Source organism: Mytilus edulis, chromosome 4 (genome assembly GCF_963676685.1).
Source record: "Mytilus edulis chromosome 4, xbMytEdul2.2, whole genome shotgun sequence".
NCBI classification, from domain to species: domain Eukaryota; kingdom Metazoa; phylum Mollusca; class Bivalvia; order Mytilida; family Mytilidae; genus Mytilus; species Mytilus edulis.
In genome coordinates, this window is record NC_092347.1 from 56,338,683 (window position 1) to 56,410,771 (window position 72,089).

General features: G+C 33.4%; 1 pseudogene; it reads right to left on the reverse strand.

The window, feature by feature from the left end:
- Nucleotides 1-14,586: 14,586 nt before the first annotated feature.
- Nucleotides 14,587-29,541, reverse strand: LOC139521446 (cilia- and flagella-associated protein 206-like; annotated as a pseudogene).
- Between the last annotated feature and the right edge of the window lie 42,548 nt (nucleotides 29,542-72,089).

Here is a 72,089-nt window from a genome sequence, read left to right on the forward strand (position 1 = left end):
TAGAGACAGAAAGCAGTGCCCATTCAAAACAGGAGATCACGGACAATTATTTGCACTTATTTTGTACTAGTCAGACATCCGTACCTGTATACACTTATAGATAAAACGTTTTTTCTACATTTGTGTGTGCCGTTCTAGGATCAATGACCTTTCTGATTCCAGATAATCCACTTTTTTCAACATTCAATACATTCTATTTTCACCCTCGACAAGTTTGACATCTTGGAAATATTTCGACCAATCAACGTTGATTTCCTGTAACTAGGATCTTCTACCTTCTTGCATATGAATAACAAAATTTTAATAATAATTAAATATCACCTGTCATTTGTATAGAAGGTAAAAGATAAGTACCAGTTCCTAAGAACGAAAGACAATACATGAAGACTTCACCTTGGAACTACAGACACAATGTATGGACTATACTTAAGAACCATAAATAATACATTAAGACTATTCCTATGAACCACAGACAATACACATAAGACTATACCTCAGAACCAATACATATAGATTGTGTCAAGATCTATAGAACTATGCTTAAGAACTATGGACAATGCCTTTAGACTACACATAAGAATCAGACAATAGAATTGAGAAAGGAAATTGGGAATGTGTCAAATGATAACAACCCGACCATATAATGCATACCTTATAGATGACACTTTACAACCATAGACAATGCATATAGGCTATAACAGTTTACTTTTATAAATTATTATTTGGATGGAGAGTTGTCTCATTGGCACTCATACCACATCTTCCAATAACTATGTATCTAATAAGAATCCATAGACAATAAATATAGAATATACCTTAGAACCACAGACAATACATATAGACTATACCTAACAATCACAGACAATACTTATAATGAAAATGAATGTGAAAAACACATCAATTTGCCACTAGAAATTCTAACAACTGCTGTGACATCTGCAAAATGAGGTACCGGTATATAGAATGAATACTTTATTTGCAAAAACATAAATCAGTACCAGGAACAGTTCTTATGTAATGAAAAAAAAACCTGCAAATTTTGGTCTAAAACATAGTCATACATAAACCTCCGCACCAAATATGACAGACTTAACATATATGCAGTTGGTTCCCTTAAAATGAAGTTATTACAAGCTGTAATATGTAACTGTACAAAAGTTTCAAAGTCAATAGAAATGACTTACTGAACTTGATCATAAAATCTTTGAATAACTTATAAATGTCAAATGGATGTTAATGCTTATACCTCTTCACACAAGATGTTATGCAATCAAATATTCAGGAAAAACTATGAATTCAAAATAATTTACTTACCAGTTCTATTACTTCCAAACATCACATTCAGTGATTCAGATACTGACTTCCACTCAGTACTTTCATTACATGTGCACTCTGTAACAGTAGTGAGAAGATTATTCTTCTCTTCTGGTGTCCACTTATTACTATTATTGCTATCAGTACTACATATCTACATTAAAAAGTACATGTATTTAAGCAATTAACAGCTGCACTATTTACATGGTGTATATATGGTATAAGTGGCACTGTTTTATATAACTTTCAGACCTGTATATTATATTTATATTATTTCATTTTGTTTGTATTTTCCCTTCCATTTGTATGAATAGTTTTTGAAGGCTTCAGAGAAGATTAAAAAGTTATTGGTAAATTAGTTGCCATCATAGAATTTTATTATTTATTTAGACTTATACGTCTTAACAAAATTTGTGAAAAACACCAGAAACAAGGGGCTTCAATACTAAATAAGGCACCAGATCAAATTGTTGTTGAAAGTTTTGTTGTGGAATTTACATTTAGATCGTATAATTAAGAATCTTTGTGCATAGGCGGATCCAGGGGGGCCCGACCACCCCTTTCGTGGGAAAAATTTGGTTGATTATATAGGAAATCACTGAAGCATTACTGGAGCGGGCCCCCCCTTAGGAAAAGTTCTGGATCCGCCACTGTTGTGTATGGGGTTCTTCTGCATTTCTTTTTAAAGTTCAATTTCTTCATCATAATTCTAATCAGCTGATCCAGCGTTCCATCTAATGATCTCATTATGTCACTTCCTTAAAAAAAATAGTTCAGGCTTATTAGGCGAGTGACTTATTTCAAAAAGACGCTTAGTTAACGACTTTAATGCACCCACCTAACACACGGCTGTATTATATATCATTCGAAAGCTGTTAATCTGTACTTTCTGTTTTGCTCGGTCGTAAAAAAATTGTACGGTGCAATTTTTGTTAAATCAAGGTCAAAGGTCATGAAAAAACGATTCTAAATTTTGCGATAACTAAATAAAACGCCATTTTCTAATTCTTGTACCATAAACTTTTCCAAAAGATCATATGAACTTTATGGAACATGATTCATAATTTAAATTCAAACGAAAAATAAGATATTCAATGCGCAAAATTTCCCGAAAATTGAAATTTATCACAAATCCTAAACTAGAGGCTCTAAAGAGCCTGTGTCGCTCACCTTGGTCTATGTGAATATTAAACAAAGGACACAGATGGATTCAAGACAAAATTGTGGTTTGGTGATGGTGATGTGTTTGAAGATCTTACTTTACTGAACAATCTTGCTGCTTACAATTATCTCTATCTATAATGAACTTGGCCCAGTAGTTACAGTGGAAAATGTTAGTAAAATTTTACAAAGAATGACTAAATAAAGGGCAATAACTCCTTAGGGGGTCAATTGACTATTTTGGTCATGTTGACTTCTTTTTAGGTCTTACTTTGCTGTACATTACGGCTGTTTACAGTTTATCTCTATCTATAATAATATTCAAGATAATAACCAAAAACAGCAAAATGTCCTTAAAATTACCAATTCAGAGGCATGAACCCAACAAAAGGTTGTCCGATTGGTCTGTAAATTTCAGGGCAGATAGATCATGACCTGATTAACAATTTTACACCATGTCAGATTTGCTCTAAATGCTTTGGTTTTTGAGCTATAAGCCAAAAACTGCATTTTACCCCTATGTTCTATTTTTAGCCATGGCGGCCATCTTGGTTGGTAGGCTGAGTCATCGGACACATTTTTTAAACTAGATACCCAAAAGATGATTGTGGTCAAGTTTGGATTAATTTGGCCCAGTAGTTGCAGAGAAGAAGATTTTTGTAAAAGATTACCAAGATTTACGAAAAATGGTTAAAAATTGACTATAAAGGGCAATAACTCCTAAAGGGGTCAACTGACCATTTCGGTCATGTTGACTTATTTGTAAATCTTACTTTGCTGAACATTATTGCTGTTTACAGTTTATCTCTATCTATAATAATGTTCAAGATAATAACCCAAAACAGCAAAATTTCCTTAAATTACCAATTCAGGGGCAGCAACCCAACAAAAGGTTGTCCAATTCATCTGAAAATTTCAGGGTAGTTAGATCTTGACCTGATAAACAAATTTTCCCCCTGTCAGATTTGCTCTAAATGCTTTGGTTTTCAAGTTATAAGCCAAAAACTGCATTTTACCCCTATGTTCTATTTTTAGATGTGGCGGCCATCTTGGTTAGTTGGCTGGGTCACCGGATACATTTTTAAAACTAGATACCCCAATAATGATTGTGGCCAAGTTTGGTTTAACCCTTTCAACGCTACACAAAAAAATAGAAAAATGGCTGCTGCTGCTGCATTTTTTTTGTGTTCATTCATTAGAACAGTATATTCCTTTTCAGACTGCTGTATCTTTTTTATTATAAGAGATACAGAAAAAGTTATTGCATGAAAAATGCTCAGGAGAGTATGAACTGTAATGTTAGGCAGTTATTTCAGTAAAATTTTTATCAGGTTACCTGCATTTTCAGGTAATTAACAGGTAAAAGGTGTAATTTGTTACATTTGTGTTGAATTTTGAATAAAAACTACTTTTCGTCTTCATCTATTTTGTTTTTTTATCTGCCATATAATAAAGAAGACACCAATTGCTCGATTCCGTAGCGTATTGCACTATACACAAGGTATTATGTAATCATGGCACAAATCAGTGGCTCCGTCCTCAAAATTTTCAGTCAACCTCCGTTTTCCCCCCTTTTTCTACGTCTCGTAATGATCGATCAAATCATATTTCCCACACAAATTGAATGTAATAAACACTTTGAGATAACAAGAAACCTTTTAACTAATCCTCGTCATCAGTTTCGCCATAGAAATGCTGAAATATTTCCATATTTACAGCTTCGTTTCCGATTTCCGCCATTTGCATTTGTCAAAATATTTGTTTTTATTTTCCTTCAATTTTCCTTCTACTGCATGATTTTATAATAAGAATTGCCGGAATTTCAAGCGCAAATGAGACCTTGCATATCCTCGATTCATACAAGGAAAAATTAGAGAGGACCCGAATGAAAACCATATGGTTTAAGAGTCCTTTTATGCCGCGAATAGCAGTGGCGGACGGCATATGTCATCGCGGCATATGCCGTGTATAGCGTTGAAAGGGTTAATTTGGCCCAGTAGTTTCAGAGGAGAAGATTTTTGTAAAAGTTAACGACGCAGGACGACGACGGACGCAAAGTGATGGGAAAAGCTCACTTGGCCCTTCGGGCCAGGTGAGCTAAAAAATGAAAAATTATCCAAAAAGCAAAATATATCTTGGAGAATTGATATTTGTATGCTAAAAAAATAGATAAATGAATATGTTTTAGGTCAAGGAATATTTGTTTTGTAATTTTAAGATGCAATTATTAATTAATGTTCATGGAACAGCCTTCTATTGAAGTGTTTGCAGTTGCCCAAAAAATCTGCCATCTGCAAATAGCGATCATTTTGTTAATCTATGTTAAAATAGCACATTGCTAATTGTGAATATCAGGGAGAAGAATGATTTTCCATAATAAAAGAAGGAGTATTTAAAGTAAGAAAAGAATATATGTGAGATAATTGAGGTTAAAATATGTTTTTTAAGAAGTCAAACTTTTTTTACTTTTTGTAATCATGTTTAAATGCAAACATTACTTTGCGACTAAATCGTAGGCAACAATGAAATAAGTAACCTTGTTTAGAAACACTTGGTTGTCTAAAGCGGGATGTAAACGAACTAAATAAAATGCGGCTGCTTCTTGTTTAGTTTAAAATTGTGTTATAGTAAGTCATATTAAATGTGTTTAGAAGTAATCAGTAATGCATGTAAACAATGAACAACGCAATTTTAGCAATCAAGTAGTCAAGTTTTATAATGTGTTTACTAGTTTTTGAAATTCTTGAAATTTCAATTTTCATCAATTTATTTTCTATTTATTTTGGTCTAAAGTTTCAATTCACATTAAATAAATAAAAGGTCTTTTCACTACATCAATATTTATAATGAAGCTTCAAATCAAACAATTAGAAAATTCGAAATATGTTCATTTCAGTCTGGTAGTTACAATGCAGATTGCAATCTCTTAGTTTCACCCCCTTTATTTCAAGCAATAAGATGATTAAAGGTAATTTTATGATGTCAAAAACTTCTTTGATAGTCATTACAGGGTTTTACTTCGTTTTAATTGATTAGCATTTGCACCTGAAAGAAAAATTTGGGTTTTCACACATTTTGTTAACTTTTACTCCAATTTCAGGAAACATGTGCTCTCTGTCAAAAACACGCTTTAAATATTAAAAAATGCATTTGAATAATGACTGTTAATCTCTCTGCTAAAAGTTTAGATTGTTTGCATATGTGAATTTAGTATATAAAAGTCATATTATGCAATCAGGCTGAAATCTTAGAAAATATGCACTTATTCGTCCTTGGCCTTTGATCTTGATTTGACGGAAATTGCACCGTACGATTTTTTCATGACCGGGCAAAACAGATAGTACAGATGGGTAGCTTTCAAATGATATATAATTTAGCCGTGTGTTAGGTAGGTGCATTTAAAATTTTATTTTATGGTTAAAGTCACTCGCCTATATTTCCCAGGGAATCTTGAATAAATGGAGTAAGAGTTATCTCCCTTATACCAGTAACTGTTACAATCCAGCAGTGAATGAAAACTGGTGAAAACAGGTGACGGCAAGGATTGATTGACAGGTTCATGAGCTTCGGTCCTTGATTGGAAGTTGACTGAGGTACATTTGTGTAGGAATCTGTCTTGGTCTGTGTTGTATGATCTCTGGAAGAAGAAAAAGAGGAATGTTGTGAATGCTACTTTAATCCATGTATTGAAACAAAATCAAATGTACAGAATGAATGAAATACTTGAACTCAATATTTGAAAGAACTCTGCTACTCTCTTTTCTGTTGGTAAAAGGTTCTCAAATATATAACTTGAAAAGAAAATTTAAACTTGTATATCATTACAGTAAGGTATTATTTTTCTTTTTTTTTCTCTCACTTCAATAGAAAACCTATTTAGCTACAATTTAGCAATATACAGAGTGTGGCCATAAGTATTCGTCACTTGGGATTTTTCACTATATATTGTATATAAAACTACATTTTTTCAAAAAATAATTTGGGGTCATTTTTGGTTTGATTTTAAGCAATTTGGTACCAATAGAAGCAGAATTGTCACAGGTTTATTTGTTTGTTTGGTTATATATATATTTTTTTTTTTATCAGTTTCATTTTTTCACAAGATAAACACAAATATTATTTTCTGTTCAGAAATTCGCTATATATTCAACCAAATTAAATTACAAAAATTTATTGTATGTGTTCACATCAAGAGAAAACAATCAAAGAGCAGATTGCTCTGAGGGATACGATTGCCGTTGTTTCGTTGACACATGTACATGTATACGGGTTTAGATCTCATAAACATGTTTAACCCCGCCGCAATTTTGCGCCTGTCCCAAGTCAGGAGCCTCTGGCCTTTGTTAGTCTTGTATGATTTTAATTTTTAGTTTCTTGTGTATAATTCGGAGTTTAGTATGACGTCCATTATCACTGTACTATTATGCATATTTTAGGGGCCAGCTGAAGGACACCTACGGGTGCGGGAATTCTCGCTACATTGAAGACCCATTGGTTGCCTTCGGCTGTTGTTTGCTCTATGGTCGGGTGGTTGTCGCTTTGACATATTCACCATTTCCTTTCTCAATTTTATGTAGCTGGATAATATTATTTTCAAAACTAATTCAACTGCACGTGTAAAATAGTTACAAAATAGCCAATCCCGGATAAAAGTGTATGAACAATGCAATTAGGCCTATTGTGTTTTATTTTTGTACTATCAATTCCAAGTTTACTTTCCACAGCAGTCACTGAGACTCAGAGTGAGAGAAGGTATTTCACTTCGTATCTTATCACCTATTTTCCTACGTTAATTCTAGGAGGAACCCCATTCCTAACTCTTTAAATATTTAATTTCCTTTCGGTCAGTGATCATGACTCCTTTCCGTACACATTTATCGGTTTAAATTTCGATCATTTTTAATATAATACACTTTATTGACCGAACGAGCTAATACTCGACGTATTGTTTTAATTCAGAATTCACGGAAGTTACTTCCAGAAGGGAGACAACTCGAAACAATAATATGGAAGACTCCATTTCGCCTGAAGGGGTGTTCTACGATGTGGACTATATTTATTTTAATTTAAATGATGCATATGATTTAAAATTATGCAACAATAATAACCTTCAATAGCAGACATACATAGAAAAGATCCCATGAGTTTAAAATTAAGTGGGGAATCCAGAGCAACCATTCAATCGAAAACCCCTCGAAGTCAAGAAAACTATACGCATGCGCATAATTTCCAAAAAAAACCTGGAGCAAGAACGTATATTATATGTTTATTAAACGACCTAGATGGTTCTCTATTTCTTTATGGAAGTACAATCTCAAATATCAGTTTCATAAAGGTAAAATATAAGAAAAACTCCACTTCAGTTCTTATATGACAGAAATAGATTTATCGGAATTCAGAGAACTCTCGCATTTTATCAAACTGGGAATTCCCTCTAACGTGTTTCTAAATTTAGAAAAACACTAAATATAAATACTGCGTAATTCTGATTTTCCGTGTTGTTAAAAACACGCATATAAGTCAAGGGAATTATCAAACATGAAGATTATGAAAAGAACATTACAGGAAAGTTGTTAAAGTTCAATCCCTTTGTTTGTTTTTACCTTTTAAAGCAAGACAATCATAAGAATCTGAGATGTTCCTTAATGTTTAGAATAAAACAATTGATGTGAGGGCAATGCTCTGAGCCACCAGTATAAGTCTACAGATTTCTTGAAAGCAATCATATCCCAAAAACAACTGAAGACAAAACTATTACTAAATAAACAAACATAATTTAGACAATTCTACATCTTTTAAGGCCTTGTTGATCAAAATCCAACCATAAATGCCCTCAAAATATTTTAAAAAAAAAATGTGTTTTTGTATGAATATATCGCAAAAAAATGCAGGTGACAAATACTTTTGGCCAGGTACTGTATGTTACAAAATAAAGAAATAGACAAGCTTTTTTTTAATTCTACAGGTTAATAATAGTACATTTCAAAAGTTGCATTTGCATAGCTTTATCAAAAACATTTAAATAATATTTTTACTTGTCTATTAGACTTCAATACTGTAAATATTACTAACTAACCACTATCAAATTTTTAAATGATAAAATATTGGTTAACCAGGTGCTCCGCAGGGCGCAGCTTTATATGACCGCAGAGGTCGAACCCTGAACAGTTGGGGCAAGTATGGACAAAACATTCAAGCGTGATACAGCTCTGAATTTGGATTGTGATCAAATTTTTGACATTAAATGTTTTTTTTTATACACAAAACAAATGTCAAGATTTTACAAATCAATTAAAGATTTCTTCTTCAAACTTATTTAAATCTAAAATTAAATAGTTGACACAGCATAGGTTTCTGACACAGAATGAATGTGGTCTAATGAACTTAAACATTTTTTTTGCCTTTTAGCAATTCACTATGCTGTTGAATATTAATCCTCTCAAAAAAATGTTTGAAGGAATTTTCTTTTTTTCTGAAATGAGAAAAATTTAACCCCCCCCCCCCAATTTTTTTTTTTGTCACATCCCCGTTTCCCTTTTTCCAAAACTGATATCAATTCAAATTTCTAATGGAGTTTGCAACAACTACTCTTTTAAATACATCATAAAATATTAAATTGTAAAATAAAGTGCTTGTTATCACTGAATGGTAAAGATTGGTTGGTAGTAAAAGTGAATATACATTGTTTATTGTATAAAACAATAAAAAAAAACTTCATCAGCAACATTTTATATTGGCAAATTTCCAATGAAGTTATTTACATAAAGTTATTGGCAAATAAAAATAGAAAATGACATCATAGTCATGTCTGGCAAATGTCCAACATACATATCTAAAAACATTTTAGATAAGATAAGGAAACTAGAGGCTCTCAAGAGCCTGTATCGCTCACCTGATTCTACTTGGGTTTTTGAAATCATATAAAAAAATATAAAATTTGGCTAAAAGTGACAACACAACCTCATTTATAAGGAAAGGAACATGTTTAATTTCATTCAAAAGTCCCCCACTGGCGGCCATCTTGGATGACGGATCGGCTACAAAGTAACAACACTTGGTCAGCACCTCATAAGGAACATTCATGCTATGTTTGGTTTTATTCCATTCAGTGGTTCTCTAAAAGAAGTCATTTGTATGCATTTCCCATAGGGTCCTATGTTAAACTAAGTCCCCGCTGGTGGCCATCTTGGATAATGGATCGGCTACAAAGTAACAACACTTGGTCAGCACTCCATAAGGAACATTCATGCTATGTTTGGTTTCATTCCATTCAGTGGTTCTCTAGAAGAAGTCATTTGTATGCATTTCCCATAGGGTCCTATGTTAAACTAAGTCCCCCGCTGGCGGCCATCTTGGATGATGGATCGGCTTCAAAGTAACAACACTTGGTCAGCACCACATAAGGAACATTCATGCCATGTTTGGTTTCATTCCATTCAGTGGTTCACTAGAAGAAGTCATTTGTATGCATTTCCAATAGGGTCCTATGTTAAACTAAGTCCCCCGCTGGCGGCCATCTTGAATAATGGATCAGCTACAAAGTAACAACACTTGGTCAGCACTCCATAAGGAACATTCATGCTATGTTTGGTTTCATTCCATTTAGTGGTTCTCTAGAAAAAGTCATTTGTATGCATTTCCCATAGGGTCCTATGTTAAACTAAGTCCCCCGCTGGCGGCCATCTTGGATGATGGATCGGCTACAAAGTAACAACACTTGGTCAGCACCCCATAAGGAACATTCATGCTATGTTTGGTTTTATTCCATTCAGTGGTTCTCTAAAAGAAGTCATTTGTATGCATTTCCCATAGGGTCCTATGTTAAACTAAGTCCCCGGCTGGCGGCCATCTTGGATGATGGATCAGCAACAAAGTAACAACACTTGGTCAGCACCTCATAAGGAACATTCATGCCATGTTTGGTTTCATTCCATTCAGTGGTTCTCTAAAAGAAGTCATTTGTATGCATTTCCCATAGGGTCCTATGTTAATCTAAGTCCCCCGCTGGCGGCCATCTTGGATGATGGATCGGCTACAAAGTAACAACACTTGGTCAGCACCCCATAAGGAACATTCATGCTATGTTTGGTTTTATTCCATTCATTGGTTCTCTAAAAGAAGTCATTTGTATGCATTTCCCATAGGGTCCTATGTTAAACTAAGTCCCCTGCTGGCGGCCATCTTTGATGATGGATCGGCTACAAAGTAACAACACTTGGTCAGCACCACATAAGGAACATTCATGCCATGTTTGGTTTCATTCCATTCAGTGGTTCACTAGAAGAAGTCATTTGTATGCATTTCCAATAGGGTCCTATGTTAAACTAAGTCCCCGCTGGCGGCCATCTTTGATGATGGATCGGCTACAAAGTAACAACACTTGGTCAGCACCACATAAGGAACATTCATGCCATGTTTGGTTTCATTCCATTCAGTGGTTCACTAGAAGAAGTCATTTGTATGCATTTCCAATAGGGTCCTATGTTAAACTAAGTCCCCGCTGGCGGCCATCTTGGATAATGGATCGGCTACAAAGTAACAACACTTGGTCAGCACTCCATAAGGAACATTCATGCTATGTTTGGTTTCATTCCATTTAGTGGTTCTCTAGAAGAAGTCATTTGTATGCATTTCCCATAGGGTCCTATGTTAAACTAAGTCCCCCGCTGGCGGCCATCTTTGATGATGGATCGGCTACAAAGTAACAACACTTGGTCAGCACCCCATAAGGATAATTCATGCTATGTTTGGTTTTATTCCATTCAGTGGTTCTCTAAAAGAAGTCATTTGTATGCATTTCCCATAGGGTCCTATGTTAAACTAAGTCCCCGGCTGGCGGCCATCTTGGATGATGGATCGGCAACAAAGTAACAACACTTGGTCAGCACCTCATAAGGAACATTCATGCCATGTTTGGTTTCATTCCATTCAGTGGTTCTCTAAAAGAAGTCATTTGTATGCATTTCCCATAGCGTCCTATGTTAAACTAAGTCCCCCGCTGGCGGCCATCTTGGATGATGGATCGGCTACAAAGTAACAACACTTGGTCAGCACCTCATAAGGAACATTCATGCCATGTTTGGTTTCATTCCATTCAGTGGTTCTCTAAAAGAAGTCATTTGTATGCATTTCCCATAGCGTCCTATGTTAAACTAAGTCCCCCGCTGGCGGCCATCTTGGATGATGGATCGGCTACAAAGTAACAACACTTGGTCAGCACCTCATAAGGAACATTCATGCCATGTTTGGTTCCATTCCATTCAGTGGTTCTCTAGAAGAAGTTCAAAATGTAAATTGTTAACGACAACGACGACGGACAACAGACGCCAAGTGGTGAGAAAAGCTCATTTGGCCCTTCGGGCCAGGTGAGCTAAAAAAGGTTCCATCAGCAACATTTTATATTGGCAAATTTCCAATGAAGTTATTTACATAAAGTTATTGGCAAATAAAAATAGAAAATGACATCATAGTCATGTCTGGCAAATTTCCAACATATATTATCAACTACTATTCTATACAAAGAAAGATAACTCCAATTGAAAATTAATTGCTATTGCACAATATTGTGCAATTAGATATTTCTTGCTATTGTGCAATACTGTGCAATTGAAAATTTCTTGCTATTGCACAATACTTGATATGGAATCCTGATTTGGACCAACTTGAAAACTGGGCCCATAATCAAAAATCAAAGTACATGTTTAGATAAAGCATATCAAATAAGCCCAAGAATTTAATTTTTGTTAAAATCAAACTTAGTTTAATTTTGGACCCTTTGGACCTTAATGTAGACCAATTTGAAAACTGGACCAAAAATGAAGAATCTACATACACAGTTAGATTTGGCATATCAAAAAACCCATTTATTCAATTTTTGATGAAATCAAACAAAGTTTAATTTTGGACCCCCATTTGGACCAACCTGAAAACTAGGCCAATAATTAAAAATCTAAGTACATTTTTAAATTCAGCATATCAAAGAACCCCAAGGATTCAATTTTTGTTAAAATCAAACTAAGTTTAATTTTGGACCCTTTGGGCCCCCTTATTCCTAAACTGTTGGGACCAAAACTCCCAAAATCAAACCCCACCTTCCTTTTATGGTCATAAACCTTGTGTTTAAATTTCATAGATTTCTATTTACTTATACTAAAGTTATTGTGCGAAAACCAAAAATAATGCTTATTTGAGCCCCTTTTTGGACCCTAATTCGTAAACTGTTGTGACCTCAACTCCAAAAATCAATCCCAACCTTCCTTTTGTGGTCATAAACCTTGTGTTTCAATTTCATTGATTTCTATTTACTTATACTAAAGTTATTGTGCGAAAACCAAGAATATTGCTTATTTGGGCCCTTTTTTGGCCCTTAATTCCTGAACTGTTGGAACCAAAACTTCCAAAATCAATCCCAACCTTCCTTTTGTGGTCATAAACCTTGTGTCAAAATTTCATAGATTTCTATTCACTTAAACTAAAGTTATAGTGCGAAAACCAAGAAAATGCTTATTTGGGCCCTTTTTGGCCCCTTATTCCTAAAATGTTGGGACCAAAACTCCCAAAATCAATCCCAACCTTCCTTTTGTGGTCATAAACCTTGTGTTAAAATTTCATTGATTTCTATTCACTTTTACTAAAGTTAGAGTGCGAAAACTAAAAGTATTCGGACGACGACGACGACGCCAACGTGATAGCAATATACGACCAAAAAATTAAAAATTTTGCGGTCGTATAAAAACTAATAAAGAAGCATTATTATTCTTATGTTTGCATATACATACTTTGAAGGCCAGACTTGAATGGCTGTGTCTCTTCTCATATTACTCAGATTAGTTTGTACAAAGTGGGTTATTCTTGTTCACAGGTTAGCCTGAAATAAAACCAACAATAAATGCATAATGACATTTTTGGTGTTCATTGCAATGTCCATTTTGTGGTTTTATTGGGCTATTTGATTGTCATCTTATTGGCATATCTGCATCTCCTTTTATACATGTGTACCCAATTTAGTTTAAACATATTTTATCTGATGAATTAAAGCAAAATGGATTAGACACAAGTAATTCATACTTATGAAGTCTTCTCCATAAGGGTGTACCCAATCTTTCATATGTAAATTTTTACCATGTTGTATTACAGCTTAAACCAACAAAAAATGTACCAAAAGCTTCTAGAAATCATTTGTGCCTTTGGGAAAGACTGTATGGAAGCTCTAGTGTTTGGTGGATGTGCTTGTTGGTCTACTGTCCCACTGACTTTTACCACACATATTCTTTTTTAAGTAAATTATTTCAAGATCATACTACAAAAAAAACTAGAGGCTCTAAAGAGCCTGTGTCGCTCACCTTGGTCTATGTGCATATTAAACAAAGGACACAAATGGATTCATGACAAAATTGTATTTTGGTGATGGTGATGTGTTTGAATTTCTTACTTTACTGAACGATTTTGCTTCTTACAATTATATCTATAATGAACTTTGCCCATTAGTAACAGAGAACTATATTTGGTAAAAATTTACATAAATTTACCAAATAAATGAAAATTGTTAAAAATTGATTATAAAGGGCAATAACTCCTTAAGGGGTCAATTGACCATTTAGGTCATGTTGACTTATTTGTAGATCTTACTTTGCTGAACATAATTGATGTTTACAGTTTATCTCTATCTATAATAATATTCAAGATAATAACCAAAAACAGCAAAATTTCCTCAAAATTACCAATTCAGTGGCAGCAACCCAACAACAAGTTGACTGATTCAACTGAAAATTTCAGGGCAGATAGATCTTGACCTGATAAACATTTTTATCCCATGTCAGATTTCTTCAAAATGCTTTGGTTTTTGAGTTATAAGCCAAAAACTGCATTTTACCCCTATGTTCTATTTTTAGCCGTGGCGGCCATCTTGGTTGGTTGACCGGGTCACGCCACACATTTTTTAAACTAGATACCCCAATGATGATTGTGGCCAAGTTTTGTTTGATTTGGCCCAGTAGTTTCAGAGGAGAAGATTTTTGTAAAAGCTAGCGCCGGACAACGACGGACGACGGACGCAAAGTGATGAGAAAAGCTCACTTGGCCCTTTGGGCCAGGTGAGCTAAAAAGTAACAATTAATCCTTAATACTGTAATAATAATATATAAGCTTTGTGTCTTAATAAAAGATAATCCATTTTATATTGTTTTACTATCTATGGTTCTTGTTTTGTAATAAAACCTATAATTGATGATTGAATGTTGCTTAGAATAACTGACTATAGGTATTTCACATCCAAAATTTTATGGAAATATTCTTTATAAAGCACAAAAATGTCAGTATTCTCCTCAGAAACTAACAAAACCTTTAAATAGACTTATTAAAAGGGGATATAGTTACGATACTGTTGTCAGGTCATTAAAGATTGCATATTTTGGCTTTAACATTGATTCACTGATAGGGTCTTTGCATCGGAACTAAACACATTTATTTCTAAAAAAACAGTTGTTGGCATGACACGGGTTATGTTCTTCTCATATATTTTATGATAGTATGATACTAAACCCCTAACGGGAGGGATTGTACCTGATATTCATATGATGAAGACATAATCTTTCAATCAGTTTAATTGAGGTCTGGAGCTGGCATGTCAGTTAACTGCTAGTAGTCTGTTGTTATTTATGTATTATTGTCATTTTATTTATTTTCTTTTGTTACATCTTTTGACATCAGACTCGGACTTCTCTTGAACTGAATTTTAATGTGCGTATTGTTATTGTTTTACTTTTCTACATTGGCTAGAGGTATAGGGGGAGGGTTGAGATCTCATAAACATGTTTAACCCCGCCGCAATTTTGCGCCTGTCCCAAGTCAGGAGCCTCTGGCCTTTGTTAGTCTTGTATGATTTTAAATTTTAGTTTCTTGTGTATAATTCGGAGTTTAGAATGACGTCCATTATCACTGTACTATTATGCATATTTTAGGGGCCAGCTGAAGGACACCTACGGGTGCGGGAATTCTCGCTACATTGAAGACCCATTGGTTGCCTTCGGCTGTTGTTTGCTCTATGGTCGGGTGGTTGTCGCTTTGACATATTCACCATTTCCTTTCTCAATTTTATAACCTTAAATTTAACATAACAAAACTTACCCATCTGGGTTTTGGGAAAATTCTGTTGCTGCTTGTTTATTGCTGAATCCATAATAATGATCTTTATTTCTAAGTACACCAATATCTGGGTTGCTAGGTAACAGTTATCTGTCAAACTTTGCTAAAGCCCAAGCACAGTAACCCTGTTTACATGGTTAATGAATAAACATCGTAATGACCTTTGTAAACAAGAAAATTAGTGTCAAGGTTCCTAAATATGCAGTGATATATTTGCCACTGGAGCACGGGAGCAATCAATTCATCAGTTTCATATAGTGATGCATAATCATTAGTTTTATTTTTATTTCATAATTTATTTCTAAAGGAAAATTTAAGAATTTCTTTCCGCATCTTTCTCTTTGAATTAATTTGTTAGAATAATCAATAATAAAATAGTAATCTGGCTAAATCAGTGGTTACATTGTGTGCAGCCAAACTATGTAGAGGGCAGAAGAACAGAAAACCATCTCTACTGTGTATATATGCAATAACTTATGAAATTGATACAGTAATTTTTCCACCTAAACGAGCCTGGCTGCCGTGGTTTTACGGTTCAGTATATATGCAATAACTTATATACTGAACCGTAAAACCACGGCAGCCAGGCTCGTTTAGGTGGAAAAATTACTGTATCAATTTCATATACTTATATATTGTAAATATGTCATAAAAGCAAAAACACACGAAAAAATGGCCACCATTTATAATAAAATTCAACTTTTTTTCGGCCGTTTCGTTTATTCTCAAGTTAATGTCTTACTGATCTGTTTTGTTAATTTTTTTTTTTCATCTACTACTTCAAAAGGCGCAACAGATCTGTTAAAATCAGCCATGCGACTTATTTGAAGATTCATGTGACCTTTGTTGTTGTTTATAGATTTTATTCGAAGTTCGTATATCCCTTCAACCATTTATTTAGATGGTATGTTAAGGTATAGATAGCACGAAAATGTCCTTACTCTATGCATCGGATATACCGCCGCACCCAATTTTAGCAATGATATACACGTAACTGTCGGACGGGAGCAGTTCAGTGATGTGAATATTTCTATACCCAAGGCCAAAATTAAAAGATTGTATGTTTGCCCAAACGCGACCGACCCAAAATAAACCCGCCGACTCAAATTCTTTTTTTGACGTTTTTTGGAAGAATTTTTTTTTTCAGATTTATATTGGGGCCGCTCCGTCATCGTACAAAACTTAATGTTTGTCGTCTTTGCGTTTGAGGAAGTAACTGTGAATAAGATTAAAAGAAAGCGTATAAGAGGCGCAGTTAATCGATATTCGATGTTCTCTGTTTTTATCCTCTGATTTAACGAACGTAAAGAAGTAAAACATGTGAAGTGGCACAGTTTTGTGAGGAAGCCTCTAGAACCATGTCCTAAAAATAAAGTCTTCAGAAAACGTTAACTTTATGGAATTATATTTTATCAATAATGATTATTTTCAAAAATTTAAACTTGATTATTTACAGAAATAAAATTATAACAAATACGTTTTTAGTTTGGAGATTCTACAGACCATGTTTTGATCTATTTATAGCCAAATAAGTTTACCTGTGTGATAATGTAAAATATAAAAAAAAAATTTAAAACATAATAAAGACACAAACTAAGAATTCATATAAATATTTTATGACATTTAATCTATTTTAATAGAAATAGGATTTAAAAAACTGCAAACAAATTTAATCATTACATAATGGTAGATACATAATCAGCTGATATTTTTTTTACACAAACATCGTGTTGATGGAACTGTTGAAAATCACTTCACAAATCCAACAGCCCTTTCACACAGTTAGCAACTGTCAGGGTTATAAACATCTCAGTAAACTAATTTATTTATAGAGGTTTTAAATTCATGGCTTTTGGCTGTCTCTATAAAGGTTTGACAGAGAAAAAAAAGATATACTGTTTTAAGATCTTTTAATATTTTCATGCAAATTCGGAAAAAAAAAAAAAAAAAAAGAATTTGCCTACCTACCTACCCACACCCAGTCATCATGGGTCGGGTTTGGGCAAACTGAAATATTTTTAATTGTGGCCCAATCAATCCTTTTTTTTATGAAAAAGATTTTAAAGGTATACATTAATACGACAGCAACCTAACGACACATATAATTCAAAACACAAAGAGTCAACATACAGATTTTTGTTATAGCTAGAAGCCTGTAAAAAAACAAAAAACAAAAAAAATGCAACATGAATATATAATACGGAGTCGGTGAGATTTTAGACAAGTGTTTGGTTGCAAAATTCCACATGCTCTTTATTGATTTCGATATGTGAAATTATAGACAGTGTTATATAAATCAGTGTAAGAAAAACACTTCTTTGTACAGTAACGGTAAAATAAATAATGATTATGGATGATGGACGCCAAGTGGCATATTAAATAAATAATCAGAACAAAAACATCAAATGTAGAATATAAAATGAAAATGAACCCTGCTTTGTACTATAGACCGACACACAGAAATGGATTTCTAACGTGTGATACGTTTGTTTTAAAAGAGGGATGAAATATACCAGAGCCGGGGACTATTTTAATAGTTTGTAATTGCATGGTTTGCATGTTTCACACCCGGGTTTCACAGTTTTGAGGAACACAATAGTAAAGCTAACTGAATTATTATCTCGTACAGATACTGGTTCATTATAAATAAGAAGATGCGATATGAGTGCTATCAAGACAACTATCCATCAAAGTCACTGTGTAAAAATACATTTGTCTTCCACACCGTCGCACTGCCGTTGCAAAATTAGCTGGGAAATATAACGTTACGTCCCGAAACGTCTTTTAAAATTTTTGGTGCAATTTGTGAGGCTTACGGAAGGGATTGAGTAAACAATATTATAAAACTTGATTTTTCTCAAAAACGAGTATGGTGACAAATATTTTTTCAAAACGTTACGACGTTCCATTTTTTTCAAAGAATAACATATCTTACTTTGGTCAAATCGACACCGTTAGAAGTATCTAAAAAAATCTTAAATGTGCATTTCAAATGTTCATTTCTTGCCGTTTTTGGGGGTAATCATAACGTTTTTGGCTTTATTTGAGTAAGAATTAATTCTTTAAATGGTAAAGTTAGATTTTTCTAACCATCTTGAACTATTTTGCTTCAATTTGAGCCCCAGTATATAAGTATATGTTGATTAAAAAATCATAATTAATTTTTTTAAATAAAAAACGTTTTTTATCCCAAAATTGCAAAAATGTTCAATTTTCAGCAGCATTTTTTGCAAAAACGAAATCGACAACATATATTTTTTTTGACAAAATTTGATTCTCTGTCAATTGAAGAATAAAATATCTTTAAGGGAAAAAATTCTCACCGTTAGAAATAAACTGTTGGATATGCCCTTGGGCATTTATATTCGTATTTCACCCCTCACTAACTCTCAGGCTAAAATAAACGAATATAAATGCCCAAACCCATGGTTAATTGAAAACAGATCTACAGCGGCCATGATTTTTTTCAATTCAAATAGGACAAATTTGGTAATTTTGTTAGCCATGAAAGCCCTATACATACGATACTATTTTGGCTGTTCCGTTTTACCCAGTTTTGATAATATGAGTAATATTATATAATTCAATGATTTTTTTTTTATAGCATTTTTCACTTATATAATTTCTTTCAATGGAATTTTATTTGTTCTGAGGCATACAAGAAGGTTTAAACCCTCCGGTATTTACATTTGATTTTTTGTTTACGAAACCTATACTTGTCACTTCACCTTGTTTCGTTGACATGCCAAGACAATAACATCATTTTGAGGAATTTTCGTTTTATGAAAATTTTACAATAAAAAATAAATAGAAATGGACTGATTTGTTTATTTTGGTGTAGAATAGAGATAAATAATATTGTATCTGAATCTTAGCCTACGTAAACTGGGGGTTTTGATGTCGAAAATTTAGAATATCTGGCAGTACAAATAAGTTAACAACAAGAAAACCATGAACTTATGACATTTAAAGATCTAAGAAGATACCATTATTGTTTATATATTTTTAATAAATCAATTATAATAATGTGAAATAACTTACCCTATATTGCAGTGGTAATTTGTTAAAATGCTTTGTTGTATCTGGAAACAACCAATCCAAATCTTTAAAATCACTGGGATTAATTTTTTCTCCCTTTGACTGAAAAAGAAAGATTTATCTCCCTTGTCACAATATATTTATGCTGTTGATGTAAATACTGCTGCAAAACATTGTTTTGTATTCTTCTAATATACATATTGACTTTTCCCATTGAAAAATTATTTGCCCAGATATATTGACTAATATTTGGGATATAGGATTATTTTTTTCCCCATTTACTTGCAAAATAAAATTAGAAAAAAAATCTTTATTTTTTCAACTGAGCTTTGAAATGTAAAATTTGAAAAATTAAATGTGTTTATGTTGCCGTGTAATGACCTACATTATAATAAGTGTGAATAACTATTTTGAAGGAGGAAATAAATTTCATAAAATATAATTACATACTTCTTCTATTCTTTGTTGATCTGATTTAATGATGTCTCCATCTAAGAAGGGAGTCAGTATCTCATCTGTAAATAGTTCTCTGTGACCCTATTGAATAAGAATAAAGGTACATTTATATTATTATATTTTTCTAATGTATATTATCTATTATCAATTTTACAAAGTAACAAAAAACTTGGCATACAACTAAAGGTTCATAGAACGTAAACTGAAAGTTTAAAAAATGTATTTATCTATTATCTATTATTTTATTTTCAATTGAAACTGAATAAATTATTTCTTAAATTTACCTTAAAATCATTGAATCTTCAATTACCTTACATTTTTTAAATACATACTTACTTATTGCAGAGAACTAAATAATTGAACTTCTTGACATCTTACAAACAAACAAATATCTTACTAAGAACATATACTGACTTTCTAGGGAATATATTTCTGAGTGACTAATTCAACCTACCCTTGTAAATGGTTCCAGACTAGCCAATATGTTGCTAAGAACACCTAACTTGATGGATACCTACCCATGTAAATGGTTCCAGACTAGCCAAGATATTGCTAAGAACACCTAACTCGATGGATACCTACCCTTGTAAATGGTTCCAGACTAGCCAAGATATTGCTAAGAACACCTAACTCGATGGATACCTACCCATGTAAATGGTTCCAGACTAGCCAAGATATTGCTAAGAACACCTAACTCGATGGATACCTACCCATGTAAATGGTTCCAGACTAGCCAAGATATTGCTAAGAACACCTAACTCGATGGATACCTACCCATGTAAATGGTTCCAGACTAGCCAAGATATTGCTAAGAACACCTAACTCGATGGATACCTACCCATGTAAATGGTTCCAGACTAGCCAAGATATTGCTAAGAACACCTAACTCGATGGATACCTACCCATGTAAATGGTTCCAGACTAGCCAAGATATTGCTAAGAACACCTAACTTGATGGATACCTACCCTTGTAAAAGGTTCCAGACTAGCCAAGATATTGCTAAGAACACCTAACTCGATGGATACCTACCCATGTAAATGGTTCCAGACTAGCCAAGATATTGATAAGAACACCTAACTCGATGGATACCTACCCTTGTAAATGGTTCCAGACTAGCCAATATATTGCTAAGAACACCTAACTTGATGGATACCTACCCTTGTAAATGGTTCCAGACTAGCCAATATATTGATAAGAACACCTAACTCGATGGATATCTACCCTTGTAAATGGTTCCAGACTAGCCAATATATTGATAAGAACACCTAACTTGATGGATACCTACCCTTGTTAATGGTTCCAGACTAGCCAATATATTGATAAGAACACTGAGTAATACCATCTCATCTTGAAAACCACTCCACAACTGTGACAGATGAATGAACTGAGGCTGTAACATAAAGCAAGATAAATTAAATGTCTTCAATGGTCAGCTAAATGGGAATATATATATTTGATGCTGCTTACAAATGTTAAATATTTCGAAAAAGGTACATGTATAGCATGTGTTGTGAACGTTTAATTATATTTCCATAGTTTTGTTTAGCCGAAAATATTGTTCCCAGCAAAATTGACAGTTTCCTATTTTGCGTTATGAAATTCCGCCAACATGTGGCATTCGGGAAACATCATTTGTTTTTCAGTTGTTATTAATCCTACATTTCATTAGTAACTGCATTTTACCTGCTTTATATTCCTAAATCGGTGTAAAGTCGGATGAAATTGTCCATTCCTTCAATATAATTCTATGTTTACATTCTCGATAACTTTAATAATAACATTTAACCTTGACCGGCAACGGACTATATTCTTACACGCAAGGATAAGGCCTGCTAAGAACTATAAAAACCGGACTTTTCTTGTAACGAAACGAATTTTGAACCAAGCTTGAAAGAATCCAAGAGGTAATAACGCATACACGAAAAAACACATTCAAACGTTTTAACATATTGTATTTCATTTACCTGTATTTATTATTATTGATACTTTTAAAAGTTGTTTAGTCATTATTTAATATCCAGAAACCAAAGATATTGTTTTAAATTAAAGATTGGCAACAATCTTTACAGCATGTATGGTCAGGCAAAAAAACAAATTTAAACAACTGAATAATTCATGTATATTAAGGAGTAGGTCCAGTAAGACCCCTTTTTGGCCCCAAAATATAGCAGTTTTACAAAATTGATAAAATGTTAACTTTTAGTTATTTATTGGAAAGTAGAATGCTTCTGCTACATAAATATGGGCTGTTTTTGACAATATAATGCACATATATCGGGTATTGGCATCATTAAGTCATGCTAAATTACTGAAATCTTCACAATTTTAGCATTTTAGTTAAATTTTAGACGGTTTCCGTCTTAAGGGGGTTCGCGGGTCTAAATCATTTATATAGGATTTGTCTATATTTTTCTATAAATAAACTTCATCTTATAGTTAATAGAAAAATAAAATAAAAAAGTGGGGTCACCGTTCATTTGCGCTCACAATCTGCCGTCGAAAGAAGCATACATTTTTGTAAAGGTGGGTTTTTTCTGTTGAAGTAATAGGAGAAATAAAGGTAATATCGAAATAAAAAAAGAAATTTATTACAGAAATCGCTCAAATTTTACAATAATTTAGTTTAAGTACAGTTTATATGGAAATTATATTAAAAAATATAGGTCACCGATGAGTTTAAAAAGAAATTTCAATTTTACAGCCAAAAAATGGCATTTTTCCACCAAAGGGAGATAATTTGGAACCTTTTCAATGATCTATACATTTTAAAAGTCATCTGGGGCCAACACGAAGTGATTGTGTTGAATGATTTTTGTACCATATGATAAAGTAACAATTACAAAAGGTAACAAATTAAATTTGTAATGCAAAACAAATGTTTATTTTTTTTCTGAAATTTTTATACCCTCGAGCCTCCTTAAATGAAAGTGGCCGCATTTGTGTTCATTCTTAATATTGAAATGTAAGTTGTATTTGATGATAAAATACATAACATATATGAAGATTGAGGATGAACATGGATGCGGCCACTTTCATTTTTGACAAAAATCATCTTTTTTTGGGCATATTTGATATAGATTTTTCATATTTAAGCTTGAATCGGAGCATTTTTAATGACTAAATCAGTTAAAAATCTTTCACATAAACTAATTGAATCAACTGAAATAGACACTTAAGTGTTTAAAAGTGTCCAAAATCTTTTGTCAGATGAACCTGAAATTTGAGGCCAAAATCGGCCCTTACCAGGCCTTTGAAGGAGCTAGACATAATTTCCACTGTGCAATCCAGTTTTAAATGATGTTTATTATCATGTAATTCATACAGGATAAATGCAAGTCAAATTCAAAGACAATCAAGAAACTTTTTTTCAAAATATGAATATTTTACCATTCTAGTTAAGGTATGTAAAAGTTTGCTGTATTTTCATGACATCACTTGACTTGATGTTATCAGGACATATTTGTTAATTAATATGCTGACCTTTATTTCCCACATTTCGAACCGGATTTAGATCTTAATTCCAATTCTTCTAACTTAACAATGTTTTGTTTGTTTTTTGTTCAACAAAAATACATTTTATGGTGGATGAATACTTACATAAACTTAAGCTGTAGGCACAGCCGCTTTTGATTGCACTGTGGCTTGTAGCTGCTCCATTCTAGTTGTTAATTGCTTTTCTAAGGATTCTACTTGATAAGCACAGCTAAAAACATCATTCTAAAATTCAATTTGAATGCTTGTAACCTAAAAAGTCTATGTTATGTCGGTGTGAAATGATATGCTAATGATTGTTAATCAGTTACTACAATACTGTCTCTGTCGCTGTCATTGTTTTAAAATTTACTTGTATTCAATATTATCTTACAAATACAGATCATAAAGCATTTGAGGACCAAGAAAACCGATTAATTATAACCAACATCAATCATGCATCAACTCAAGCTTATCTACTGATATAGACTGATGTATAGTATGATTAATGGATTTTCTTGTCTATAAGGCACAGCATACTATGATATCAATTTTATCTTTGTTATTTCCAGTAATATTTTTTTTATATTAACATATTTTAGATCATAAACAATTTGACTAATTGTCTTTCTCAAAGCACAATAAAAGTGTTGCTTTTCTCAAAAAAAATATTTATCCTGCAGTGTATTGAACCACCCTTTGTTTTTTCCCTGCCAACATAACAGAATCAGATGTCTTGATATGATATAGATGATGAATATCAATTCAAATCTACTTACTAATATAACTCTAAGGAAAGCCTCATGTTGTCTTGTATTTATCAGTGATTCCTTTAACAACTGGGCGGATGGACCTTCACTTGATTCACCAGAATGCATCTTTTCCATCAAATCTACTTACTAATATAACTCTAAGGAAAGCCTCATGCTGTCTTGTATTTATCAGTGATTCCTTTAACAACTGGGTGGATGGACCTTCACTTGATTCACCAAAATGCATCTTTTCCATCAAATCTACAAAAATGCAGTAACAATAGTTGATGCTGTAACTGTATATATGTATCAAGTGGAATTATAATAATTTTATATATACATTTTTAAACAATAAACATAAAACTTTCAAATTTTCTAGATAATTAAGTCTGATTAGATGGCTTAGATAAAAGAAAATGGTAGTAGAAACTGATGTCTGCTTTCATTCATAAGGTGTCCCATCTTCAAAGCAGCCATATCTAAAAGGACAAGGTTACCTTTTAACCTAAACTTTCAAATGAAAACAATGTCACACAAGATAATCATGAGTTGTCTCCCATGTTCATTTGTCCATCATCAATTCTCTATGTAGTACAGTGCTGAAACAAGAATTCAGCAAAACACAGTTACCTGTATATTTATTGGCAGCACACAATGTGGGTGGATTTCTGAATCTACATTCTGTGTTGTGGCAGGTACTGCTTTATCTAAAATGGCTGGTACAATAGAAAGACAAAAGATGCCATGTCAGTTAAAAACTAATGCAAATGTGATGAATCATATCAATGTTGAACAGATGCTACTATCATTTTATAATAAGACTTACTGTTTATAATTTCAAGAAAACTGATTCTTCAAAAGTTCAGTAACCTGATTCAATATTTCTTTTAAAAATGGTGCTAAATGTTGCTGTTTAAAATAACCATGATCAGACAAAATTTATCTCTAAGTTATCATGCTCTGCCTCCATTTTCTTGAATTCAGAATTTCAAAGTACATTTTTTTTAACTTTTACATTTATTGTCTAAAATCTTGTGAAATTTGCTAAAATAATTTGAACTTAAACTTACAATCATTAATTTCTTCTCCTCCTTTACCACATTCCTTATTGAACAGTCTAATACCAGTCACAATCATTGTCAATTCCAGGAGTTGTCTTTCTTTGTCACGCTTTGTCAGAGACATGAAAGTTCCCAATTCTGTTTGTGGGTAGACACTCTGAAGATCTGCAGTTGCCTCCCTTACTACAGCTATATATGTAGGGCTACCAAGGCCAGATCTTAATAAAACAACTGAGACAATTTTACGATACAAGCTTTCTAACTCTTCTCTTGTTCTTGCCCTAATGTCTGTGATTTCTCGGATCACTGGTTGTAACCTAGATTCTAAAACTCTTCTGTGTTCTTCTAAAAAGTCAGCCTAAAATTAAATAATAATTTCATCAACATTGAATAGGTGCTGATCTTCTTCATTCATATTTCTCATTTCCTATGCAGCTGCCAGTTCTTTTTCCTGCATAGAACCTATCGTGCATGTATTTCCACTGAGCCTCACTGAAAATTACTCTTTTTTTCTTGGTTTTAAGTGCTCAACCCTGACGTAGCCCACTTTTTCCTACAATTGATGGTATTGACACTGACTGGGTATCATTTCTTGGTTTTAAGTGCCAAACCCTGACGCAGCCCACTTTCTCCTACAATTGAGTCTGATGGTATTGACACTGATTGGGTATCAATGAAATTTACTTCTGTGTCACACATAATTTAAGCCTAAATGTCATGCACAGAAATGACTTGTACGTAGTTACAATCTCCCAGCAGAAGGTGGTTATCCAATGTCTCATTAGAGCTAAATGATTTGATGCAGCAATCTTTAGGACAATCATACTATGCCATAATTCTAGGGTCATTTTACAAATTTAATAAAGTACGTAAATGCACTGAGGTTTCATTTTCAATCATGACATTTATCTAAAATATAGCTATTGACATTCAGTATAATAATTGTATGCTTATTTCATCCAGTTTGAAATATTTTCCTTATATGATTTAACATTTTCTTAATTATAACAGCTGAATGCAACATTATTATTTAGGGTTCCTTACCTTCAGTATTCAAAGATCTGCTGACAGTTTTCTCATTTATCCAGTTCAATTTCACGAGAAGTTCAGCTGGCTTTGGTTGAGACCCAAGTGATTTCCAAGGAATAAGTTAATTGTCCTAAAATAAATAATTATTTTTTCTACAAATAGGAGCTAAATGATAACGTACCCTTAGATATGAATGAAACACTTATCAAAGTCATCAAGTCATTCATGCAGAAAATATTAGTCACACTATATATACTTACAGTTTTCACTTTTATGACTTGTTATGGCTTAGTGAGGGACAGATGGACGGACAGAGTATTGCTGCAAAAGCTTGAGTTGTTTCAAGGTTAAAGTGATCAAATTATTGGGTTGAATTATAAATACTTCTTAAAACTTCTACTGATAAAGTATGATATACTTTGACAGGTCTATAATTGTTAACTTTTCATACATTGGGACTTAGATGGATAGTTGTCTCATTGACACTCATACCATATCTTCTTATTTATACTGGTATATGAGAAAGTATCTTTATGTAATTCACAGAACCCTTTACCTTTTCCTATTGTGTAAGCTTTCCATACTCTCAATCCATCAGACACAAACTGGAAATTATGAAGTTGGGTAATTCCTGGAATTGATTTCATATTGTTCTTTTCACCATCGATAACAGTTACTGTGTCCACAACTATAACTATAAATTGACCATTTTGTCTTGCATCTATGGCCTAAAAAATATACCTTGTTGATACATGTATTGAAAACACATTTTATATACGACACAAAATACATTAGTTGGGTTTTTATTTTATGATATAACTTCATAATTTCATAACAAAGTCAGCATCCACTTGTGTCTGTACAGTACCATTTAAAGTATGTCTAAACAGACACAAATACAGGAAAAGAGAAATCACTGAACTATTTAGCACTGTTTTGTCACTGAAGTTTGTCCATAAATTCATGGTTTAAAGGACTTATGAAGTCTGTTTACTTTAAACAATTATCATACAAAACAATTTCATTTTAAATGCTAATAAAAAGCTTCCCTGAGCACAGCCTAAAACAGCTGCAGAGATCGAATCCTAATTATTTGGGGCAAATTTGGACACACAATTCAAGCTTGATACTGTGAATTTGGATTGTGATCAAATTGTTGATATATTATAGGTTTCTGACACAAAATAAATGTGAACAAAGATTTAACAAATCTATTGTGCAATAACTATTGAAAATTTTTTCTTGAAACTTTTAAAATATATGAAATTTGAAAAAAATATAAACTTTGTAAAATAGAACCTTGTAGTACAATTTTAGAGAGCACCTGCATACACTTAAACACAAGTTATTGTCTAGAAAGTAGAAAACTATTAAGTTGTTTTGCGGTCATATAAAAAATTATGAGATATCAAGATTACTGGAAATATTTACAAATTTACTATATATACATACTACTTTGATTTCTTCAGCTGAAGTAACATCATGACCTTCATTTATGTATTGCTTGATAACGGACTTAAAATGGGAGGCTCTACGATCACATTGCCCTAAAATAAAGAAACAAAATGCAACTTTTAAGCAAATTAATTTAGTATCTGCACAAAAATTTGTAGACGGTGTCATCTTTTCAACTTTAATTTGTAAAGAAATTCATTTTACATTTTGCCAATCTTTTGTGAGCGGTCCTCATAATGTTAAGTTTTGAAACAAAATAAATTTTGAAATGACTCAATGGTGAATTTATTATATGCATTTTTTTGTCAAGTGTATATAATAAATGCTGTAGATCATACCTTTGCCATCCTGAGCTTATGAAAAGTTGTTCAATTTGAGTTTATTGCCAACATCTCTTCTGAGTGAAGCCATCATTAATGTGTTTTTATAGCATCCTGCATTGTCTGAATATATGTGGATTTCTTGAATATCTGGTATCAAGGTATGAAGATCAGCAACAGTATCTTTGATCAGAGATGATGTTATAGGGGAATCTTGAGATATCTGAATAACAACAAAAAGTTGACTTAATAAGACAAATGATAATATAACAAGACACATATTTCTTAACTTAAATTTGAAACAACAAATATTTCAAACTTTGTTTCTGTTTTTCTTTGCCACACTTGGGCACATACATGTAAATTCTTTCTACTTCCTGACAATTATTTCCTACAAGTTTATCTTGTAATTGTTGTAGCGCAATTGTTCTGTATTTGACTAAAGAGTTTGTAAACATATCTTATTAGTTATTCTGTAATTTGTTAAAAGCCCTTCATCTGTGAGTAAAAAAGGCATAGGTTTAGAGCTACTGTTTGCTATTGGTGCTTTCTTTTTGTTGAAGGCTTCCATGCAGGTACTTTCAGATCCAGAAAAAAATAATAAAAGGGTTGTTGCAATGCATTTTTTTCTTTCTTGTTTCACTGTATGTGAGTTTACATGTTGTTTTATGCATATTTACTATATAGTTTTATATATGCAGTGACAACATGTTCTTATCACAATATTCTAAAAGTAACATAAACAATTGGTGAGTGAATTAAATGGTATTTTAGCAAGTAGAAATAAAGAATTCATACCTGAGCTGAAAATATATGCACATGTGTGAATTTTTTTATGCATCCCTGTTCTTTAAAAACTGACAAGGAAATGTGCTAGTTCATGCCTCTCTTTGCAAACCAGTCGGTTTGACCCTCCCTATATTTTCTTGACAACATCTTCATTGCCCAATCACAGGTCACTTAAATACTTGTCTATCTTTCAAATCTCTTACAAGATCTAACCTTGCATCTTCTTGGTTTCATGATCTCATTAAATGGGCTTTCCAGTCTGCAACAGCTAACTCAACCTAATGGAAGATTAATAAATAAAAAGTTGTAACACTTTAAGCACATTTCACTATGTTCATATTAAACAAAGGACACAGAAGGATTCATGACAAAATTGTGTTTTGATGTCGGTGATGCATTTGTAGATCTTACTTTACTGAACAATCTTGCTGCTTACAATTATCTTAAATTAAATTATTTAAAATTTACTATAAAGAGCAATAACTCCATAAGGGGTCAATTGACCACTTTGGTCATTTTGACTTATTTGTAGCTCTTACTTTCATTGACATTATCACTGTTTACAGTTTATCTCTATCTATAATATAATATTCAAGATAATAACCAAATATGGCAAAATTTCCTCAAAATTACCAATTCAGGGGCAGCAACCCAACAACCCTTTTCATCTGAAAATTTCAGGGCAGATAGATTTTGACCTGATAAACAATTTCACCCCATGTCAGATTTGCTCTAAATGCTTTGGTTTCAGAGTTATAAGCCAAAATCTACATTTTATCCCTATATGTTCTATTTTTAGCCATGGCGGCCATCTTGGTTAGTTGGCCAGGTCACCAGAAACATTTTTTAAACTAGATACCCCAATGATAATTGTGGCCAAGTTTGGTTAAATTTGGCCCAGTAGTTTCAGAGGAGAAGATTTTTGTAAAAATTTACAGACGTTGGATGTCGACGAACAATTGACGCCAAGTGATGAGAAAAGCTCACTTGACCTAAAAAAAAAAAAAGAAAACCTCTCTCAATGAAATGGCATTCTAAATCATAACAACATAATTATGCAATCATGTTCTAATTAATTATTTTACAGTAGGAAAAACATGTAAAGTACCCGAAAAAGTACTGCATCTTTGGTCTCCCAATTCTAAACCAGGTGCTCCGCAGGGCACAGCTTTATACGACGGCAGAGGTCGAACCCTGAACAGTCGGGGCAAGTATGACAACAACATTCAAGCTTGATACAGCTCTGAAATTAGAGTGTTATAAAAAATTTTGACATAATGAGTTCTGACACAAAATAAATGTCAAGATCTTACAAATCTATTGTGCAATATTGTGCAATTGAAGATTTCTTCTTCAAACTTTTCAAAAATTTGGAATTTGAGTATTTGAAGTATTAAGAAGTATTTATCTTATAAAGTAATAAATAATTTATTTTATAAAATTAATACAATGTATCTCATAACAAGAATGAGTCCAAAGTACACGGATGCCCCACTCGCACTATCATTTTCCATGTTCAATGGACCGTGAAATTGGGTAAAAAATATAATTAGGCATTAAAATTAGAAAGATAATATCACAGGGAACATGTGTACTAAGTTTAAAGTTTATTGGACTTCAACTTCATCAAAAACTACCTTGACCAAAAACTTTAACCTGAAACTTGCACTTTCATTTTCTATGTTCAGTGGACCGTGAAATTGGGGTCAAAAGTTTAATTTGGCTTTAAAATTAGAAAGATCATATCATAAGGAACATGTGTACTAAGTTTCAAGTTGATTGGACTTCAACTTCATCAAAAACTACCTTGACCAAAAACTTTAACCTGAAGCGGGACAGACGGACGGACGGACAGACGGACGAACGAACGGACGCACAGACCAGAAAACATAATGCCCCTCTACTATCGTAGGTGGGGCATAAAAACTATATTAATTGAGATATATGAATTTTATAAATCATATACGAGATATCCTACATATTACATGAGATATCTTACATATTATATGAGATATCTTACATATTATATGGTATATCTTACATATTATATGGTATATCTTTTATATCATATGAGATATCTTAAAGTTGAAATAGAAAGAACAATGGCTTACCATAAATAAATCTCAGTTTAATATGAAGTTATGAGAAACATATTGCCCATGTTCTGATTTATTAGCCATTCAAGTTTTTTTCCACAAATTTCCAATATCATTGTTCTAAATATTCTGGTTTATATGTGCATACTCTATATATATTACCTTAAAGTCTGACTTTAGATAGCTTTTACCACTAAGAAGACATGAAATCATCTCTTTCTTTCTCTAATCGTTGTACTCTAATTTTTCTGTTTTCCAGGTCTAGGAAAGATCTTCCCCTTTCAGCCACATAGCAGTCTAATCCCTCTATACATTTTCATACAGATGCAGAACAATCATTTAAAATCTTGTATAATGTTGAGGTACCTGTAAAATGAGGTGTAAATTTATCTCAAAAATCCAATTTTAAGTTGGAGGAAGATAAAAGTAATGTTCATGTGGTTATCATATAGAGGTCAACTAAATATTTTCATGAGGTTATCATATAGAGGTACAACTTAATTTTCATCTTGTGTCATTATATCTGTGATTAGTAAAATTAAAACATTTGCAAATTTCGAAAAATATGGTCTAAATTATCAAATTTTCAGGGGTAATCACCATGCATGATTCTCTCTTCATACTGTCTTGTATTCATTAAAGAATTATACACCTATATATAGTATTCCATTCTAGTCACAAAATATTTTTTTTTACATGTAGAAGTTCAAATAATAATTTTTACCCGGTCAGCTAAGACCAATTGTAACAGTTAATATAATTCTATTATACCTAATGGTTTGATATCTTCTGTTTCACAATATTGTATGTACTGGGTTAGGCCAATTAAAATTAATTGATAGATTTTCTTCCCTGCCCACCCCAATTTTTTTTATTTTTAAAAATTTACGATTTATGGATTTTTTGTCCGTTACCAGTAACCATTGATCATACTTTCGTTTCATTCAAACCTTCCTGTGTCCAATTTTGGTTTTGTATTTCTTAGAGTAATCTTACGAAAATGATTAAGTCAACATATTCTGCTGGTTAAAGATGACAACATCATCTACCGAGAAAAGAGATTGATCACGAGAAGGGCATGAAATATTCGGATTACAAGTAAAAGGCTGTGTCAAAGAACACAATTTGCAGTATGTGACAAATGATTAGATATTAGATTAGATTATTCTTTTTATATATACAATGACTTTATGTCAGGAAATTTGGACTATGTCTGATATCCAAAGCCCAAGTATCGTGGAACAAATTGGTACAAAAAACATGACTGGATTAATGAAATTGACACAAGCATGAACTTGTTAGATTTATGACTGTATATTGAGCCTGAGACTACTATGCTCCCCCTTACTATAACAGTCTCAGATTGAGCTAAAAAAAGTCGACAATCATTATTATCATAGCAAGCCCTTAGATTTACACATGGCTGTTGTTTTTTTGTTGACAGCAATCACCCTCTGTCTCAATACTCTCAATATAACTTCTTTTTGGTTAAGTTTATGTTTAACATCATAATCATATTTGCATCTTGCTTTAAGTTAAAACACAAACAGTGTTGAAAGTAATAGGGTTTGTGTTTCAATTTAATTCTGTACTATAGAACACTTGTGTTGCATACATTTGTACCAATTAATAAAAGTTTATGGCGACTACAAACCATCGCTTAGAAAGAAAAATAAATTATAAGTAGGTATAGTCCAACTGTTTTTATCTGCACTGGCACCTGTACATATGATTTTCACAGAGCACATTTTGGATGACATAACTTTAATTTTAACTCATTCCTGTGATGTGTTAACCGACTCTTTACGGATTACCCTTCCAGCCTTCCAGCCATGTAGATGTAGAACTGAAAACAGCATTTCTCCACTTTTTTTTAAGTTTACTATATATAGTTTTCTAATGTGTATAACAGTAAACTGTGGTTGCAAATCAGAGATATTTATTTAAACGTTTGAAAATCCTGTACGATTCCTTATACATGTAAAATAAAATTGAAAATGGAAATGGGGAATGTGTCAAAGAGACAACAACCCTACCATAGAGCAGATGGTCACCAACAGGACTTCAATGCAGCAAGAAATTCCCACACCCAGAGGCGTCCTTCAGCTGGCCCCTAAACAAATATATATACTAGTTCAGTGATAATGAGCGTCATACTAGATCGTACTAAACTCCAAATTGTACACAAGAAACTAAAAGTTAAAATAATACAAGACTAACAAAGGCCAGAGGCTCCTGACTTGGGACAGGTGCAAAATTGATATGCAAGTTAATTTTACACTTGCTTATGCCCCCGTGGTATGCAGAACTTGTCACAATATGGTTAACAACAATACTAACACAAGTATAAGCCTTTCAAAAAAGGGCTAGCCGTCTCTTAGCTGATGAAAATGGAAAGTTTTCTCGCATTGTAGATTAGTTCATTTAGAATAGCCACTTGCATCAATCAACAAATTTTACCACACACGTTATGAAGTAGTATATATCGTTTAACATTGTTGTTTACGAAACTCCAGAAGAATCGACTATTTATAGATAAAAGTTACCTGTGTAATATGCATGATTACTAATGACCATGCAAAATCTAATTGCTAAAATAGAGGGGACAAATCCAATACTCTACGAGACTGAAGGACATTTTCTAGGTTTGGATTGTCCTAACCAATCAATAAACTTTGATTATTCACATCTTGTAATATCTTCCAATCAGGTAGTAAGAAGCATTCACGCACTGACTGTCCATCGTTCAATTCTTAATATCGTCTCCGAGGAGACAATAAAAAGATATTTTCATTTGACCAAATAGGTCAGAAATCCAAATTTTTCCATCCAAGTAAAACATTTTAACGTTGCAGACGACTCAAATTTTTCCATTGCAGTTACCACCCCTCAATCTTAGAATCAACTAAGCTCGATGAAATATTTATACTCCATCATTAAATCTCCAACAGGGAATTTTTATCAAAAAGTGTTACTCTCCACTTCAGTTTATGTATCATATGATTAATGATATGATTTTTGTAATTTTTCTGAATATCAATTCAACTGTTAACGGACCGACCCCAGGTTCAACCGAGGTTAAACCGATTCACTCAAATGTAATTCTTAGAGAAAGATACTGGCAACGTCTTTTACAGATATATAAACACATTTTATCATTAATGTATTGTCATGCTTCTGCATATTTACTTTTATTTATGCTGAATATTAGTTAAATTTAATTCTATACAAATTTTATTAGGTCAAGCAATAGGTGTAAGAATATTTCGCGCCAAAACAAGAAAATAACCTGCATCCATCAGTGTTTTATTGTTATCTTTCTGACATTTCATTTAAATTGCGTTTTATACTAAATAAAGTGCAATCAATCTAATATTTTACAATTTTACAATAGTTGTGTTTCTGTTTGTTGGTTTGCCGATCAGTATAGTCATAGTTAAATAGACATATAAACATTGGTCATCATCATTAAACTTGAGTCTGTAAGTGAAAAGATGACTCAACTCTCCCTGTTATAATTTTTCCACAATTTTTGATTACCCCATAATATAAAGGGCATTTGCTTTCCTTGACCACAATGCCACCCCCTCTCCACCCCTTTTCCCTTCAATTTTGCTCAAAACTCATACTCATAGTCCAAAGGCTGTTTTGTGATTTTGGTATTTTGACATTTTAATCATTATTTTCATATTGAACACATTCAACCATTCTGATTCAGCTTTCATATATTTGCATCTTAAATAAATAAAGGCAACAGCAGTAAACCGCTGTTCAAACTCATAAATCCATGGACAAAAAACAAAATTGGGGTAACAAACTAAAACTGAGGGAAACGCATTAATATAAGAGGAGAACAACGACACAACACTACAATGTAACACACACAGAAACAGAAACGGACCAAGCATCAGACAAAATCCCACGAGAATAACAAATATAACATCAAAACCAAATACATGAATTTTGGATAGACAAGTACTGTGACACGTCTTATCCCAATGTGAATTTACACGCAAAAATAAGAGAAAACAAACGACGCAACGTTAAAATGTAACACACACAGAAACGAACTATAATATAACAATGGCTATATTCCTGACTTGGTACAGGACATCTTTAAAGGAAAAATAATGGTGGGTTGAACCTGGTTTTGTGATGAGGTGTTATATTATGTTTTCAGATGCACCATATTGATATTTGTCTGCCATAATTACTGCAATACTGGACATCACACAGGTTTCCATAAAATTTTGACATAACAAAACAAATTATCTGATGCCATAGTTTTTTTTTGATTCAGTGTCGAGTTAATGTATATCACTTAGAGTGGTTTTTTGAAAAAGGAACAAATTCAAAACCAATCTTAATATATAGTTAACATTAATAATTTATTTAACTGTTTAAATTCACAACATCAACCTAAAATTCTATTTGGTCTATCCTGTTTAACACATGATTTCCGCAGGAACTTAATTCTTCCATTGACATCACAAAAACCAATAAGGAAATGTGGGTTATTGTAGAAATTGATAATGTTGAAAGGTCACGCTGATCGATCCAAGAGTGACGCATATTTGACGTGCAATGCAATTTGTGTAAGACTTTACATTTGGACGTCAAATATTTCGAAATTTATCTGATTCAAATTAGTTATTGTGAATCAAATTCAAATTACAGCATTATATTATTAATTCGTATATTTTAACAAATTTGATTCGTTTAGGGATAGTCACATGTTACACTATATTTTCGAAGGTAGAGAGAAAACGGCGGATAGCAAAAAGCATATTGACCGGCAAAAAGCATATTGCACGGTTATTTTTAGAATATCTAAAAACCGATATACTTTGAGACGTCATGTAATGAATTTCAGGATATTGTTTAACGTTTTGAAACAAATGATATCTGTGATCGATTATTTGTCGAAAAAAAATCTTCAAATACATAATGGTCGGAAATTAATAATATAACAAATATAGCCTTTGTATGAGGTCAACACAGGATATATCGACCCAAAGAAGTATATCGACCTCCGACTTCGTCCTCAGTCAATATACTTCTTTCAGGTCAATATATCCTTGTATCGACCTCATACAAAGGCTATATTTGTATAATATTGATTGCAGACCCCAAAAAGATATGCAACGTTAATAATTCTGCTACCTTAAACAACCTACTGCAACTGATTTATCATAAAACTGTTGGGCAGAAATATATATATATGATCTTATTTCAGTCCTTATACATTTTACCACTATCATGACTATCAATCTTATGAAAATAATCACCATGTCTTTTTTTTTTAAATAGATCTTATCAATATAAGTTGTATCGCATTATGAACAGGTTACATAAATGTACATATAAACTAGAGGCTCTAAAGAGCCTGTGTCGCTCACCTTGGTCTATGTGCATATTAAACAAAGGACACAAATGGATTCATGACAAAATTGTATTTTGGTGATGGTGATGTGTTTGAAGTTCTTACTTTACTGAACGATTTTGCTTCTTACAATTATATCTAAATTTACCAAATTAATGAAAATTGTTAAAAATTGACTATAAAGGGCAATAACTCCTTAAGGGGTCAATTGACCATTTAGGTCATGTTGACTTATTTGTAGATCTTACTTTGCTGAACATTATTGCTGTTTACAGTTTATCGCTATCTATAATAGTATTCAAGATAACCAAAAACGGCAAAACTTCTTTAAAAATTACCAATTGGAGGGAAAGCAACCCAACAACCAGTTGTCCAATTCATCTGAAAAATTCAGGGCAGATAGATATTGACTTGATTAACAATTTAACTTCTTGTCAGATTTGCTCTAGATGCTTTGGTTTCATAGTTATAAGCCAAAAACTGCATTTTACCCCTATGTTCTATTTTTAGCCGTGGTGGCCATCTTGGTTGAATGGCCAGGTCATCGGACACATTTTTCAAACTAGATACCCCAAAGATGATTGTGGCCTAGTAGTTTCAGTGGAGATTTTGTAAAAGATTACTTAGATTTATGAAAAATGGTTAAAGATTGACTATAAAGGGCAATAACTCCTAAAGGGGTCAACTGACCATTTTGGTCATGTTGACTTATTTGTAGATCTTACTTTGCTGAACATTATTGCTGTTTACAATTTATCTCTATCTATAATAATATTCAAGATAATAACCAAAAACAGCAAAATTTCCTCAAAATTACCAATTCAGGGGCAGCAACCCAACAACCGATTGACCGATTCATCTGAAAATTTCAGGGCAGATAGATCTTGACCTGATAAACATTTTTATCCCATGTCAGATTTCCTCAAAATGCTTTGGTTTTTGAGTTATAAGCCAAAAACTGCATTTTACCCCTATGTTCTATTTTTAGCGTAGGCGGCCATCTTGGTTGGTTGACCAGGTCACGCCACACATTTTTTAAACTAGATACCCCAAAGATGATTGTGGCCAAGTTTGAATTAATTTGGCCCAGTAGTTTCAGAGGAGAAGATTTTTGTAAAAGATTACTTTAATTTACGAAAAATGGTTAAAAATTGACTATAAAGGGCAATAACTCCTAAACGGGTCAACTGACCATTTTGGTCATGTTGACTTATTTGTAAATCTTACTTTGCTGAACATTATTGCTGTTTACAGTTTATCTCTATCTATAATAATATTCAAGACAATAACCAAAAACAGCAAAATTTCCTCAAAATTACCAATTCAGGGGCAGCAACCCAACAACCGATTGACCGATTCATCTGAAAATTTCAGGGCAGATAGATCTTGACCTGATAAACATTTTTACCCCATGTCAGATTTCCTCTAAATGCTTTGGTTTCTGAGTTATAAGCCAAAAACTGCATTTTACCCCTATGTTCTATTTTTAGCCGTGGCGGCCATCTTGGTTGGTTGACCAGGTCACGCCACACATTTTTTAAACTAGATACCCCAATGATGATTGTGGCCAAGTTTGGTTTGAATTGGCCCAGTAGTTTCAGAGGAGAAGATTTTTGTAAAAGTTAACGACGACGGACGACGGACGACGACGCCGGACGCCGGACGCAAAGTGATGGGAATAGCTCACTTGGCCCTTCGGGCCAGGTGAGCTAAAAAGGAGATGTGGTATGATTGCCAACGAGACAACTCTCAACAAGAGACCATATGACAGAGAGACTAACAACTAAAGGTCACTGTACAGCCTTCAACTATGAGTAAAGCCAATATCTTACACATAGTCAGCTATAAATGTTCGTTTACAGTGGATTATGCAGTATGCCGCTATGGGGTTTTATTTGAACTTTGGCCAATAGCTGTTATTCACATTCCACGTTGTCAGATATTACATGTACAGCAATCAGTCCAATGCAAAACTGAATGTACAACCAAAGGTCACTGTACAGCCTTCAACTATGAGCAAAGCCACATTGTCAGATATTACATGAACAGCAATCAGTCCAATGCAAAACTTAATGTAATTGAAAGAAATCTGGAGGTTAGTATACAGTCTCAAATAATAGTCAAAATAGAGTAAATGATTAAAAAGAATTATTAGTAAATCCTGGATGTTGGATGTCAAAGTGAGTCTTATAGATATGTATATATATTATTGATTCAGTTTACTTTCTAGCTCATCTACATCCAAGCATCATGCAAGGAATTGTCATTACTTAAAACCATTAAATATTTTATAATTTGAGAAACAATTTTGACATTTAAATGAAACATTTTACTAATGGTACTGGGAATTCGAAGATCAACCACAAAGACACATAAGTAGTCCATGCATGCATGTTCTCAGATACCATCTTCCATACAAAAAAATCACATCAAAATGCGGAATGAAACATATTGGATTATCTTCTCGCTACAAATGTATCCAAAAGCAAAGATGTGGAACTTATTTTATCATGATATTATGGAAATCAATACAATTAGGTTCTCCTCAATGACAGTCTTGAACATTAAAACTAAATATTAAATTAAATAACACTTCTAATGTTTAGTGTTTGGCTCAGGATGTCTGTCATTGTGCAACACATTTAATGTAGAAACCTGTGGAAAAAAACTCTCTTTGTCAGAAAAAACTGTCAAACATTCAGTCATACTATCCACACTGATCTGTGTCCACACTTGTTTCATATGAAATAAAATAAAAAAGATAAAATCCTCCCACCTCAGGCCACCTGCCCCATTTTTTTTTTTAAATCTGGATGAAAATCTACTAATTAATTTTAGTTGGCCTTATCAGTGAAGATGGCGCTAAGCTTCTTATGAGGTTTGGGACTTAACAATCTCTCCTAGAGAAAGTTTCATGGTCTTTGTATTGTAAGGCAAATCCTTTATAATATTAGATGACAGTATGTAATCAATAAAATGTTCCAGTTTTTCATTATCTACCCTGTTCCTAGTTTTTTCTCCTGTACAACTGCCTTACTACATCCGACACTAGATATCAACATCTGTCTAATTTAAATTCTAAATTTTCAAATTTTCAAGATTATCTGATGAAATGAAATTTATTTGGATTCTTTCATCTGAAGATTTGTTTGTTACTTCAAACTTATCTAATTTTTTGCATTCCCTTTTTGAAAAACAAAAGAAAATCATAGAAAATATCATTGTTGTTTGAAAAAAAAATAAAAGAAGAAAAAGATATATAGATATATAGGTAATAAAATCGTCCAGGAGTTGTCTCCCATAGACTTAGAACTATAAAGATTATGTAATTTCTCCAGGTCACAGTGGCACCCATAATAACTATGTTTTGTCAATAACTTGGTTTATATCAGGTTAATTAGTGTGAATGTGTATTCATGTTTTTTATAGTCTAAATGTACTTCAATCATTCTAATCATTTTCTGTGCTTTATTTTGTAATTCATTTGATTGTATAGCTCAAATTTTGGGCACCATGATTTGTTAATAAAATTATCTTATCTTATCTTATCCAACATCATTTGTATGGTGCTTGGCCTTATTGAACTTCCAGGCTGACACCACATCCAACATCATTTGTATGGAGCTTGGCCTTATTGAACTTCCAGGCTGACACCACATCCAACATCATTTGTATGGAGCTTGGCTTTATTGAACTTCCAGGCTGACACCACATCCAACATCATTTGTATGGAGCTTGGCTTTATTAAACTTCCAGGCTGACACATTAGGTAATAACTGAAAAAAGTGATAAAGTAAAATATTTTTATTATTTTGCCAGGAAATTTATGTATTAATATAACTGTAAGTCTAGAAAGTAAATTATTTTCTGTCAATAATATAACATCTGAATAATAAGATCTGATAACTACATTTTTTTATTGGCTAAAATCCCAAAAAACTCAAAAACAAGAATGTGTCCATATTACATGGATGCCCCACTCGCACTATCATTTTCTATGTTCAGTGGACCGTGAAATTGGGGTCAAAATTATAATTTGGAATTATAATTAGAAAGATCATATCATAGGGATCATGTGTACTAAGTTTCAAGTTGATGTAACTTTAATTTCATCAAAAACTACCTTGACCAAAAACTTTAACCTGAACTTCGCACTATCATTTTCTATGTTCAGTGGACCATGAAATTGGGGTCAAAACTATAATTTGGCATTAAAATTAGAAAGATCATATCATGGGGAACATGTGTACTAAGTTTCAAGTTGATTGGACTTCAACTTCTTCAAAAACTACCTTGACCAAAAACTTTAACCTGAAGCGAACAGAAGGACGCACAGACGGACGAACAGAGGCACAGACCAGAAAACATAATGCCCCTCTACTATTGTAGGTTGGGCATAAAAATAAACGAAAAACAATTATGTAACACATAAACAAACGACAACCACTGAATTATAGGCTCCCGACTTGGGACAGGCACATATATAAATAATGTGGCGGGGTTAAACATGTTAGCGGGATCCCAACCCTCCCCCTAACCTGGGACAGTGGTATAACAGTACAACATTAGAACGAACTATAAAAATCAGTTGAAAAAGGCTTAACTCATCAGATGAACAAAAATACAAGTGGACGTGGCCCGGTACTTATATATCCCGACACAAAAAGACACAATGAACAGATCTGAGAATACTCACAGTTATCTGACAGCTAGTTCAAAGCCACTAACAACTAATAAAAAAAATCATGCATCTAAGACTAAACTATCAATCCGTACACATCAACATCGTCATAAACAGCCAGAGAAAAACATGACCTTGTGCAATGCAAATTTACAGGCATCGACAGATTGTAGATCCATGAATATGTATATGCATATAACATACTAGTAATATTTAGTTAGCTTTTAATTTACTGATAACAAAATCAATATTTATACCAATAAAAACAATATTCAATGATCTTATTACAGTGTTGAATAGGTAACCCTTTAGAATAAGTTTATTTAAAGGAGCGACAAGTTTACATGGATCATTTCTAAATTTCCGGGGAAGGTTAACAACATTTCCGTAAAAATGAGGATGTGCTATCCTATTTGAAATAAGTTTTCTACAGGTACAACCAAACTTCAAAGCCAAATCTTTATATCTATGGAAAAATTTAGTAAAGGTTTTAAGTAATTTATGGTAACGATATCCCAAGTTTAATAATTTACTGGTAATACATAGGTTGCGTTCGTTAAAATAAAAAACGTCACAACAGACACGGGCATAGCGAACAAGTTGTGAAACATAAACACCGTAAGATGGTGCCAAAGGAACATCACCATTTAAAAATGGAAAATTAACAAAAGGGAACGAAAAATCGTCTCTTTTGTCGTAAATTTTAGTGTGGAGTTTCCCATTTAAAACCAAAATATCTAAATCCAGGAAAGGGCAGTCATTACCGAATAAATTTGATTTATTTAAAGTAAGTTCCTTGGGGTAAATTTCAGCAGTATATTGAGAAAATTCTTGATTATTTAACGAAAAAATATCATCAAGATAACGGTAAGTGTTGTTGAATTTATCAATTAAATGCAATTTCGACAGGTCTTTACTGAGTTTAGCTTCACAACAGTACAAAAACAAGTCTGCTATGAAAGGGGCACAATCAGTGCCCATGGGGATACATACAACCTGTCGATAAACTATGCATATTTTTTATTGTTAGTCTGCAGCGGTACAAGTTTGCAATGATTGCAGTTGTTCTTGTTGGTTGTTAACGTTGGTTTTAGTTGACTGTTAGTAGTACAAGTTGACTAAGCATAAACATGTTATAGTATGACTTGACTGGTTTCCCTGGAAAGAAAACTGACTTTGTGTTCTATAGTACAAAAGTTATGAGACACAAATCAGACAAATGTTCACTACTACAGGGATCAACAGGGAGGTCTGACTGACCTGCCCATAGTAAATGTAAATAATTTGTTATATTGTCCAATACATGAATATATATGGTTAAGGGGTGGGGATTTCAACGTTTTTTAAGTTCTCAGGAAGGGGAAGGGTGATCCCAAGGACTTCCCCTATTTATATGGAACCTTGTGGTACAATGTTACAGAGATCCATACAGTTAAAGGCATAAATACAGTTACAGGAGAGGTAATGACGTTGCTAACGTAAATTGTTATTTTTGCGATGTCAAACTATGACTTATCGGGAAAAGATGCCGTTTTCAACTGATTTTTATCATTCAAACTTATTTAACTAGAAAACGAGTTCATGGACCCCTCTTTTTTAAATGTCATTTGGTTTGATTAAGTGAGAAGATTATGTGTGCCAATTTTCATGAAAACGTAAATAGTGCAATTGTTTTTAATTTGATAAATATACAGCAAAAAATGATGTTTTTTTTTTCTACATTCATGAACATTTGATAAATATGAGTTATTTCTGAATAAAAAATGTATAAAATTTTAGGATACTTGTAAAATGCAGAAATAACATATTATTTCACAAAAATCAATTTGTGTTTATCTTTTAAAACAAAAAAGTTATGTCTTTCTTTCAAAAAGGAAAATACGATCACAAATCCAAATTTTGAGCAAATATACAAAATTCCAACCTCATTTTACTCAAAAAGTAGCACATGAAGGTATATTTTTGCTAACATATTTAATCAGATAAAAAATAGTCTATATGGAAAATTTTATCAATATGTAAATACAGGATCAAAACTGTATCGTATGCCCTTAACCATAAGTTATTGACCCAAAACCTTTAAAAATGCTTCTTTTTGGCCCTCAATTCCAAGACTGTTTGCCCCATAACCCTTAAAATAAATCACAACCTTCTACTTAATGGTATAAACATTGAGGTATAATTTCAGAGTAATTCTAATACTGTACACAACTTTAGTTGTTCTGAAACTAGAAAAATGTATGTTTTGGGCCCCTTTAGGCCCCTAATTCCAAAACCGATGGGACCACAACTCCTAAAATCAATCCCAACATTCCTTATGTGATTATAAACATTGTGTTAAAATTTTATTGATTTCTATTTACTTATACTAAAGTTATTATCCAGAAACCATCCATCTTTGGACGAAGCTGACAACACAGACGCTGACAACGCCAACGTGATACCAATATACAAATGCAAAAATGTTTGTGGTCGTATAAAAATAACCCATTATAGGTCAAAGTAAGGCCTTCAACACAGAGCCTTCGCTCACAACGTTCTAACCATTTGCAGATCTTTTAGATACAAGATCAGGTTACCTCTTTGATAGCTATATATGATCCCAAAACAGATTCTGGTAATTTTTAGGTTATTCTTGTTTTTGTTTTTAGATTTATCATAGTTTGTGTTAGTTTGTGAGTTTTAAAATCAAATTTGCTCGCTAAACAATTAAAGACTGCTTTGATAGCTCAGTTAATTGACACAGTTTCATATGTGTTTTGAAAAAAAGATCTTTGCATAGCAAATGTACAGTACATATATATGTTTAATTACATGTCACACAAATGAAACATTTCCAAAAATATCAAATAGATATTTTCAAATATGTTAATATATATTTAGCAAGGGTACATTACATGTATGTTTGTGTTTTATTTTTTAAACTGATATTATTGAATCGCATAATATTGTGTAGATGAGCATAATATTTGCTTAAAGTATTACAAGATTGAAGAATGGAAGAAAAAATGTTGTTTTCACCAGTTATAGCAGAGACATATAATACATTATATTATTGTATAGCAATATAATATTTCCCACAGAAAGTAACCAAAAGTTAGCGTGCAATGAATTCCAATATTGCACTACCTGGATTCTACCTGGATTATTGCGGCGATCATTAAGTTGAAAACTTCTTTTGCCGCCTCATAATTTACTTTATATTAAACTACTAATTTTAACTATGAGCTGTGCGCATAAATAGAACGAATAATTTTTCTGTACTGGTATACATGTTGTACGATGGTTTCCACAATATTTTAAGGTAGATCATAAGTATATATTTTTTGAGACAGAATTTTCTTATAATTTGCTAAAAGGAAGATTTTACTATGCTTTTTTCAAAAATTTAATAAAAAGTATGGGTCACCGTGCTATTTTTCAAGCTATGAGTCGTTGAAAATTGCCAAAATTTGGTTAGTTTGTTCATGAAAAAACACATTAGTGTGCATAAAGAAAATTCTATGAGATAGAATTTTGAAATAAATTGTGGGAAGATAGGTTTCTTAATATGTTTTAAGAAAATAAAAAGAAAACATGGTGTCACCAAACTTGTTTTCTTGCTACAAGTAAAAATAAAAATGTCCCTATTAGTCCAGTTTAAATTTTGTACTAAAAGAGTTATCTCCCCTTAAATGGCTCATTTGAAAAAAATGTTTCTAAAACCAAAAAAAATGATATTTGTTAACACATTTTGTATAATACAATTAATTAACAAGTTTTCTTTATATAGAAAAAAACAGTCTAACCATTTAATTGCAAATCTGTCTCCAAATTTGAAGATTTAGGCAAAGAACTAGACCGATTTTGTACTGTGATTGTACAATCCAAGATGGCGGTATACCATGTATCTACCTTAAATACTTGTTGCATACATTTATATACTGCTGCATTTATATAAAAATGTTATCTAATGTTATGTACTAGTGCAATAAATCTTCAAAAATTCATGATGTCATCAACATCAAAATCTAGTTTAAACCAATTTTTACTTTTAAATATTATATTGCTTTACAAAAAGACCCCTAAATGGCTAACAGATACAATTGCTATCGATAAAATTGAGAATGGAAATGGGTAATGTATCAAAGAGACAACAACCCGACCATAGAAAAAAACAACATATAGAGAATAGTCCATGATTATACTTGATATTAAAGAAATTTACACCTATTCTGTCAGTTGAATGGACTACATTGCAGAATGAGATAAGTTATAGACAGTAAAAAAATAAAGGTTTTTTCCAACAGGTGTGGTGTAAATTAAATCAGTTGTATTTTATGGCTGACATATTTATGTATATACATTTGTACATGTATCAGGTGTATGTAGATCATTGGCTTTTCAACGCATTGATTATTTTTCAATACCGATTATCTATTTATTGTTCTATGGTTGGTATTTTTTAGCTTCCTATTACAGTTTTCACACAACATGAAAGCAAGCTTGAAAAAATGTCCTCACACATTTTGACGTGGCTGCAAAAATGTTGGTTGACATATGTGTCCTCTTCTCATCAGTTATTGTGCTATTAAGAATGCATTCTGGCGTCACAATTTCATTTGAAAAGGCGAAGTACAAATTCAAATGACATACGAAAACATATGATCTGACCATATACAAATGTACATGTACATGTATGAGGGTAGTAATGGGGTACCATATTGAATAAAATTGAGAAAGGAAATGGTGAATATGTCAAAGCGACAACCACCCGACCATAGAGCAAACAACTGAAGTATTCTTGCCAAATGAAAACAACGGTAATTTTTAGACATGACGATAAAATGTACACTTTTTTTCAGAAGATAAAACTAGAGGCTCTCAAGAGCCTGTGTCGCTCACCTGTTACTGTGTTTACTGATGCTGTCCATCTTCGTTGGTAGGCAGGGTCATTAGACACTTTTTTTAAATACCGGTAGATACATGTATCCTAGTATTATGATTGTGGCCAAGTTTGGTTAAATTTGGCCAAGTAGTTTTAGAAAAGATTTTTATATAAGTTACAAAAATGACAAAAAGTTGTTCAATATTGACTATAAAGGGCAATAACTCCTAAAGGGGTCCTCTTACAATTTTGATCATGCTGACTTATTTGTAGATCTTACTTTGCTGAACATTATTGCTGTTTATAGTTTATCTCTATCTATAATAGTATTCAAGATAATAACCAAAAACTGCAAAATTTCCTTAAAATTACCCATTTTAGGGCAGCAACCCAACAACAGGTTGTCAGATTCATCTGAAAATTTGTGAGGGGATATATCTTATTCTGATGGACATTTAAATCTTGAAAGATTTGCCCTTAATGTCTTAGTTTCAAAGATATAAAGCAAAAACTGCTTTTTACCACTATGTTCTAATTTAGGCCATGTCGGCCATTTTGTTTGGTAGGCTGGGTCGTCGGACACATTTTTTCAACTATAAACCACAATGATAATTGTGGCCAAGTTTGGTTAAATTTGGCAAAGTAGTTTTAGAGAAGAAGATTTTTAGAAAAGTTGCAAAAAATGACGAAAAGTTGTTAAAAATTAACTATAAAGGGCAATAACTCTTTAAGGGGTTGACTGACAATTTTGGTCTTGTTGACTTATTTGTAGGTCATACTTTGCTGAACATTATTGCTGTTTACAGTTTATATCTATCTATAACAGTATTCAAGATAATTACCAAAAACTGCAAAATTTTCTTAAAATAACCATTTCAGGGGCAGCAACCCAACAACAGGTTGTCCGATTCGTCTGAAAATTTCAGGGCAGATAGATCTTGACCTGATCAACAATTTTACCCCAGTCAGATTTGCTCTAAATGCTTTGGTTACAAAGATATAAGCCAAAATATACATTTTACCCCTGTGTTCTATTTATAGCCATGGCGGCCATCTTGGTTGGTTGGCCAGGTCACGCCACACATTTTTTTAAACTAGATACCCCAAGGATGATTGTGGCCAAGTTTGGTAGAATTTGGCCCAGTAGTTTCAGAGGAGAAGATTTTTGTAAAAGTTTACGGATGACGGACGACGGACGCCAAGTGATGAGAAAAGCTCACTTGACCTTTCAGGTCAGGTGAGCTAAAAATCAGCTGAATTTTGACAAATCACGCTATATGTTTTCCAAAAATAACAGTAATGATAATTATTTGAGAATCTGTCAAATCACCTTCAGAATATTTTCACTAATCACAGCGAGTTAAATTTAAACTAATTTGAAGCTAACGGTAGCCGAGAATGACTGTTCGACACCTGACAGTAAATTTAAGGGCATTACCACCCTCATGTATGTACATGTTATCAGCTTTTCTTCATATAAGCCAGTGAGCCGCAATGAACTTAATGGCGAGCGAGTGTAGCTAATGAGCTAATGTGTATCAAATTGTGTCCTCAGTGGGGGATATATTAAGGGATCTATACGAAGAAAACCTGATTATCTGTTTATCATTCTATCTCGCACACATGTATAAATTATCAGCTTACTGCACATGATTATCATAAAATATTTGCCAGTGAACCGCAAAGATCATTTTTAGCAAGTGAGCCCAGCTAATGAGCTAAAGTGAATCAAACTGTGTGCTCATGCAATCAGAGTTGGTGATATTTAAAGGTATCTTTACCAAGAAAACCTGCAAATCACAGTGGCGGATCCAGAACTTTTCATAAAGGGATGGGGGGTTCTGACTGACCAGAGGGTTGCCCTCTCCCGTCATGGTTCAATGATTTCCTACGTGTATATAATCAACTTAATTTCCACCACCCCCTTGGTCTGTCTATGCATCTGTCTATAGTCCTGCGAAATAGTACTAATACTGTTTTTTTCCCCTCCCTTATTTGGCCCCCGACAGTTGCTTATCTGTTTATCTTTCTATCACTGGCATTTTTAGACTAGAGATTTCATGCGTTCAAACCCATGTTCTTTTGACCCTTTCGGTGTGTGTCTTTTTTTTTTTATTTTCTCAATCTGGATGTAGGGATTTGATATTTTTTTAATTTGGGACTTCAGGATTTCATGTTTTTTATGTCAGGATTTCGTGATCAGGACAACTCCAATCCCACTCTTAAATAATGACTTATTTAGACTTACCTTCTAATTCTATAAAAAAAAAAAAAATGCAACTAAGAACAGGAAAAATGACACGTAGTCTGATTTACTTCTTCTACTGATCAGGTAATATGCAAAGCTAAAAACAGACACATACCTGTCAACCTGTGACGATGAAAATGCACCTGCATTGAATCAAATCTCAGGTCATAACGCGTACGAACTTTTTCGAGCTGAATTTCAGTATTTATGGTACATTTTCTTATAATGTATATCAAAGATATCAAAACATCAATGCATGTTCACTTGGTTAAGTCATTTTAAATCTTATTTATTATTATTTCATTGCACTTTTAAAGATTTTTATAAATTTGTGTAACAGAGTCTTATGTTCTTTACTTTTTGTCATCATCTAAAATTTATTTTTCAAATGTAATTTAGAATTGAGACTACTGGCTATGTAGCCTTTAAACATACCATGTAGCTCGATTACATCTATGAACATTCATCTCTCAATAGATCTTGACCTGATAAACAATTTTACCCCATGTCAGATTTGCTCTAAATGCTTTGGTTTTTGAGTTATAAGCCAAAAACTGCATTTTACCCCTATGTTCTATTTTTAGCCATGGCGGCCATCTTGGTTGGTTGGCGGGGTCACGCCACACATTTTTTAAACTAGATACCCCAATGATGATTGTGGCCAAGTTTGGTTTAATTTGGCCCAGCAGTTTCAGAGGAGAAGATTTTTGTAAAAGTTAACGACGACGGACAACGACGACGGACGCCACACGCAAAGTGATGGGAAAAGCTCACTTGGCCCTTTGGGCCAGGTGAGCTAAAAATAATTTTCAACTTTTTTTTAAAATTGTATAAAGGTATAAAAATAATGAAAAGTTATTTTTCAATATGTATTTGAATTTTATATTTTTATGATTTAATCTTTTTTACCCATAAAACGTAAATATAAGGAATAATTTTGAATGGTGACAAATAAGGGGAAGTAACTCTAGTTCAAATACGTTTTTAAACCAGTAGTGCAATTTATTTATGACCTAAAGCTAACGTAATTGGTGTTAATTAACAGTGTGTTTGACACCAAAGCTGTCAAATGAAGCCATGCACTTAATGGGTCACTTAATTTGACAGTTTACATAGCTAGATGACTGCCTGTTCATGGAAGAATTACGAATTTGCCGGTATTTTAAAGGAATATTTCTTATGAAAATCAATCTCAAGGCTAAGAAATATGGGTGAAATCGGGTCATTTTCGGAATTCCCGGGTTATTTCAATGACCCAGCGGGTGTCCCGGGTGATCCCTCAGAATTGTGAAAATCACGGGTCACACCCGCAGAATACGGGTAAGTTGACAGGTATGCAGACACATAAATAACATAAAATAGTGATTGAAAGATTGATTGCACTTTAAATGTACAATTCAGACACGTGTTACATGAGGAGCCAGTTTGTTTACAAATAATTATGTCACTTGAAGGCGCACTGATTGCAGTTAAGATGGTAAAATCACAAATCAGCCGTTACTGTAAATGGACTGAAAGTATATGACTTTTGAGCAAATTTAAAGGGAAATGACAGGGAAGGGGCCAAATAGTGTTCAAGGGGAGCAAATGCCCTTTAATTTGGTATGCAGGTTTCAAAAATAGAGGGAGAATTAGAGGGAAAGTTGAGTCATCTTTTCAGACCAGTTAAATAATGACTTATGAAGTTATGTATAGACTTACCTTCTAATTCTAAAAAAACCACACACACTACTCAGAACTATGTCCAATTCACTTTGACTACTGATATGCAAACCTAAAAACAAACAGAAAAATATATCATAAAATAGTTATTGAAAGATTCATAACACTTTGAAAGGATAATTCACACGTGTTACACGGGGAGCATGTTTGTTTACAAATAATAATGTCACGTGATCGCGCAGACCTCACATGTTGCATCGCCCTTACAATCCACTAATACATAACCCATTATCATGCAAACATGCAACGTGAATGTGATTGGTTATCAAATAATACAGAAATAATGCATGTACAGTTTATGAAGAAATTAGTTCATCAAATAGATGCGATTTTCACTTTTGACACAAATAGGTCGGGTTGACATTTCTGTCATCGGGGATAATATTGAGATAAATGGGATAAAACTGACCATCAAAAAGGTCTAGAAGAGAAGCACGTCAGTAGAACTTAACATTGATAAGTAATACTTACCAAAATTTCTCTAATTAATAAACTATATAACTGATTTTCACAAAGATAACGGCAAATAATTTTGATGATGGTGATGATGCTGGTTAAATTGGCGCGAAATAATATTCTTACTCCTATTGCTTTAGGTAAAAAAAAATGTATAGAATTGAATTTGACAAGTAGAGCATAAAAAAAACGTGAATATGCAAAAGCCTGGTAATATATTAATGATAAAGTGTGTATACATTTCCGTAAACGAATTTACCAGTATACTTCACTAAGAATTACATTTGAGGTTGAGCGCAAGGAGATCTTTATTTGTGAATCGGTTTTAATAACCCCGGTTGAACTCAGGATCGAAGTTCAACATGTTTATATTAACGGAATTTTTTGCGTTGCTTTTAAATCATTGAGGCCATCTATTTTTATTACGGGTTTCCACATCTTTAAATCGGAATTATAGAAAAAATGGAATGTTGTTAGCAGAATCAAAACAGAAATGATGAACACTGCAACATTTTCAGCAAAACATAATGATAGGATGGAGGATCTGTGTATTCACATTATTTGTAAAACTCTCCTTATTCCTGTGAAGCGTGTGCTTTACATCGAGGCTTGTTATGCTTATCATCGACGCCACAGTACTTCAACCAATCAGAAAATGTTTATTTGGGGCATTCGACCTATTTTAACTCAGATTTGGGAATTTTTTAATCGAAATTATAGAAAAATGGAATGTTGTTAGTACATATAAAATAGAAAATGATGAATACCATTAGCTAAAGAAAGTTTGGACGGGGTTCTGTGTATTTACATTATTTGCACAACTCTCCTTACTGATGCCATATTTTGGAATTTCCGTGACCTAAATGGTTCGCGAAAATTAATATTTTTACATATAGTATAGTAATAATAAAAGGGTTATTGCATGAATATTGGGGAATATTGTCCCTCGTAGAACACAAAGGTGTTTACTTTTAATCATGCTCCGCCTTCTTTTCCAGCTATTTGCGAACAGGTAAATAGGTAATATAACCCAAGGAGGTTACTAATCGTATCATCTGTTTATGCTCCGCCTTTTTCTCCCGCCAAATATGCCGGTTATTGTAAACGAATCTATGACAAATCGCCCCACTAGAAAATCGCCCCACTTTTTAAAAATTCGCTCACTTTCTAAAAAACCACCCCACTTATTAAAAAGGGTAAAATTCCCCTGAAATAAGGTCTGCCAACTCGCCCCACTTTCAAAATAGGTTGGATAATATGCCCCATTTATGAGGGGAGACGGAGGGTCCTGATCCCGTAATTCCTTAATCCCGGCGAGGTCCTGAATTTAAAAAAGATAAATCCCGACAACCCGAAAATTCGTAAAAAGAAATTCCGGATCCCGAAAGGAACAAATAGATAAACCACGTCCGTCCAATACTAGGTTTAGTCTGTTTGTTAACCGGGTAGATTAAACTACAATGAAGTTGTGTTCATGTCAAATTGAAATTCTAATGCAACAACGTTTGTAACGTTCATTTTGATTGGATAACGTGACTTTCTTACATGGCATCAATTGACATTGTCTATGTGACGAAATTCGTATAGAGTGAAATTTATCTTTCGCTCAGGGAAACGTTTTCTTTAAGGACCAAACTTTGTCTTGAAAGTAATATAGTTATAAGCCTTTCTATCAGTACAGCCGTCCATTTGGCGATCCCACTGATCCTCGCAGTACTGATACAGAATTTGTTTTGTATAAATCTTTTTAGTTATAATCTATCGTAGAAGCTTAACAGGGAAGTTGTAACTCATGTAGTAATTTGACTTCAGATATAGTTTTAATTTACAAAGGAATAATAGACTTTGTCTCCTCCTAAGTTTTATACAAATTTGTACATTTACTCTTTCTGAAAGAAGCATATACAAAATTTTATCATCGGTATAAGGACATCATTCGTAAATATAGTTCAACATGCAGACTTCTTATACGTTCAGGTATTGCACATCCAATATTTTATGGAAATATTCTTTATAAAGCACAAAAATGTCAGTATTCACATCAGAAGCTAACAAAACCTTTAAATAGACTTATTAAGAAGAGTTATAGTTACGATACTGTTTTTTTTTCTTGTGTACTATTTGGAGTTCATTATCCCTGAACTAGTATACATATTTGTGTTTAAGGGGCCAGCTGAAGGACGCCTCCGGGTGCGGGAATTTCTCGCTGCATTGAAGACCTGTTGGTGACCTTCTGCTGTTGTCTGCTCTGTGGTAGGGTTATTGTCTCTTTGACACATTCCTCATTTTCATTCTATATAGGCTAATATAAAAAAGAAGATGTGGTGTGATTGCCAATGAGACAACTCCCCTCAAGAGACCAAAATGACACAGACATTAACGACTATAGGTCACCGTACGACCTTCAGCAATGAGCAAAGCCCATACCGCATATTCAGCTATAAAAGGCCCCGAAATGACAATGTAAAACAATTCAAACGAGGAAACTAACGGCTTATTTAAAGAAAAAAATATGCAACACATAAACTAACGACAACCAATGAAATACAGGCTCTTGACTTGGGACAGGCACATACATACATAATGTGGCGGCGTTAAACATGTTAGCGGGATCCCAACCCTCTCCTAACCTGGGACAGTGGTATAACAGTACAAGATGGTCTATTGTTGTGGTCTTGGATTATAATTTTGTTTAAAAAAAAAAGAAGCTTAAAACATCCCTCTCCCTCTGAACTTATCGAATATAAGAAGAAACCAGCGTAAGCGCGGCCTGAAAATTACTAGACATGTTTATGATGATACACAGCACATCCATTCATCACGCAGTTTGGTTCCTGTTTCCCTTTTTTTTTAAGCAATGAAGCATGGTGTTGGTCACTTTTATTAGTTTGTCAGCTCCTCTTCAATAACGAGTTTTAATGTCAAATTGTTATCATATGTCTCTGTGTTGAAAAGGTACTCCGAGAAAGAAGAAGACTACAGTTGAAACATTTCTTCAGTGGTGCGTGTTTATAGTTGTTGTTATATATATTCACTTTAAAAGTCGTGCTTAGAAATGAACACTTATATTATATGTTTAGATCTAAACGTGTTCAGGATTTTGTTAATTCTAAACACATTTCTCAGTAAGCACACATCTAAACATGACTTGAATTTAAACACTTTTAATGTGTTTGGAAATGAAAGTGTTTAGAAATAACTTATTTCTAAGCTAAACACGATTATAAACACAAACCTAAACATGTAAAAAAAAAAGTGCACAAAAGATGTCATTAGAAATGTATTTAGGATCTAAACATCATTGTTACAGTGTAGATAGGTTTCCTAGTATGATCAAACATATTGAGGCTTTTTGTCGAGCCTGCAACATTTATGTCGTGATTTCAAGCGAGACATAGAGATCCTATATTCCGTCATCGGCATCGCCAGTGTCAATATTTAGGTTCATAGATATAGGAAGATGTGGTATGAGTGCCAATGAAACTACTCTCCATCCATGTAACAATTTAAGCCATTATAGATCAAGATGCGGCCTTCAACACGTAACCTAGCTCACACAGCAAGGTATAAAGGTCAGTCTCGTTAAAAAAAATAGACATCAACAACTTTGTCAAACCTTTATGGAGTTTTAGAAAAATTTAGACATGCATAAGCATGTTTATGACCAAAATATAAAAATATAAAATCCATGCAGGTCAAAACCTTCAGAGTATGTATTATCATTTTCCCGTATTATACTGATAAATGAACTGAAGTAGTACACATTTGTATTAAGGGGCCAGCTGAGACCCACCTCCAGGTGCGGAAATTTCTCACTGCTTTGATGAGCCTTTGGAGACCTTGAGCTGTAATCTGCTTTTTGGTCGGGTTATTGTCCCTTTGACATATTCCCTATTTCCATTCTCAATTTTAAGCTTTTTTCAAAGTAAATATTCTGGTTCAGTCTGATGTTACAGTTTTGAAGTCATCAATAACTTTGTCAAACCTTTCATGGAATTTAAGGCAATTTGAACAGAAGCTTATTTATTACCAACATATATAGGATTAGCGTAGACATCATCTGGAACTTCATCTGTAAGGACTAGTTAATTTTGCTATATGGTTTATCATAAGTTTCAAAATCTGCAGCATCCAGCTTTGTCTCTTAAAAAATAAAAAGAACAAAACTTTAACAAATCCAATCAAAGTACTGAAGTACTGTCTACTCGTATGACATCAATATCCGTTGGATGAGGACAGGGATCTTCATTTCAGTGCTATTTGTTATCATATCAATATAAGAATACCAGTGGTGTAGCAGATCATCATTTCGACCTTATATGCAAAGGTTTATTCATTTAATGCCCACAGTTTATTCTTATCATAGTTTATTGTATGAGTAAAGCAGGCACCTTTCTGTATTTATTCGTATTTTTAATGAGCTGGAGTTGTGCAGGCAACAAAATTTCTATATTTTTCAGCTAAATGTTTTAGTCTTCTTCCTATTTTAGTACTCAATATACTATGCAAGTTATTTGGAAACAAGGTTTGTTTAAACTCATTTATCTATTATGTATGTTAAGTTTTAGATTTTTATCAACCGGTCCTATGGAAATTTACCTATTATGGTCCAGAATAAATTTGTTTTAGTTAGATTCAGCATATCAAAGAACACCAATAATCCAATTTTTTATAAAAAAAAAAATCATCCTTAAGGCCTCAATGCAATGCAGATACACTATAACTATTTCATAGACTAAAGTTAAGATTTTGAAGTTTAAATAATGCCTATCTATAGCATTTTAAAAACCCTTTGAAGTTATATTTATTGAAAAATCAAGTCGGGATATGCTAGTAATTATTCTGCAAAGATTAGGTGACCTTACTTGATCTTAGCGATGTCAGGAGTTCCGTTACCCGGTCACTGTATTGTGCAGTATACCTAATATATCGATATACTACCGATTTGATTGGTTAATAGCTATTTTAAAACATAGCATTATCAATTTATTTGAACATTTGGAAAGAAAAAATCCATCAAACTTTTAAAAAAGGGACAAAAGATACCAGAGGGACAGTCAAACTCATAGATTGAAAATAAACCGACAACGCCATGGTTAAAAATAAAAAAAGACAAACAGACAAATAATAGTACAGAAGACACACCATAGAAAATGCAGACGACATGGTCAGTTCACGGCCCATGAGTGATTTATCTTGTACTAAGAAAGTGAAAATCACTGGGGTAAAGCTGATGACCGTAACTGCATTCACGGTCATCCCAAGATGTCGGATGAAAAATTAGGTCAGTTTCTGTATTGTCTGTTAAAGTGTTTCTATATCATTTTCTTTACAAATCATACATTGAAACGATGTAAATTTATAAAAGAATCACTCGGAAATCACTAATTACTTCTGAGAAATGTGCATGAAACGGGAAATTCGATTTGAAAAAATCGCCAAGATGACCGTAAATCACAATCGAGATGACCGTAACAGAATCAGCGATTCATAACAAGGCTGACCGTAACTGCTTTTAAGATGACTGTAATTTGTAAATGATGACCGTAACTTTTAAAGGATGACCCTCAATTCTAAGAAATATCCGTAATTATACAACTATCTTTTTGTATGAAATGATTGCCAAAAGACATGCAAATGAACAGGAAGGGAAAACATGCCACAAAAGCGCGATAAAATGACACCTTACAAGCATAATAAAAAAAAAAAATGGGGTGCACAGCCTTCAACTGCTCGACAAAAGATTTTTGTTTGTTTCTGGGGTTCCTTTTAATGACATATAATAAATACACATTTTTAGAAATGCCAACAAATTGCATGTACACCCATTGATATTATATCGTCTTTCATTTTGTCGTGCAAATAAAATAACAGAAACATTTTGAAAATATCATTCGAATAAACTAGTGAAGGTGAGCTCCAGCAAAGTAGATCCTTAAAATAGTATTGTACGAAAAGCGTATCACAAGGCGGAACGTTGTCAATTTGTGTATATACAGAAATGTTATTCATACAGTCAGGATTCTTCTTCTTCAAAATTATCTCCCCATTACGCCAGTTCATGCCCACAATCGTAGAAATGGAAGCCATTGTAGGGATGACGCTCTGCCAATTTTGCTCTTGAAAACTGATAAATTTATCCACATAGCACCATTACGATCGATCGTTATATGTCAGTTATATTTTAAAAGACAAATGTATCTACTAGCCAATGAGCATTAGTTAATGATCTTGTCTGCATTGATTAAACTTAAAAATATTGTCTGTTCGGATGTCAGATGGAATTTTTGAAAATTCTGAAGCATTTAAAAAAATTCTAATTAAATATTTCGTGGAAGGTCAGACTAAACATTTTCAGTGGTTGAAGATTATAAACCCTAGTTATCACACACAAGAAAATCATATTTTTTCGAAGATATACATTTTCATCATCCAAATTAAAAGACTGTCGTCAAGTACTTTTAGAAAAAAATAGCTATTCGAACACACCTACTCTGTTTTTGTGATTCATTAGATAGGTATCTCACTTAGGGAGCAACCATTTGATTTTTATGGGGGGGGGGGGGGGGGGGCTAGGATGAAAAATTTTGTCCTGCATTTTTTTTTAGCTGTAATCTCTGTCCTGCCTTTTTATTTTTCACTCTGTTCGGTCCTGCCTTTTTTTTTTTAGTTTATCCTGACTTTTTTTTACCTAAATTGTCGTCCTGACTTTTTTTTTTTGCAAGTGTCTCATCCTACCTTTTTTTTTACTCAAAACTCCTGTCCTGCCTATTTTTTTCAAATTTCATCCTAGCCCCCCCCATAAAAATCAAATAGTAGCTCCCTTAACCCATATATTTCATCTTTTCGTACTGTCATTTTTTTACGTTATAAAGTCAACCTGTAGCTTTGATATATAATAATGATAGAATCTGAAGCGAGATGCTATATAAAATACTCTTGCTTTGTACGTTTTAAAGACAAAATATACACCCCAAACATGCCTTAACATAAAAAGGTGCACTGGATTTTTCTCTTTTCGATACAATCGTTACCTGTTTTGGGGAATTTTTTCTTGATTCACATAATGGAAGGGCAGACAAGAAAATATCTAAACTAAAAGATTGATATGTTCTCCGTCCGTGATAAAAAAAAAAATTCGGAGGTTCTGCATTTTCTACATCCAACTTTAGATACTATATATAAAAAAGAAGATGTGGTATTATTGCCAATGAGACAACTATCCAGAAAAGATCAAAATGACACAAACATTAACAACTATAGGTAACCGTAAGGCCTTCAACAATGAGCAAAGCCCATACCGCATAGTCAGCTATAAAAGGCCCCGATAAGAACCATGTCGTCGACTTTATATCTTATTGTTTTGCATTACTATGTAATAGATACATTGAAAATTTATGCAAATGGTGTTTTTAAAATAAGAAAATTGTCGTTTTATTTGTTTCTATTAACTTTCTAAAATTTTGTTACTATATCAAACATTACAGTTAACATTTATCGCTTTCTTGATAAACACAGAGCTTCGATTCTTTTGTTCTATTTCAAAAGTGTTTCCGCCTGCATATATCAAGACAAATTAAGATTTTAATCTGCTTCATCTGGAACCATACACATGGGCTCGATTACCAAATATTCGTATGTATTATTAATGTTTTTAATTCTCCGGATCTATTTATTGGCATTATGTTTTTCTGGTCTGTGCGTACGTTCGTCCGTTCGTCTGTTTGTTTGTCCGTTTGTCCAGCTTCAAGTTAAATAAAATTGAAACTTAGTACACATTTTCCCTATGGTATGATCTTTTTAATTCTAAAGCCAAATTACAGTTTTATCCCATTTTTATAGTCCACTAAACATAGAAAATGATAGTGTAGATGAGGCATCCGTGTACTAGGGACACATTCATGTTTCTTCAAATTTTCGTCGTATCGCTGTCAATTTGTGTTAAAATTTTAACGTCGATATGGAAACGCCATTTCACAATCTTTCAAGAACCATAACTCCTGAACTGTAAAAGTCAAAATCGTCATTATTGAACTTGACCTCTAATTTGCCATCAGTAACAATATATAAAAATTTCAAAAGCTTTGGTTGAATGGTTCATGAGAAAATGCACGGACACGACTGGAAACTCCATTTTTCAATATTTCAAGAACCGTAACTCCTGAGCGGTAAAAGTCAAAATCGCCACTATTGAACTTGACCTCCATCTTGTCGTCAGTAACAACATATTAAAATTTGGGAAGCTTAGGTAGAACAGTGCATGAGTAAATGCACGGACACGACTGGAAACTCCATTTTTCAATCTTTCAAGAACCATAACTCCTGAACGATAAAAGTCATTATTGAACTTGACCTTCATTTAGTTGTTAGTAACAACATATTAAAATTTTAAAAGCTTTGGTTGAACGGTTCATGAGTTAATGCACGGACAACATTCGATTGCCGCCCATCATCCCGCCCGCCCGCCGTACATCCTCAAATCAATAACCGACATTTTTGTCACAAAAATCCGGTTAAAAAGAAATTTATGAAACATATTTATATCCGCTAACCGAGCCCTTATTGAGATCGACAAACTCAACAAAAAAGCTTTGAATACAATACGGATATTTCTTAGAATTGATGGTCATCCTATAAAAGTTACGGTCGTCCTATATAAATTACAGTCAGTCTTTACAAATTACAGTCATCCTTTACAAGTTACGGTCATCTTTTTACCAATCACGGTCATCCTTGTTTTATGTTACGGTCATCTTGAAAATATTTTGATTATGATTTACGGTCATCTTAACGATTTTTTTAAATGGAATTTCCCGTTTCATGCACATTTCTTGGAAGTAATTAGTGATTTTCGAGTGATTCTTTTATAAATTTACATCGTTTCAATGTATGATTTGTAAAGAAAATGATATAGAAACACTTTAACAGACAATACAGAAACTGACCTAATTTTTCATCCGACATCTTGGGATGACCGTGAATGCAGTTACGGTCATCAGCTTTACCCCAGTGAAAATAAGCCTTTAAAAGAGGCATGCGATTGCATGGTCACTTGTAAATAAACGATTGTCTCTTAATTGTTGGGTCTATAGTTATTTGGGAACTGGGGTTTAATGAATATCTTTTATTGCTTCTGTTAAGTTCATCTGAAGTTTGTTTTTAATAAAGAATCGGGACAATTCAGAGCTAAACAGGATGACACCTCTCATATGTAACTAACTGAATATTTGCATCTATATGTCCTTTAGTTATTTTTTGCTGTTGAGTTCCTGTCTCATTGGCGTATACTCCTTATCTCATATTATTCATACAATTTTGGGGCCCTTTATAGCTTGTTGTTCGGTGTGAGCCAAGGCTCCATGTTGAAGGCCGTACATTGACCTATAATGGTTTACTTTTATAAATTGTTATTTGGATGGAGAGTTCAGTCTCATTGGCACTCACACCACATCTTCGTATATCTATAAATTTCGTATGGTGTACCGTATAAAATCTGATCACAAAAATAATAACCCAAAGGGTAATGGAAACTAGTTAAAGAGCTTTTCTTTCTGTCAAAAAAATGTGCAAAGGAGGGATTAGTTCAAACTTGTTGGACAAAGTAAAATAAAAACAAAAAAAAAGTAATATTTTGTTTTTTGTTTTTTCAACACCATCCATTATATTTCAAGTGTATTCAGCTATCAAATTTTAAGACATGTTGCACTCATATGAAAAGATTTATCTTTATTGTTTAGGCAAACTTTGCTCCTTATTTGGTCTGTGGTGGAGAGTTGTTTCATTTGCAATTACACCGCATCTTCTTATGTTTTATCCTAATTAAATTTAGTAGTTCTAAAAAAAAAGGCCCTGAACAGGACTAAATATTAAAAAAAAACGAGAATGTGTACATAGTACACGGATGCCCCACTCGCGCTGTCGTTTTATATCTTTAATGTGCCGTGAAATTGGGATAAAAACTCTAATTTGGCATTAAAATTAAAACGGACGAACGAAAATGGGGCATAAAATCACCTTGATCATTATCATTTAGCACATAACTCATTCAAAGTAAATTTGGATAGTTGGAAACTTTTATTTTTACAAGGCATAATTATCTAGTTTGACTTTAGGAAACTGACACTTTTTATTATCTTCGTCGATGTAGGAAGGAGCTTGTTGTTTGCTTCACGTCCAGTGGCAATTAATTAAGAAATATCCAATGAATGAGTACAAATATATCTAATAAAAACGCAGACAAAGTAGTACTTTGTCAAGGATGAAGGGCTAGAAATTTACTGTATTTGTATTTATATTACATATGTTTCTCTGTAAACTTGAACTTAGTTTTCAGAGAATAAAATATTTAACTACATGTATCTAACATGCATATAGAGCAAAACACTTTCCATGCATGAAGCATCAGGTTTACTGCCCAAATTTTGACAGGATATTTTGTGTGAGCGTATATATACATCAAACTAAAACAAACGGATGACATACTTACATTTTTTTTGTATGTAGGGGGGTCATACCCAGCATAAAGACATTGGGATTATTTGAATACACCTGGATACTCCAAGTGGATAAGTTTGAAGGCCATCTAATGTCCTTCAAAATCCTTATACATATATACAAAAGATGCATGGCTAATGCCAATGATAGGTTAAGCTTGAATTAATGACACGTACAATATTTAGAGTTGTCAATGCAGGAGTTTTTTTTATTTACCCCTAGAGTTCAAAATGATTTTGGGGTTTTCTTCTGACTAGTTACATTTTAATTAGTAAGCATGCTAAGTTAAACCTTTAATTGCATTTCATATTATCATTGACCAATGATGTCGGAATCATGTGAACCCTACAGACAAGATTATCATGGGGTCAAAACAGAATCAAAGTACTGAAGTACTTAACATAGGATGACCGCAAATTCTTTTGGATGGTCACAAAAAAAACCAACATCTCTTTACAACCTCACCGTAATAACTATTACATTGTAGTGATACAAATTAGTATACTCTGGTTTGTTGTTATATATTATATAAATATTTGTGTTTAACAGTTACATGTTTATATAATTTCATCTATTTGTATATCTTTCTATTCTACTATTCTAATAATAGTGCAGTGTAAGCGCACGGTGGACACCCTTCTGTAATTATTCGAATAGATTGGATTTAAGTAGGCATTCATATTTTCTCGCAAAACTTTCCTGTGATATTCTTCATCATGCGAAGACACAAATTTTTCGGTAATTTTGATTTGTTATAATATTGATATAAATATTTCCCACGACAAAACATTTTCAAATTATTTGTCTATTTTCTCAAAAAGAATTTCATGCATGTTTTTGGTGAAATTGATGTATAACAAGTGATAAGGAATGTTATTTTGCGTTTAGTTATCAGTAAAAACCGAAAGCCACGTAGGTAGAAATGTCTGTGGCAACAATACACTGAAATGCCCTCACGGTCATTCGAATTCAGTAAAAATCGGTTAACTTAAAGTACTATTAGTGTGGTGACAGAAGTGTAAAAGGTTTACTAGATCGCGAGTTTAATCTACCCAAATAACACACGGCTAAAAATGGTCTTAACTTAAAGACAAATATGTCTTCTTTAGTTTTTGCCCTATCGTCAGAATTTCGTACGGTCATTTTTTTTCTAAAAAGTCGTTTTAATGACTGGTAATATATTGGAGAGTTTCAACCCCCCTTTTTCAAAATGAAAAAAATGTGTAACTTAGTATTTTTTTTTATTTCAAGAAAAATCTATAACAAATAGCAATTAAAAATGGCGGGAAATGTAAAAAGGCCTTAAAAAATAAGAAAACTGAGAAAAACAAATGTGTATAAGGTAAAAGTTACAATTGACTGTTTTAGTTAAACCAGTTAAACATCGTTTTTCAATAATGCTGCCTTCTTTTAACATTTTAGAGCGCTATTTCTATATTTCGGTATAACGCAATTCTTTACTTTTTAATGACGTCATATCTCGAAAACAACATCGGTGACCCCAAATTTTTTTTCGCATAAAATATTGTAATAAGTAAGATCTGTCTACATGCAAAATTTCAATGAATTATTATTGGTAGTATAAATAGTGTCATTTCCCTTTGATCGATATTCAAAGTTTGTATTTGTCAGCATTTTCGAAGGATTTATGATGATCAGATTCACCTGTAAAGAATAAACACTATCTGCCGATGTTCAGACAGTTTTAAATCGATCATGACAATTCGTAAACTAATTTTCAACATTCCTCAGTTCTCTCTTGGCTGTTGGAAAGGAGGAAAGAAATGTGAAATAGAACAACAAGATGGTAGCACAGTGGTAACATCGATTCATTAAACTGGATGTAGCTGTATTATTGTCACTGACATAAAAAAAAAAAAATGTTATGCCATAGTAAGACATGCTTACGATGACCTATAGTTGTTAATTTCTGTGTCATTTTTGGTCTCTTTTGGAGAGTTGTTTCACTGGCAATCATAATAGTTTATAATTATAATCTGAAATTGATTATCAACAGAAATGTATTATACATGTATCAGGGCCAAGTAGGCAGAAAAGATGCAGATTATCGACATCGGACTACTCTATTAAATGATTGTATGTTCCCACTTTTCCGTTTGTCTATTATAAAATTGAGAAAGGACATTGGGAATGTGTCAAAGCGACAACAACCCGACCATAGAGCAGACAACAGCAGAAGTCCACCAATGGGTCTTAAATGTAGCGAGAAACTCCCACACCCGTAGACATCCTTCAGCTGGTCCCTTAAAAATATGTATACTAGTACAGTGATAATGGACGTCATACTAAACTCCGAATTATACACAAGAAACTAAAATTAAAAATCATACAAGACTAACAAAGGCCAGAGGCTCCTGACTTTTATACCTAATTTTCCTTTATTTTCGTCTCATGACCCTGTAACTAAGGCAACTGGTAATCTTAAGAAGTGGTATGAGTGCCAATGAGATAACTCTCTATTCAAGTCACAATTTGTAAATTTAAACCATTATAGGTCAAAGTACGGCCTTCAACACGTAGCCTTGGCTCACACCAAACCGGCAGCAAGCTTTAAAGGGTCCCAATAATGACTAGCGTAATCTCATTCAAACAGCTAGGAAAACCAACGGTCTAATCTATATAAAAAAGACCGCGCTGAAGTACGTCCATTATTCATAGAACCACATAGAAACACTTATGAACCTCATCAACAAGCGACAACCACTGAACATTAGGTTCCTGCATGACTGTGCCATTATTTTTGGTGTAATTCAAACAATGGTTGGTTACAATATTGACATCTCAAAATCTTTGAATAAAAATTCAGACAATGTAAGAAAGTTGTAAGTTGTACGCATTTTGAAACTTATGGCGATTATGACCATTTTCATTCATGATAAAATTGTGTACACTATTCTCAACGATATGCCAAAACACTTAGAAGCAACTCTTTCTTCTCAAGCAAAAAGGAACCAACATTTTGAAAATATATACAAATATATATAGAAACACTTGGCCAGATTTATTGTGAAAGTTCAACTTTAAAATGAATATACGAAATCTTGAAAGAATAACTGATAATCTTGCTTAGGTGACCCAAATGAAGTACCACCGGACCTTAGTCATGAAGAAAACTGCAACATTTAAAAAAAAAATGTCTATAATTATATTTATCAAAGGGTCTAAGATACCTTATTGAACATTACCATTCTATGCTGTATACATTATCATACTCCGTGACAGTATCCATATACTTCACTCACGTTTTTTCGTCTATTTTTGTAGCTGTTTCTCCTGTGTGCTTCTTTGTCTAGTTTTGCTTTAAATCTATCTCCTTGAAATTATCTTTTGTACAACATTAGTGCATATATATTTTACATGTAAACAAGTATGGACACAGACGCAAATTGTCAGTGGGGTTAAAAGTCGTTACAAATGTATTGAAAGCTAGACTGGAAATGTGTATTAACAAATTGAGTTGATGTGTACACGTCTTCATTCAAATGCATTGACTGATAAAAAAAAGGGGGGGGGCTTCAACTTCCACCCCTCTCTGTGAATTAGTTGTTTGAGTGTTTGAATATGGAGTTTGTTAATAAATAGCTGCACTGTAAGCGCTTGATATGTCTTGATTCCTTTAAAGCTTGCTTAAAGGTTGAACTATTTTGTTTTGTACAATTATTAGTCTATTTGTTTTCTCATTTCAGTTGTTTTATATTTGTCATTTTAAGGTCTTTTATAGCTGACTGTGCTGTATGAGCTTTTGTCATTGTTGAAGGCTATTTGGGGACCTGTAGTTGTTAATCTTGTTTTAAATTTTGGAATGTAGCTGAAGTCAACAGACATAGACAATTCACCCAAGTTTTATAAAATGATGTGGAAGTGTTTATGTGAATAATTGAGATGGGAAATGAGGAAAGTGTCAAAGTGACAACAACCCAACCATAGAGTAGACAACAGCTGAAGGCCTCCAATGGGTTTTCAATGTAGCCAGAAACTCCTGCACTTAAAGGTGTCCAAAAACTATAAAATCCCTTCTTTTTTTTAGCATATATAAAAATTCATAACACAGAAATGTATAATCTGAAATTTATTACATGTAAACTAAATTGTAGTATATTCAAGGAGGAGACTTCCTAAGTTCGAAAACGTGCTTCGATAACCGTTTTGACTCTTTGAACATATAAAATAATTATAAACTATAAATTCCAACAAAATTGTACTTGGAAGATACTTGATTTCTTATTGACAGCATATTATTGATTTTGGGGCCTGTGTTTGAACAAAGTTAACATCAATTTGGTACAATTTGTACACCGCCTTTCAGTCGATTTGTTCTTGTATTCGTATGAAGCACACTTCAGCCAGGCCCGGTTATTCCAATAGTGAAATAATTCGGTGACTATTACAGAAAATGATAAGAAATATAGTTTCAGCTTTCATTGCAGAAATTGTATTGTTACATGTGAACTTTCAACATACCAAATATGTCAATTTACAAAAAAATATACTGACATTTTTTTCAAATATAACACAGAGCCCTATTTTGACACTTCCTCTGCTTGTGTCATCAACCGGGGAACACACATCACCGTTTTTTCCACATAAAAAGTTTAAAGTTCATGCATTTTAATTTGATTCTGTCTGTCCTTTTATATCGTCCAATCGCTATACTGACGTCATCAATTTTGTCAGCTATGAGGTTTCAATTCTGAATGTCTCGTAACTGAAGGAATTTTAGAACTTTTTTTTTTAAATACATAAAGACCATTTTCACTGGTATTCACAATATAAATCAATTTAAATGACCATTTCATAAGTCCCTTATATGACAGATTCCTCAGCATGCAGAATTTTTACCATGCATGAAGAAGTATAATTGTTTAAATCATAAAGTTCATGAAAAAAGTATGTGATTTATGGTTAATCCAAGTTATTTGCAGAAGTTCAAATGTACACTTTATGCTTGGTTTAGCACATTGACACGTGCATGCATGCATATTGTTACAATATGTTAGTACGTTTGATACGGTGCTTTTTGTCCGCAATTCGCTTTTTGTCCGCTTTTGCTTTTTGTCCGATAATTTTGCTTTTTGTCCGAAACTTTTGCTTTTTGTCCGTTGCTTTTTGTCCGTTTTGCCTTTTGTCCGATTATTTTGCTTTTTGTCCGAAACTTTTGCTTTTTGTCCGTTGCTTTTTGTCCGTTTTGCCTTTTGTCCGATTATTTTGCTTTTTGTCCGAAACTTTTGCTTTTTGTCCGTTGCTTTTTGTCCGTTTTGCTTTTTGTCCGATAATTTTGCTTTATGTCCGATATAAAATGTGTATATTTTTGGCAGGTTTCATTTTGAACTTCAAAATACCATGTCCTTTTAGGAGTTAAATACAGACCATACTCACATTATAAATGATTTGTACATGAAATTTCATGTCTTTTACAATATATCGCATTACCTCTAAAATGGCTCGAAGCACTAATATCCTAGACCCGTAGGTGTTGGTCAACAGAGGGCAAGGGGAATACTCTTGTATATCCCAAGTCTAAAAAACAACTATTGAAAGCTGGCTAAACTAAGACATACTCCAGGTAGGCCATTATACCAGAAGAAGAGGTAGTCAAACCCTTATAAATGGCTTATAGCACTTATGTCCTGGATCTACACGAGTTTATCAGCAACGAATTAAAAGGGGCATGAGTTTCGCCGGTATATCACGAAGTAAAAATAAACCTCATTATTGCCAGCTCTTCAAACTAAGAGATTCTCCACGTTGGCCATTATACCAGAGGTATAGGTAGGCAGTGCCTCTTAAATGGTCCATGGGCCATGGCACTTATGTCCTCGACCCGTACGAGTTGGTCAGAAGAGGGTAAGGGGAATACTCTAGTATATCACACAGTCCACCAAAAATAGTGACGGCTGCCCAAACTAAGACATTTTTAGGTGCGCCCTTATACTAGATGTTGGAGTAGTCATTCTCTTAAAAAAGGCTCATAGCACTTATGCTATAGACCCGAACGAGTTTGTCAACAATGAGTTAAAAGGGGGATGAATTAGCCCGATATATAACGAAGTTGAAATAAACTGTTGCCCGCTGGCTAAACTAAGAAATTATCCACGCGGGCCATAATATGAGAGGTAGAGGAAGGGATTGCCTCTATAAAATGACCATGAGCACGTATGACCTAGACCCGTACGAGTTAGTCAGCAAAGTGTAAGGTCGGTACCCTAGTATATAATAAAGTCGAACTAAACTATTGCTGGATGGCTAAGAGATTCTCCGCGTGGGCCATGATACCAGAGGTAGAGGTTGTCATTGCCTCTAAAATGGCCTAAATCACTTATTCCCTAGAGAAGTACACGGTATCATCAAAGGGTTTAAAAGGGAGTTGGAACCTCTGTTTACAAAGAAGTCGAAATAAATTATTGCCGGCTTGCTTAAGTACGAGATTCTCCAAGTCGGCCATTAATCCTAGGTTAAATGTGTGCATTGCCTTTTAAATGGCTGATAAAACTAACGCCCTAGACCTGTACGAGTTTGTCAGCAAAAGGTTAAAGGGGGGATGCGATGCCTCTTTTTACAACGAAAATATAAATTAAGCCGACTGGTCTAACTAAGAGATTCTATACGCGGGGTATTATATCAGAGGATGAGGTAGGCATTACCTCTAACATAGCCATAACACGTATGTCCCAGACCCGTGTAAGTTAATCAGCAAAGGGTAAGGGGGGTACCTAAGTATATCACAAAGTCGAAATAAACTATTGCTGGCTGGCTAAACGAAGAGATTCTCCACATGGGCCATGATACCAGAGGTAGAAGTGGCCATAGCCTCAAAAATGGCCACTTATGCCGTAGACCCGTACCAGTGCTTCAGCAAAGTGTTAAAAGGGGGAGGTGGTATCTATGTTTACAACGAAGTCGAAATGAATTATTGCCGGCTGGCCAAACAAAGAAATTCTCCACATAGGCCATTATAACAAAGGTAGTGGTGGACATTGCATCTAAAATGGCCCATACTTCTTATTCCATTGATCTGTACGAGTTTGTCAGCAAAGGGTAAGGAGGGTACCCTGGTATATAACAAAGTCGAAATAAACTATTGCCGGATGGCCAAAAATAAAAGATGATCCACGTTTATCATGATACCAGATTAGAGGTGGGCCTTGCCTTTAAAATGGTTTATAGCACTTATGCCAGCAAAAGGAAAGGAGGGTATTCTAGTATATCGCAAAGTCGTTATGAAATATTGCCGGCTGTTCAAACTACGAGATTCACCACATGGGCCATGCTACCAGAGGTATAGGTGGTCATTGCCTTTAAAATAGCCTATAGCACTTATATGGCATATACCCGTACGAGTTTGTCAGTAAAGAGCTAAAATGAGGAGGTGGTACCTCTGTTCACATTAAAGTCAAAATAACTGTAGCCGGTAGGCCAAACTCCGGGATTCTCTACGTGGATCATTATACCAGAGGTAGAGGTTTATTTCGACTTCGTTGTAAACAAAGGTAACACCTTTTATTTTTAACCCCTTGCAGGCAAAATCGTACAGGTCTTTGGAATTAGTGTTATATGCCATTTTAAAGGCAATTACCATATCTATCTCTGGTAAAATGGCCTACGTGGAGAACCTCTTAGTTTGGCCAGCCGGCAATACTTTATTTCGACTTTGTTGTAAACAGAGGTACCATCTCCCCCTTTTGATTCATTATTGTCAAACTCGTACGGGTCTAGGGCATAAGTGCTATAAGAAATTTGTATGGCAATGTCCTCCTCTATCTCTGGTAAAATGGCCTACGTGGAGAATCTTTTAGTTTGGCCAGCCGGCAATTATTAAAGTGTATTTCGACTTCGTTGCAAACAGAGGTACCACCATACCCTTTTAATTCATTGTTGTCAAACTCGTACGGGTCTTGGGCCTAAGTGATCTGTGCCTTTTTTTAAGGCAGTGCCTACTTCTACCTCTGGCATCATACCCCACGTGGAGAATCTCTTGGCCAGCCGGCAATTGTTTATTTCGACTTTTTTATATACCAAGGTACTTCCCTAACCCTTTGCTGACTTACTCGCTGGCTTATCCCTTATTGTAAGTAAGTATGTTCAATAAATATAAGACTATATGCCAGGTCTTTCTGACAACCAATTACAAACAAATTGGGGTTTATCTAATGAGGCTTTTCCCAGGATGCAATTGCTCGTAGACTGTATACAGTTGACCAAATAATCCACAAATTCCGCAAAAGGATCTTTTAATTATAGGCCATGTCCATTTAGACATTAAGCAACAAAAGCCCAGCATGACCGATGCATTTGTCTTTAACATCTCCGATATTGATTCCGCGTGGCCTTCCAATTGACATGAGTGTCCATTGGTGTTCATTGTTAAACCTTTGGAGCTATATCAGTTTGTGTGGAAATTAAGAGCACGATGACCTTCCCTTGGTGATAACAACATGACCAACAACCATATCGTGTGTTACCAAAAGCCGTCAGCGATAGTCACACCGACAATTTGCTACCTTCGTGGACAAAAGCCTGGCTTTTCGCTGGATCCTAATTAACATCTAGTGTTGTCACTACTATTTGCTGTAGAGATTTAGTTGCACAACATAACAGAAACATTCTTTGTAAATACTCTATGTTGATATTTTGACATTTGGATGGTTCATATACCAATTGTAGCCGAAAAATGATAATGAAACATTTCTGTTTAATATCGATCTATTGTTGGAATTGTAAATTTTCATATTCAATTTTTGTTTGTTTAAAGATGACCATTTTAAATAAAGATTTTAATTTTTTAAAAAGCAAGTGTTAGACTTGTGCTTTTATTGCCACTCAGTTCATATAACCTGTCATTTTAGTCGAGCCTGTAACTTTTGTTGCAGAAAGCTCGACATATGAATAGTGATCCGGCGGCGGCGGCGGCGTAAGTTAACTTCTGAAAAGCTTAATATTTTAGAAGGTGGAAGAATTGGATGCTTCATACTCTGTATATAGATGCCTCATGTTACGAAGTTTCTGTCAGTCACATGTCCAATGTCCTTGACCTCATTTGATAACTATATTTGGTATGTGCGTACCTTGCAAGGTACTCATGCCCGTCAGACAGTTTTCACTTGACCTCGACTTCATTTCGTGGATCAGTGAACAAAGGTTAGAATAAGTTTTGGTGGTCAAGTCCACATCTCAGATACTATAAGCAACAGGGCTAGTATATTCGGTGTATGGAAGGACTGTAAGGTGTACATGTCCAACTGGCAGGTGTCATCTGACCTTGACCTCATTTTCACGGTTCAGTGGTTATAGTTAAATTTTTCTGTCTTGGTCTGTTTTTCTCATACTTTATGCAATGAGTCTACAATATTTGTTGTATGGAATGATTGTAAGGTGTACATGTCTAGCGGGAAGATATCATCTGACCTTGACCTCATTTTCATGGTTCAGTGGTCAAAGTTCAGTTTTTGAGTTTTGGTCTTTTTATCTAATATTATATGCCAAAGGTCACTATATTTGGTGCATGAAAATATCTTATGATCTATATATAAGTCTCCCAGGTTTTATTTGACCATGACCTCAATTTCACGGTTCATTGCACAGTGTTAAGTTTTTGTGTTTTGGTCTGTTTTTCTTAAACTATAAGTAATAGGTCAAGTATATTTGTTGTATCGAAGAATTGTTAGCTGTTCATGTCTGCCTGGTATGGTTCGTCTGACCTTTACCTCATTTTCATAATTCATTTGGTCTTTGTTTAGCTATCTTGGTTAATGTTAAGTTTATGTGGCAGTTGTAATAAATCTTTATACTTAGGGCTATCAACATAATATTAATGATGAGTAAAGTAGGCGAGACATTTCAGTGTGTGCACTCTTGTTTAAATGTGCTTATTTATCCGAGTCCTGGACTGCATTCCAGTGGCTTTCATTCGTTTACTTTTGTGTAAATTTTATACAGATCAGTATTTTTTCAAATGTTTTACCAATATTTTAGCTGCATGTAACATCTTGAACACTCAGAACAGCAAAACAAAATTTAGATTTCAGAAATAAATAGCCTTTAGTCATCGACGAATAGCCGATGATTTCAAGAGTTGTTTCCGTTAAAGGATGATTCCTTTTTTTTTTTGTGCAATACTTGCTCTTTCGGAGGCTCGAGGGTAATTTCAGCAAAAATTTTATCATTTTTGTTTTCATTACAAATTTTATTTATTACATGTACACTATTAGTTATAACTTTATGAATTGGCTCAAAAATCAACCCAAAAAATCGAATGATTTTGGCCTCAGATTTATTTTTCAAATGTTTATATCACTGTAAAAGCTCCAAATTGTCTCCCTTTAGTGCAATAATGACATTTTTTTTGGCATTAGAATTAAAATGTCTTTTTCAACTCATCGGTGACCTATAGATATTTTTCAAATATGCTTTACGTAAACTAAACAGTTGTAAAATTAAATCGATTTCTGTAATTTAGTTCTTTTTTTATTTCGATATATATATCTCTCTATTTCTCCTATTAGTTCAACTTAAAAAAAGTACCTTAACAAAAATGGTTGCTTCTTTCGAGGGCAGATTGTGAGCTTAAGTGAACGATAACCCCATGTTTTTATTTGATTTTTCTATTTAGTATATGATAAAAGTTCATCTATAGAAAAACAAGCAAAATCCTACATGTATATTTAAAAAATAATGGATTAATACCCTCCAGTCCCCTTAACGACAAAAAAAAATAAATAGAACATTACGTTTAAGTATCACCTACAGTATTTTACAACCTCCATTGGTGATACATTATATGTATTTCTGCTGTTGTTTTATATAAGTTATTGTCCTGATAAACATCTTTATGCGTTTTTGCGTTTTTGCGTTTCAGTTTTTATTGTGAAATTTCTTCAATCAGCCAAGACAAACTTTAAATTTCGCCTTAACGATGTTTTCGCGAGAAATCCATGTATTATTATCGAATTACTACATTTAATCATTGTCTAGTGCCCTAAAATGAGATTTTCCGAGACGCTGGGTTTGAAATGGGATACCCTATTTAATTTAAACAATATTTGCAATCTTTTCAAATTGATGCAGATGGGAATTTTCGTTCCTTATGAAAGTGTTCGCAAGGAGTTAAATTATAAACTCCTTATAGGATTATCAA